The sequence below is a fragment of the Spermophilus citellus genome (genome assembly GCF_964194105.1).
Source record: "Spermophilus citellus genome assembly, chromosome: 10".
NCBI classification, from domain to species: Eukaryota; Metazoa; Chordata; class Mammalia; order Rodentia; family Sciuridae; genus Spermophilus; species Spermophilus citellus.
The window spans coordinates 118,624,936-118,697,024 of record NC_138197.1 but is presented as its reverse complement, the minus strand read 5'-3'; positions in this window follow the sequence as shown (position 1 = coordinate 118,697,024).

The following is a 72,089-nucleotide window of genomic DNA, read 5'->3' as shown; positions in this document are numbered from 1 at the left end:
CCCCTTTTTAATATCTTACTTATTTAGAGACAGGGTCTCACTGCTAAGTGCCTTCCTAAGTTGTGGAGGCTGGCTTTGAACTTGCAATCCTCCTGCCTTAGCCTCCCAAGCCACTGGGATTAGAGGCTTGCGCCTTTCTGTCCAGATTCTGCAGTTTCTTTTAAATGGACCATTCAGATATTTGCTTGCAAACTTTAAGTGACCAACACCATCTTCCCTTATGTATACTGCTGTTTGCCTTGGACACTGTTTCTCCTCTGTGCCTGACTATATTCCTGACTAATGTGACCCACAAGAACTACCCTTTCAACTCATGTACCTTCCCTAACTAGGATCTGTAAGAAATAATTCTATGAATTTATTTCCTGTTGTGGCAGTGTATGAATTCATGCATACACTTCCATCTGTTTCCCCCAGGCCAGAGCAATACTGTGGTAGGAATATATCAGACACATGTCAGAAAAGAGCCATAAGGCCAGCACGGTGGTACACACCTGTCATCCTGGGGACAGGAGGATCAGAAATTCAAAGTCAGCCTCAACAATTTAGCAAGGCCCTAAGCAACTTAGTGACCCCCAGTCTCAAAATGAAAAATAAAAAGAACTGAGGAGGTAGCTCAGTGGTAAAGGTATCTGCCAGTATAAACAAGTTTCTCATGTGAGGGATTTCTTCTCACAGGTGGGACAACTAGCCATTAGACATCTATCAGGTAAAAGACACACTGTCAACACCCAGTTCCAGCTTCCCATTAGAGAGGACTGCTCTGGTATTGGAACATGGTTTCTGGCTCCTTTGCATCCTCCCATCATTTCCTCATGGGAACAATTACAGGCCAATGTGAACACATATTTTACTTTCCTCTTTTCTCATGCAAAAAATAGCATACTATGTACATGGCTCAGAACATTGCTCTCCTCCTCACTTAAAACACATTTTTACAGTTTGTAATTTTTTAATTCTTTTATAAAGCTGCATGATATCTTGTATGAATGTATTGTCATTTACTTCATCAGTGGGCCAGTGGCTTGTTACCAATCCTTTGCTATTTCAATAATGCTGTAGAGAGTCATCTTGTCCGTGTGTCATTTTATGCATGCTATTGTCCTTTAAATTTTCCATTTCCTCCAGCGACTGTTCATGGAGCTGTTTCTTCCTTTTCCAGTCGTTGTTGGAATCATATGTTTTGGACATTGACAAGGATACTACACTATCCTTAGTGCAGTCATTCACAAACCTTAATGAAGAAAACATTCACTGGGATGACTAAATAAAAATTCAGATTCCCCCGTCTCACTTCCCAGATCCTGTGAGAGGTAGTTCCAGAGTAAAATCAGGAATCTGCATTTTAACCAACCATGGATAATAATAAAGCAGACCATGTACCACATACACAGGAGTAGGCTTTTAGATTTTAGGGACCTGGGTCTGTAGAATGGCAGACTAAAGACTCAAAAAGGAACATTCTTGGGGCTGGGGTTGTGGCTCAGCGGTAGAGCACACGCCTAGCACTTGCGAGGCCCGGGTTGGATCCTCAGCACCACATAAAAATAAATAAATAAAATAAATGTATTGTGTCCAACTACAACTAAAAAATAAATATTTTTAAAAAGGTAAATTCTCTAGGAAAACCACCCCCAATTCAAGCATTGCACTTGCTAATTTGAGCATCCTGTCTCTCCTGATAATGACCTCCACTGAGTCTTATGAAGTGGGAGTTGTTATCATGATGGATAGGCTGCAGAATTAGAAGGTGATTGTGCAATTTGGAAAGAAGCCCAACCTATCTACTGTCAGCTCTGAGATGCCAAGAGGCAGCTTGAGTTCTATGGAGTTTTCTGAGACTCAAGAAATCTAGGCTTTCTCTTTGCTATGTTCCTCAGTGTACTCCAGAAAAACAGTGCTATTGGCTGAGCAGAGCAGATCACGATACACAGTGCACAGTGGGACATTCAGGAACGAGGTGAAGTCTTTGTGGTTCCTCAGAGGACCTCATGATGGAGTGGGCCAGTCTCCTCTGACTCACGCTACATAACCTGGGCCTCTGTTTCCTACATAATAAAATAATTACTGGTGATTTTACTTTCTTGAGCACTCTTACAGAGCAAGGTCCCTTTCCTCCAAAGCACATTTCTCACGTGATTTTAATTGAATTCTTTCTCTTTCTCCCTAGTAAGTAGAAAGTGCCACAAAAGCAAGGGCATACTTGAACTTTGTGTCTATTGCATACCTGGCCAACTCACTGATTGTCACACAGAAAGGCCCAAACAAGAGGCTATCTCTCGATATGTTTGTGTCATGTAGTGCCTAGCTTCAGAAATACATGGGGTTCAAGGAGAAGCCAGGTTGAATTGTACAGAATCAGAAACAAGCCTGTTGCTTCTTTTCTGGTTACCACACACATAAAACTGAAAGCAGAGGATTCATTTCTCCTGTGCGCGTCTTTACAGTAGATTTGAAATGCAGTCTGTATGTGGAAAAACAAATAGAGTCCATCATTACACCTGTTTATAGGGTACAAACCTGCGTCGATATTATAAGCAAAGATTGACCAACAAAATGACATCATTTCTGTATTCCTCTTGCAGAAAGTACTATTAAAGCATTGTCATATAAAGAAGCAATCAAAGAATATGCAATCAAAAATGTAGTTAGTCTGGGGATATAGCTCAATTGGTAGAGTGCTTGCTTTGCATATATAAGGCCCTGGATTCAATCCCCAGCACCACACACACAAAAAAAATGTAGTTAGAAAAACTATGATATCAGTATGCCAAGAAATTTCAAAAATTATTTTCTGATGTTTTGTGGTATTTGTCTGCTTTTAAAAATATATAATTCAGTGTGATTTATTTTTCTGTAGTCATAATTTTTATTCTTTCTCTTTTCATTAGAGTCCCTCCAAACCAGGATATTCCTGTAAGCATGCTCCATGACCTTCCTGTAAATTCTTAGGTAGTAAAGAGCTGTTACAATTACTTTAGGTTGAGAACATAGGTTCCGAAAGTTTAATGTCAGTCCAAGATATCATTAAAATATCCCAAATTTGTTTAGGGTTAATTCTTTCATCCTTAATCTGGGTATTTTAAGACTGGAAAAGTGGGAAGGGGGATATTAGTTGACTTTTTCTATTTGTTTGCTATCTTAAGCTTCTCTCCTCCACCCTGTTCCTAGCTGACCAGCAGTTTCTGACTCCTCTAAGGTCAGAAGAATTAGTAAAGAAAGGTCTTAATGGAACCAGAAAGATGGGTTTCCTTTTCTCTGGGCCTGGCCCATTCTATATCCTTGGGAGCATTTTGATGAGTTCCCAATGTGCTCTGCCCTAGGTTTCTCCCTTCAGTGGCCCCCTTGATCAGAAGAAGTAGATGTTTCTCCCTACAGAGTGGTTGCTCTTCACTCTTTTTTTTCACCCAAGGTGTTCACCTATGGATTTTTTTCTGCTGGCATCTCTCTCTACTTCAAGGATCAGAACACACCCATTTCTGAATCTCTCTCCTCCTTACTCCACATAGAGTCCTTAGGAATCATGTTTTACCTGTGATTCAATATGCTCTGGGAATATAGGTCAATCACAACATGGGAAATTCCCACTGACTCTAATACCAGAACCTTGTTTTACAGTTTCCCAAGGCAGAGGTCAGACCCTGATTCCAATCACATAGTAGTTTCCTCTTTCCAGACTAGAAGTGAAGGAATAGAATATCACCTGCCATCCATTCTTCTTTATAGCCTTGTCCTGGCTGAGGAGTCAAAAATTCATCTACCATTTCATCGGGATTATTTCCTTTGTAAACATACAATTGGCATTTTGGTATCTCTTTTTGGATTTTGTTATCAATAATATTGGGGGGCCGAGTCGAAGCTTCAGTCAACATTTCACCACCAACTGCCTTGCTTCTTTCCATGGTACGTAGCTCCTTTGCTCTTTGGAACAGTAAATTGAGACATGGTCTTTTAAGACTTCTAGATATTGTGTGTTCAAATTAACTCACTCCTCTCATATGTGCTCACTTTTAATTACTTTGTAAGTGACAAAATTGCACAGAATTACCTTTGATCCATGAATGAGTCTACCTAAATGCAAAATTAATTAATTCCTTTAACATTGAACACAATAAAAAATCAACCCACAACAGAGTTTATGCAGAGGTAGTTATTCTCTCCATTTCCCACCCCTTGTTTTTGCCTAAACTCTGCTTCATACTCAAAGAAGCTAAGAGCCAGACTGGCAGGAGGATACTGTTAATGACATAATAATGTCCCCTGGGTGTAGTATTAAACCCTGAATAAACTGGAACTGAGAGGCTGTATCCTCAGGTTCCCAAAAGAGAGCCAGCCCTCTTGGCAGTTTTATTCACCAGTGTCAGGGGTACTAGATTTCAGTATGGTATTCCCTCTGCCCACAAGTGGACTTTGCATCCATCCCATCAATGTGAATTTCCATCTCTCCCTGGTACCTGAATCTTCTCAATTTCCTACTTGTATTCTTATTTTGAAATTGGTTATTTCCATTGAAATTATATGCATTATTTGGTGAAATTCTTCACAGCCCCTATTGCTAATAAAAGTTGGTGAGTCATTCCTAAATCCTAAAAAAAAAAAAAAAAAAAAAAAGAACTTTTTCTAGCTGGGGTTGGGTTTAGCAAGAACCCCTTTCAAGAGCCCTGCAAAGAGACAGAATCCTTCTCCTGTAGTCTTAACCTCCTCAATCAAGTCAGGCACAGTTGAGAATTGGATCCCTCTCTTGCCAAGGCTCTTTGCTTTGCATGGGTGGGGGTGTGAGGGGGCAAGAATGGGGAGAGTAAATTACTTTCCTGGAACCCAAGAGAATATGGAGTGACCTGATGTGTCTCCTCCCAGAGACTTCTGAGAAGAAGTTGCAGCTGCCATATTAGCTTTCTTACAGACAATATTCTTCTTCTTTTTTTAATGGCTTCAAGGAGTAATATCAAATATATCTCTTTTATGACCATGCCAGGTTCTACATTTTGTTAAGCACTAAAGGTTTTCTTAGGTCTTAAAACAAGTGTCAGGGGTTTTAATTCTATTAAAAAAAGAAAGAAGGAACTGGATGTTCCAAAATCAGACCACATGGTTGCCACTTAAAAGTACAAGTTTATAGCAAATGGCTGAAACTTTCTAGTAATGCTGAAATGATTTTGTGTAAGTGTACTGTTTCCAAATATTTTTCAGGATTCATTTGGGAATGATTAAGCTAATATTACATCTTTTCAGTGTTATGAAAAAGATGACTTTCAATCAGAGAGATTTTAGCAGATCACTAAGGAAATAAAACCAACCTGGTCCTTTCCCCATACTCCTGCCCCCATTATGTGGAGGGAATGGATTTCTGTTATTAGGGCACTTCAGGACACGCTGGTATCTGCTCTGTACCCAAAAGAATGAAGAACATGCACTCTCTGGAGATCCTTGGGGAGTTTAGAACTGATTTTTTGTTAGAGCAGGGTATTGCTATCATGCCCATGACAACCTTAGAACTCACAGAAGGCGTGGCACCAATTTGCTTTTCAGTGCCAATAAAGATATGCTTCACTGAATTATACAAATATACAAACCAAATGAATAGGACGGGTCAAAACCATCTGGGAATGGGTCAAGAGAGGAATCTGCAATATGTAGTTGGCCAACAGCTGAATGGGTATTGTGAGGACAGTGTGCCTATTGGCAGGGACCCCTGCATGCATTTGAACAAACCCATGCAAACAGGGAGGTCTCTTAAATGTTTTATGTACTAGATATATTCCTGTGAGTGCTAGCTGAAAGATGCTGATACATGATAGAGAGATACAGCTCACCCAAGTTAAGATATAGAAAAAGCAAAACAGATGCACATAAAAGATGAGTTAAAAGTATCTGAGTGGGTGACCTTATTGGCTCAGGAGGGAAGGAGCAGGTCTGGAGATGAAGGTCCCAGATTGCAGAAGACATTTAGAGATTGACTTACTGACTATATTACTGCAAGACCAAATGAATATGAATTCCAAGGCAGTGCCACTTTATAGATTCAAACAGAAATTACACTCGATGGTGGAGCATGTGGGAAAATGTGTGAGATTATAGACTTCTGGAGGCAAGAACTCTAATGTCAAAATGGCTCAGTTCAATTCCTGGCTCTGCCTTTTTTCATATGTAAAACCTTAAGAAAGTCATTTAACATCTCCCCAGTTTCCTCATCAGTTTGTGATAGTAAGTGAGTTAGTCCTTAAAAAGCACTCAGAATGGCCCTAGCATATAATAGACACTCAGTTAATATTATCTATTCTTCTAATTATTATAATTATTATCACTGTTTCAAACATGAATCTTTTAAAATCTGGAAACATTGTATTGGGTTTGTTGAGAGAACCAGACCAAGGGGACGCATATATACAAAAGATAAACATTATGTAAACAATTGGCTTTCCATATGCACACGTTCCACAGCTGTGGGTTTCCAAACCACCAGGAAAAAAATATTTGAAAAATAATTGAATATGTATAGAACATGTACAGCCTTTTATTTTTCTCATTATTCCCTGAATAAAGCAGTATGACAACTATTTACATAGCATTTATGTTGTGTTAGGTATCTTAATGAATCTTATGATGATTTATAGTGTATAGGTGGACATGTGGAGGGTATATAAAGTACTCCACTAGCTTATATAAGGAACTAAGTGTCAGTGGATTGAGGTATCTGCAGGGAGTCCTGAATCCAATCCCCAGGATACCAAAGGATTAACTCTCATATAAACACATGCACACACACGAGAGAGAGAGAGAGAGAGAGAGAGAGAGAGAGAGAGAGAGAGAGAAAGAGAGAGAGAGAGAAAGAGAGAGAGAGAGAGAGAGAGAGAGAGAGAGAGAGAGAGAGAGACTCATTACAGTAGTCACAGGAAATACTCTCCAAGACCTTCAGTGGATGCCTGAAATAGTAGTACTCTACATATACTCTTTTTCCCCCTATACACACATACCTGTGACAAAGTATAATTTACAAATTAGGCACAGTAGGAAATTAACAATAACTAAGCATAAAATTGAGAAAATTATAACATACTACAATAAAAAATATGTGAATGTGGTCTCTCTGTCTCTCAAAATCTTCTTGTTCTGTGCTCACCCTTCTTCTTGGGAAGTGAGATGATATAACAGCACTGGATGAGGGGAAATGAGGTGAGTAATGTGGGCATAGTGACATAGTGGTGGCTGCTATCAACAGTCTCACTTGAACACCAGCACTACAAATATCTCAGAGGTGGATCTGCCACCCAAGATAGCTAGGTTTGAATGTAGTCTCTGCCATTCCCCAGATCTTGGTCAAGTGTCTGACAGGCTCTGCTCAGCTGTGGCGTGGACACACTCATTTCATACAAGGGAAGCACAGAATTTTCCCATGAGTTTCTAGATTTGTCCTGACATTCTTATTTAACATTTAACATTCTTTTGTTGTTGACGGTCATTATCAACACAATGGGATGATTTTTTAAGCTGTGGTCCCAGGTTTATGCCATAAATAAAAGTTGGGAGTGTTGATTGAAAGGTGGTTTAGAATTTAATTTTTTTTTCCTCTTTCTATTCTGTGCCATTGTCTATTCTTGGTGAAACTGAGACATTTCCTCTCTATTTTCTACATCTTCGTATCTTTCTTCCCATGAACTGCTCTGTGGTCTTAGGACCTGGTGAGCCTACAAGCTTTCCTGGTATCATAGACACTAGCAGTTACTCTGTGCTTACTCTGAGCTGGACACTCCTCTAAGAATTTTCACTCCATGTTTCTTAACTCTCGCTCATCTCCACCAAGTAGATAGTTACATCCATTTTTTTAAAAAAAAATATATATATATTTTTTAAATTTTTATTTGGTGCTGAGCATTGAACCCAGTGCCTCACACTTGCTAGGCAAGCGCTGTACCGCTGAGTTACAACCCCAGCCCAGTTACATCCATTTTGCAGATGAAATAATTGAAAGAAGCCACCCAGGGTTACCTGGGCAGTCAGTACTACATCTGTGGGGGGAACTCAGGGGATCTGATTCCAGAGCCTCTCTTACCCAGCCTCCCTAGACTGAGTAGAAAAGAGGACGAAGAGAGAGATACAAGAGTATAGTTCCTAGGATCTTTTCTCTTTTTGTAAGTACAGTGTCAGAAAGACCATCTACTCTAAGGAAAGTTGACTGTTTCACGTTTCAAGTTCCAAGTAGGTTGCTTCCTCTGTATCAGCCCCCATCAAGCTCTCACGCACAAAGGAAGTTCCTTCTTCTAGCCATGGCTACTCCTCTTCTAACTAAATGTCTTCACCTTCTTCCATGAAAATACCTCTTGCCTGTGTCTTCACTCTCCCTCTCTCCTCAGTGTTTTTCCTTCCCACATAAATGTGATCATTTTAAAAGGGAAGATGCCCTCGTGTTGATTAAGGCCTTCCTTCTCCCATTTCCCTCACAGATATTTGCACATATACAACTCCTGAAGGCACATATCTGGCTAATACAAGGCTCCCATTAATGGATTCAACAAAAATTTCTTGAACTAGACACTGATGAAGGCATTGGAGATATGGTAGTGAACAAATCATGGCAACCTTATGTATTAGTTTTTCACTGATGTGAACAAAATACCTGACAAGAACAACTTAGAGGAGGAAAAGCTTATTTTAGGCTGAGGGATTCCGAGGTTCTGTCCATGGTTGTCTGGCTCCATTGCTCGAGGCCTGAGATGAGGCAGAACATCATGGCAGAAAGGTGTGGGAGAGGAAAGCTCATGGCAGCCAGGAAAGAGAGAGAGAGAGAGAGAGAACCCAGGGACAAGATATAGTCCCCAAGGGCATGCTGCCCGTGACCTACTTTCTCTAGCCATGCCCATCTGCCTATGGCTACCACCCAGGAGTCCATTATAATTAATCCCCAGATGAGAGTAAAGCTCCCCTGATCCAATCATTGCCTAAACATCCACCTCTGAACCTTGCTGCATTACAAACTTAATGCTTTACAAACTTAAGCTTTGGGGGGGCATACTCAAGATTTAAGCTGTGGCATCTTATCCTCAAGGTGCTTACATTCAAGTGGTCAAGGGGGATTGACATTTCAATAACTGCTGAATGAACAACCATTCATTGGAGCCATTCTCAAACATTTCCACAATTTCACTTTTGAAACTTTCCATCAGGAGGAACTGTTGGATACCAGTAATTCATCTGAGCATTTCAGTCTCCCTCAACCACTGGAAGAAGCCCAGAGAACCCTCAAGATTATTTCCAATTTAAAAGTCTCCCAGCCTCATGAGGAGCCCAGGGACTTCATGATATCACTGCAAGGGTTTAGGGGTGGTGAACCTGGTAAGGAGACTGATTGAATAGTCATGAGCAAAAGCACTGACAGCCACTCTGCCTGAAAGATATTGTCTTTTTAAATTTTTTTTTCCAGAAAATATGAAATGAGGGTGGGAGACAGGAAAGATAGTCCAGGTGATAAAATTGGCCAGTAGTGAAAAATAATAATAAATAAATAATGGGTAGAAGACATAAGGAGGGTCTGTTTGGTTGTAATAGGGCCTGCTTCCCAGACTCATATCCTGACCCAATTGACATGGTAACCAAACAATTAAAGGTAGACTAAAAATCAACCTTGATTCCAGCCAGTGTGTGCCTACTGTGTGCTGCAAGGTGGCAGATGTTCTAGGGACAAGTAAGATAGGCTCCTGGACTGTGCCTACCCAGTGGGTACCAGTAAGCTTCAATGACCCAAAACAAAGATATCAACACAAAGCCATGCAGAAGGTACACGCTGCACTGACCGTGGGATAGCAGGTGGGGATGACTATGCTCATTCAATACATGAGGACCCAGAATCTCCAGAGATCAAGTGACTACTTCAGGATCACACATCGAGCAACTGGCAGAGCTCAGATTTCAACCCAGGTCGGCCTGACTCTTCATGCAACTCATTTGCTGAGTCACTGGCACAGTCTGAATCATTTAAGCCTTTTTTTTCTCAAAAGGGAATTAATCAGGCAATGGTAGATTTCTGAAGACTGATTCATGAACAGAGGCCCTTGTTTGTCTAATTGACCTAATGTGAATTCAATTGTGTTATAAAGAATTTGAACATGCAAAGGCTTTGGAAAATAAAAAAAAAAAAAAAACAAGAAAAAATTCTGCAGCCCACACTTATACTTGGCAGCCCCATCCCTGGCCAGAGGCAGGATATGAAGAGAAAAAAAAAATACATAATTAGCATACACTCAGCCTTAGACTCTCAGGCTACAGTTTGTTATGTTAGTATTAATCAATGCACATTTAGCCCTCCTCAAAGTACACAACTGGAGGGTTCACAGTTCCTCCCTCTTTTCCACCCAGCTCCCTGGCTCAGATTCAGGATGGAGCTAGAAAGCACCTTCAGGTAGAGTCCTAGTCCCATGATCTCACTCCAATAGCCATACAGGGCAACATGTTTAGGATGGTAGATTTTCCAGCCCTTGGGAAATCCAAAACTGGACAGACACCTAGAAAGCAGCCAAGCATTCTTTGGTGGGAAAGGTTACAGCCGGCTGTGTCTTAGCTCGGTAACTGATCATGCATCATGCTGGGCTGTCTGAGCCAGAGCTTCCTAGCTACAGTGGTACCATGCTGCATTCCAGTCTAGACAAATGGAGCAGGAGGTCCCTCTCTGGATGTGCTCCAGCAGTGAGTCCCCAAGGGAGCCATGTGCAAAGTGCTAGGGGAACACTGAAATGACACTGGTTATATGTGTGGGTGGGGAGGGCAAGGCAGTATCAGGAAGCTTTCACAGAGGAAGCAACCTGTAATTGGGCCTTCAAGGGTGAGGATGACTTCACCCATTTTCTCTTACCTAGAAAACTTCATCTGCCTTCTCCCTGGCCTCTTGGAATTTACTTCTGCTACTCACCCACATAGCAATGGTATAGCCTTCATAAAACAATTCAGACAACCCATCAAGCTCTTCAATGGCTTTCCAGTGAAATCCATATTCTGAGTCAGGATCTAGACCCCGCATGATCTAACTCTTGGCCACCTCGCTCCCTTCACTCCAGTTTCTCCTCCTCCAGTTCCTGTTCTTGCACTCCAACTATTTTGGTTTTCTCTTACCTAGGTTCCCAAATACCCAGGGCCTTTCTAACCATCTGAGCTAAAAGCTGCTACCCCACCTCCCTCATATACATGTACACTATCCTATTTTTCCCTCTATGCCATCATTCTATTGGATCTTCATTGTGTTACTTGGTACCAGAATCATTTTATTTGCTTTCTATTTCTATTCATCCTCATAATGAGAATATAAGCTCCTCAAAGTCAGGGATTCTATTTCTCTTTGTTTAATAAAATGCTCAATAACAAATTATCATGTAAGATGATGTGGACATCTTACAATAAGAGTTCCTAAAGATTCCGTTTTTATTCTCTAATTATATAATAAACTAGTTTGTCAGTAGCAAAAGTTTTAGGGATGTAGGCGCTAAACATATGCAAACTGCTTTTCAGCAACCTCTTGAGCCAGTCTTGATTCCGATGACATCAGCCCCCTAGAATGTTCCAGGATACAGGGAACACATTTAACTCCCTTGTGGATCAGTAAAATCTCAAAGTAAATCTTGGCTTTTTGATTCCGTTTTCATTAAAGTTCTTTGATTTCAACAGCCAATTGCCCAGTCTTCCTATAAAGCATTTTAGGACATGGTTATGATGTATTTAGGGAACTGTCAAAATGTAAATTGATGTTGTTGTAGATTTTCAGAAGTCAGTCCCTAGGAAGCAGTAAAAGCCATGTTCATGGCTTAGCTGTCAGAAACTGCAACCAACACTCTGTTGTGTGCCTTGTAAACCTTAAAAGGCCTTTCATCAGCTTTACATATGACCTTATGATCTTATAACATCCCTATATAATCCCCAAAGAAATAATAAACATGGCAAACTTCCTTTCCATCTGCCAGGACTATAGCAAAGCTTTCCTCAGCACTTCTTCTTGTAGGGTTCATGCAGCTATTATTCCCTACACCCCCAAACACAATGGAGGAGGATTTAGTGATCACCACAGTCTAGATGGTAGACATCTCCAGACTTGCGGGGGGGGGGGGGGAAGAGAAACAATCAGAACAAGAATTCAATGTATCCTTCCAGTCTCATCCACAGCTTGGACTTGGAAAAAGATAATAGATTCAAAGCAACCACTAAGAAGATCAAATGAACTAAACTATATAAAGCTATCAGCAAAATGTTCTGTAAATTCTCATCAACTTGTAGCGATCAGCTATGATTGCATTGTATTTATCTCACGCCGCTGAATTCGTGGTATTAAAATCTGACTTTGTGTCTGACTCTCATTAAGAAACTAAAGTTCAGGAGATTGATTTCTAAAGCACCAGAAATTAGCAAATTGCCTAAAATATAGTAGTTACTCAAATTATGCTTGACTTGACCTGATTTAGAAGACAGAGCGTTGGCTTCTGCATCCCACTCAATCACTGATGAGCTGTGAAACATTGGGTAACTTTGCTTAGCTTTCCTAGGCCTCACTGTCCCCATTTGTAAGAGGAAGAGGTTGGGTTTTATGGTCTCTAAGGCCTCTTCTACTTCTAACATTCCATGGCTCTATTAAAACAGTGCTGTTAAGGAGGATTATTAGGAAATATTAGAGCCAAATTCCATTTCCCTTTGCCTTCCCTGACTTTGTCCTCTACCAAGATGAATTAATTATCCAAGCTGATTTCCAAGCAATTCAACTGATTGACCTGCTATTATTAAAGTTCCACACCAGATTTTTAGAGTTTATTTAAAACTAGAAAACATAGTGGAAAGTAGCAATAGACATGAACCGAGTATTACCCTAGTCACTTTGCCCCACTCAATTTCTTACAGCTTGTGTATGGGTCATGGAGGCCCATGACGTCAGTAAGCAAATAATAAAAAGTAGTTTAATTTAAAAGTGGCTTAGTAATAAAAATTTTTATTTCAGCAAATAATTATTGTATCCTTACTGTGTGCCAGATAGTGATTATATTCTCCAGAGATAAAGATAAATGATCAATCAAAACCTGTTATGACTACAGAATGCTACCTGTAATAGTAATTCTTATTCAGAATGAAGTTGAATATTTTTTCTATTTTCCTTTTTTTCATGATTATAGGGCAACTAGATATAGAGATCCAAGACTGTTTTAGTCTGTTTTGTGCCACTATAACAAAATGCCGGAGACTAGGTAATTTATGATGAAAAGAAATTTATTGTTTTGTTCTAGAGACTGAGACGTCCCAGATCGAGGGATCCTCGTTTGCTACATCTGATGAGGACTTTTTTGCTGGGCTATCTCTTGGGAGAAGCAGAAAGGCAAAGAGGGGAGAGAAAGGGAGAGAGAGAGAGAGAGAGAGAGAGAGAGAGAGAGAGAGAGAGAGAGAGAGAGAGAGAGAGAAACAGAGGAAGGTAAAGAAGGAGAGATGAATGGAGGGAGAGAAGGAATGAGGGAGGGAGGGAAGGAAAGTAAAAGAGAGACTAATTCCCACTCTTACAAGGATTGATAATGAACCCATTGCTATAATAACAGCATTAATTCATTCATTCTAACCTCATGGCTCTATCTCCCAATACTGTTGCACTGGGAATTTGTTTCCAACACATGCTTTTGGAAGAAAATATTCAAATCATCACAAAGCCAATCAATTAAGTTCTAAAATGAGTGAAATGTAAGAAATAGGTCTTCTGGGTCCCAGATGATCACATAAATAAATAACAAGGAGCCTAGAATTAAATATACATCATTTGCCTTCTCCACATTGTTCAAGTTGATTCTGAGAAGTCATTTTACAGCCTCTACCACTAACTTCCAAGTTGTCAAGTCTGCCTGACTAATATCACTGGAATTTAGCCATTTTTTCTTACATTTCAACCTAAAATAACCTTTGAGCTTCTATTATGTCTCTCCTGGCATTAACTTCCTAATTTTTCCTATTCTCAGTCCTGCCTCCATGATGAAGCTGGAGTGACATTTTGGAAGTTTAGTTTTGATCATTCCTATTTCCACTGATAAGGAGAGGGAGGAGTCTAAAAATGTTTAGAGATGTAGCAATCAGTACTTGGTATTTGGATGCATCTAAGATGGAGAAGTAGGTTAAGGAGAGAGAGTACAGAATTATTTGCATGCTTACAGTTTAATTGACAACATGAGTTCTGGTACTACCAACCAAAAGAAAAGGAATACAGGAGAGCCAGTTTCTTTGAGATGATAATATAGTAAATAATTTAGCACATTACCCAGGACTTAGACTCTTATTCCCCCAGTTGGCAGTGTGGCTGTTGGATGGCTCATAACAGACTCTCCCTGGGAATGGCCATCAGAATTACACCAGTGTCTCTCCTTCAACTCATACCTATGTCTGCATAAGGGTTCCTTTTGAGGGCTGGGGTTATGGCTCAGCAGTAGAGCGCTCGTCTAGCATGTGCAAGGCCCTGGGTTTGATCCTTAGCACCACATAAAAATAAATAAATAAATAAATAAATAAATAAATAAATAAATAAATAAAGTTTTTTTTAAAGAGTTCCTTTTGACCAAGTGATGGAAGAAGAAAAATGCCAAACTCATTTAACGTATGGATCAACTCAGTATATACACACAAGCCAAAAATTTTTATTGCTATATTATAGTTCCATGCAGAGATGGCCCTAAAAGATAGCAGTGAGAGTAAAATCCCCTCAATGGGTGGAACTTTAGGACATGCATCTGATTGTCCACTTTGTGTGGGAAGAGAAGTGGCCAGAGAAGAGGTTATTTATGAATTCAAAACCTACAGTAAATGGTTGGCTGGCTTGCCCAAGAACTGGAAGGAGAAAATCTGGAAAGATCAAGAACAAGAAGATTTGGAGATGAGGTGTATGAATTAATATATGGATTGGCCTGTGAGATTCAGCACAGAAGGTGAATGATTTTGAATTATATGTTAATGCTCACCAGAGAGTATCCAAAATGGAAGAGGCATAAACAACCAAGTAGAGACAGAATAAGTCAGCCAATTCTCATCCATTATCGGCACAACAGGCACATGAGTAGAGTAGTCATGGTGGCTGGTATAGAAGCTAAGCATAAGCTAACATCTTGGTTCTCACTCTTTAGGCTGATTTACCTGCCATCATTACCAAAAGTACAACTGCCAGTAGAGACCCAACACTAAAAACCCAATATGAGATCTCCCTTGAGGAGCACAGCCAGCCACTTGGTGATAGGTCAACTACATTGGATTCCTTTCACTCAGAAAGGAGCATCATTCATTTTAACTAGAATCGACACTTATTCCAGGTATGTTTTTACCTTTCCTTCTCACAGAAACTCAGCCAGCATGGGTGTCAGAGCTTAAAGAGTATTTGATCCACCCGTATGGTATTTCATCACATCAAATTTTCCTTCTACCCAGCCCTGCTTCTCTTTCCCTCTCTCATGGGGCCTGCTGCCAACAACACTTCCCAATAAATTTCCTGTGTGCCAATCTCCATTGAAGAGTATGTTTTCCAGGAAAACCAATTTAAGGCAGATGATGGATTCTGTTTAGGCTGAGGTAATTACAGGAAACCCAAATGGAGATTTCTAACAGGAGTTTGGATACTGCTTATTGAAATGCCAAGGATTAGATAAGATTGCTCAGAGCGTGCAGAGCAGCAAGAGTGGTGAATTGAAAATGGAATTGGAGGAATATCACAAAACGGAGGGAAAAGAGATCAAAAGAACCAAGAGAGGGTCAGTGCAGCAGAAAGACCCAGGAACAAAAGAGCAACCACAAGAGATGAGGCAAATTGGAGGTCATTGACAACCCTGGCGGGAGTCACTGCAGTCAATTTGTGGGGCTGGAAACAACAGGGGGAGAACTGAGGAGTGAAGGAGAAGGGAGGGGGTGGTAAAGGTGAGCAAGAGACTCACATGCTCACAGAGGCCAGGCAAGTGGAGATATCTCATTCATTTGCAGAATGTGGGTCCAGATCTACATGTGCCGTTAGTATCATAAACTTGGGGGGTTTCAGTGGTGATGTGAGAGGAGGTAGAAAAACAAAGTAATAGAAAATATAATTTCTAAATTCTTTAAATATCAAGAAAAGGAAATGGAGCAAAGAGTAGGCAGTAAGATGAGCAGGAGCTCAGGGAAGACTTCCCTCGGGAGATGACATTTAAACCAATCCCTGAAGAGTAGGAAGTCAGTCATGTGGATTCTTAGGGAAGGAACATTTTAGGCCTAGAGATATTGGGAAAAGTCAAGACTCTTAATCAGGAATGAGCTTGGTATATTTGAATGACTGAATGACCAAAACCAAACCCTCAACAGAGAGAAGGGTGTCAGGGGAGTTGGGCAGGAACCATTTCAGCTCAGGATACTTGGTCATGGTAAAGATGATGAAGTGCACCTTGGAGGACTCATGTTCAGAAAGCCACAGCTGCAGCTGGAGAATGAGTCTTGCTGGAGATGGTAGAGGGTGGTGGGGACTGTGGCAAGTGGAAAGCACTTGTCAGTCCTCAGGAGGACAGTTGCTGACCAACTACCTCCTCAGCTCTGCTTAAGAATGTTCATAACCCACTTCAATCTAATGTATGAAATATGATATGTCGAGAGCTTTGTAATGTTGTGAACAACCAATAAATAAAAATAAATAAATAAATAAAAGAAAATTTAAAAAAATTAAAAAAATAAAAATAGAAAAAAAAAAAGAATGTGAAACTGGTTTCCCAATCTCCTAATTTCAAGGAAAGCAGAAATCTGGAAACTTCAATCAAATCTTCCAATTTATAAATGATGTTGTTCCATGCCAAGGTTGTGTTTTACATTAAATGGCTCCACACCCTGCTGGTCAAACAACATACCCAAGGTCAGGCTCAGCTTTTGGGTTTTTCAGTTTGCTACTCCTGGCTCTGAACATTGCTATTCCAAATTTGGATTTGAAGGGGAGATAGTGTGGGAAGCAGCTAAAAGAATGACAGGGCTCTATATTGGTTAGAGTTCTCCAGAGAAATAGAACCATTAGGATGTGGAGAAGAGAGATGGAGGGAGGTGAGTGGAACAGAAATAGAGATTCAAGTGTTCATGGGATTGACCAACTCACACTCTATAGTGCGGACCAGTAGGCTGAAAATTCAGGAAAGCATTGATGTTGCAATCTGAAGTCAGAATCCTTGCAACACAGCAAAATGGAAACAGAGTCAGGGTTTCTATGTTCCAGGCTTGAGAATAATTCATTATTTTTAGGAAGTCTTGGTGTTTGCTATTAAGGCTTTCAACTAATCAAAGGAGACCCGCCCATATTATGGAGGATAATCTCCAATCTTTAGAGTCAATTTAAATGCTGGTCACATTTTAATAATACCTTCACAACAACAGCTAAATGGTGTTTGACCAAACAACTGAGCACCAAAGCCTAACCAAGTTGGTACATAAAATCGACCATCACAAGGACCAAGGGAGTTTAATTTAGAATGAGACAGGTTAGGGTGTGTGTCCAGAGGGGTCAGTAGTAAGGACAAGAAGGAACAGGACAGAAAAGGTATATAAATTGAGTGAGGCTTCAAAAGTAGCAGGAAGGGATAGGGTCATAGAACAGAGCAGAAGGACTGGTCTTAAGTGGCGGGGGAATCCCCACCCTCTAAAAAGAATTGACAAACTGCCTCCCAAGGCCAAATCACCCTATTGTTTGTGCATATACAGTCCCTGGAAATAAGAACAGACATGACTTTATTAAATGGCTGAAAAGTCACAAAAAGTAATAATATTTGGTGGCATAAGAAAGTTATATGAAATTTAAGTTTTGGTATTCATAAGTAAAAGTATTAACACAGAGCCAGGACCAATCATTTATGTGTTGTCAATGGTTGCTTTCTCAATACAGTGGCAGAGGTGAGTGTAAAATTCTACCAAGCATGAAAGACTTACTGTCTTGTCCTTTAGAGAAAAACCTGGACACAGGCATGTTTTTTTTTTTTTTATTGATTGTTCAAAACATTACAGAGCTCATGATATATCATCTTTCATACATTTGACTCAATTGGGTTTTGAACTCCCATTTTTACCCCAAATACAAATTGCAGAATCACATCGGTTACACACTCACATTTTTACATAATGGCATATTAGTGACTGTTGTATTCTGCTACCATTCCTATCCCCTACTATCCCCCCTCCCCTCCCCTCCCCTCCCATCTTCCCTCTCTACCTCCTCTGCTGTTGTTCGATTCTCTCCCCTTATTTTTTCCCTCCCCCTTGCCCCTCACAACCTCTTATAATTTTGTGTATCATTGAAGGTCTCCTACCATTTCCATATGCTTTCCCTTCTCTCTCCCTTTCTCTTCCCCCATTCGTCTTTGTTTACTGTTAGTCTTTCCCTCATGCTCTTCCTTCCTGTTCTGTTCTTAGTTGCTCTCTTTATATCAAAGAAGACATTTGGCATTTGTTTTTTAGGGATTGGGTAGCTTCACTTAGCATAATCTGCTCTAATGCCAGCCATTTCCCTGCAAATTCTATGATTTCGTCATTTCTTAGTGCTGCATAATACTCCATTGTGTATAGATGCCACATTTTTTAAAATCCATTCATCTATTGAAGGGCATCTAGGTTGGTTCCACAGTCTAGCTATTGTGAATTGTGCCGCTATGATCATTGATGACACAGGCATGTTGATAGTGTGTGGAGGACACACACAACTCCAGGGAGGCTGCCACAGCAAAGCATACCAATAATGTCACAGATCCTGGTGAAACAGGGCCTCCTACAAGCCTGCAGGGCAGCATGAACCCCCAGAAGACAATAGCACCAATAGCTGGAGAGACCTCATGAGCAGGAAGAAGTGGGATATTGGTGATGTGGGTCCAAATGAAGTACAAATTCCCTGTGACCTTTTGCTTAGAAGGAAGCCTCAAAAAATGGGGGGGGGGAGTATCAAGTCCACATTTATTGCATTTAGGTGTTTGTACATCATACTGGACAAAAGCCAAGGGGTAAAAAATCCAAACAACAAACCAACCAAACAAGCCAACTATGATCTAATCTCTTGATAGGACATCATAAAAGTATTTCTCAAGGTGTTATCTGCAGACCAGGGACATGAGAGTCACTTAAGGGCTGCTTCCAGGTTTACGGAATTAGAATTCCCATGGCCAAGAATAGGAATATTCATTTTTAACAAGTGCCTTAAGTGATTCTAAAGTACATTAAAATTTGAGATTTACTTATAGTCTACTAAAAAAAAGCAAACAATAATAATATTCAATCTTAAAAAATAAGCTCCAATCAAATGCATTCAAAGATATAATACAGGTTGAAAGATAAATTTATATCTGAAAAGACAACAGAGCAGAAGAACATAGCTGACTATAGGACCTAAAGGTCTAGGCTATGCCATGACACTCACTAGAGCTTTTGGGGGTGGAATGGGTGTAGGTAGACAAAAGTTTTCTAATCTGATTTAACTGCTTAGAATAATCAACAGGATCAAATCAAGTTGGTGTGTAAAATTCTTTTATTTCTTCAGTGTTGTGTTCAACTAGATTTTTTAAATATAAAAACCAATTCAAAGTAATTATATTATTCATAAATTCCCCAGCCTTAGTTATTCTGTTACAGAAGCACAGACAGCTTCCCAAGGATTCTCTTTGTATTGCCAACTCAATCTTCACACATGACAGAGAGAACTTTCCAATTCCTCCATAACTGCCATAATTCTTTGATGACAGTTACTTCAGTGAGGATGAAAACATTAAACGGTTATTTCTGTGTTTAAGTGCATTGTTAATGTGATTTATAAGAAGATGGTTACATGATAGTGCTCCTTTAAGTTGCTTAGAATAAAAGGGACACATGGTGATTGAGTGAAGTCCTACAGCCTACTGTATGTCTTTTGGTCAAAGTGCATGAAGGGTGCAGGAAGCTATTAGTTGGGGCTTTGAACTCTTAGGAGGGGCAGCAGAGTGTAGAAGTAATACTTTAATCTTCAGCTTCACTGCAATTAGCATTTTCTGCTTCATGAGGAATTGCTTTGCTCAATTAGGCAGATAGTTGTTTTCAGTGAATGATAGAGAATTGGAAGCAGTGGAAACCACAGAACTGGCAAAGACAGGGGAGGAGGAGAGACTGAAGGAAATTAAAACTGATCTTCCTAATTTGACAAACACAGGTAATTAAGACATCTTAATTGCAAAACACTGGTTAGAATTTTGACCTTGTCTGAACAGCAGTTCTCAGAAAATCCTGGGACAAAATAAATAGAGATACAAAGAAGGCATGTGTTTTGGGTTGAGATCACAAAGCAACAATCAAAGTTGGCTTGTTTATTGTCTTGGGTTAGCCTTAGTTATAGTGGATCTGAACTCTTGAGGAAAGGAGGGGGAATGGAGGGAAACAATAATAAGAAGATGATGGCTTAACACTTTGTGGATAGCCAAAAATTAATAAAATTATTAGATAATAACAGTTACCCTCTCCAACTTGTTTGCTAGCTGCAAGACACTGTAATAGGAGCTTTATACATATCATCTTGTTTATCTCTGCTACGACTCTACAAAGTTGGCACTATTATTATATCCAATTTCTCAGGTAAGGGATTGAACATATAAAAAACATTAAAAAATTGTCCAAGTTCATACCAGCTAATAATGACAGAACTAGACATTGAATTCTGTCTGATTTCAGAGTTCCTTCTTTAAATCACTAGGCTGGGTGATTATTGGAGCACCTTGAAGTTCTCCAATATCCTCAGGAGAATTAGCATGCATCTTTGGACCCTTAAATTCTCTCCTCCAATTTCCCACTCAATGAATAAAGGAAAATCTCATATTCTTGATATTCTATTGAGCATAATGGTAGTGATCAATACCTTCATAGACCTAAAAGGGGTCTTTACAGTTCAGTGGTGATCATTTATTGAACTTCTGGGGAAATATAAAAGTCTATAGTTTTTTTTCTTTTAAGAATCTCACAATATATTCTAAGGAATGATTAGACAAATAAAGAATAATTCAAAAAGAGTTGCATGTTTCAGAACTGAAAAAAAAGGTCATAGATGACTTGGGTAGCTCATTGGTTGATACTGTTGTATTTTAAACAAATAAACATATTAGTAAAAATATAAGAGTAGAAAACCAAAAGGTATTGGTAGCTACATTTTTGAAAGGACATTTTAGTGAGCTTCAAATTAAACAAAATCATTAAGTACTAACAGCCTGCTGGGCTCTAGGTATAGAAATTGGTAATAGTGGCCAGTATTTAGCTACCAAGAGCTCATATGAAGCAAAGTCTCTATGTGAGAATCGGTCTTCCACTCACTAACAGTTGTCAGCAACTGTGACCTACCACTCTAAGCTTGTAGAACATTAAGTTCTAGAGGAAAAAGATGAACACAGAAATAATTTTACTACTGGAAATGAAAAAAAATCATCATCCAAACGTGGTGTTTGACTTGATAGCAAAACCCCAAGAACATGTCAGCTCAAAACATGGCACCATCAATAGCAGACCTGCTTCTTTAAATTTGGGGCTGGGGGACAGACTTAGGCCATTGATAAGGAGAGGTAGATAGGCAGAGAAACATAAAAAATTGTCAAAATCAACAAGAAAAAAAAATTTAAGGCAGGTACCGGGGATTGAACTCAAGGGAACTCAACAATTCAGCCACATCTTCAGCTCTATTTTTTTTGTATTTTATTTAGAGACAAGGTCTTACTGAGTTGCTTAGCACCTTGCTATTGGTGATCTGGCTTTGAACTTGAGATCCTCCTGTCTCAGCCTCCTGAGCTACTGGGATTATAGGAAATTGAAGCTCAAAGGGACCACACATTAAGTGGCTGCATGTGCCACTGTGCCCAGCCACTGTGCCCAGCCACTTAAGGAAATCTAATGATATTCAAGAGCACTGTGGAAAATACTGTTGATTGACTTGATATCTATTCCCAACCTCCCATTTGACTTATCTTCCTCTACCACAAGAAGCTAGGGAAAAAACATATTCACTATCCCATTTTCCCTTACAGCTATGGAAGGTCACGTGACACAGCTCTGGACAACTAAGTAACAGCAGAACTTCCCAAGGACCACATTTTTTTCCTAAAAGTAAAAATGTAAAAGAAAAAGAAAAGAGAAAGAGAAAAGTCAAAGCCTCATTTGGAAAAAAAAAAATCTTTGACCTTTGACCTTCACCCTTTTCCATATCTGGAAAGACAGAGCTGAGCCAATCTCCCAGCTCTGGACAACATATGAATCTATCAAAGAGGATGAGAGGATCAAACAAATGCTTAACAAGAGCTCAATAAGGAGACTACTATGGAAATGGTCCAGAAGTGACCATCAAAGTAATAATGACTAAGAATTTTTAGAATACACATAAAATAAAATATCCATCTTAATATACCATGGGCACCTTTCTTTTACAAAGAAAATGTGTAAAATATTTTTTTTAAATCCCCTGAAGATCAGTGTTCTACAGATGAGTGGATTCTATAATTGGGCTTATTGAAAACTCATCAGCACAAAAATTTATCAGAAGAAAATAATGTCTTTGGAAAGATGAGGGAAGTTATTTCCAAGGGCAGAACTCTATATTTAGCTAAATTATCTGTCAAAGTATAGGTAAGATACTTCCTTTTACACACACAAAAAAATTTACTAACTGCATACCCTAACAGAAGGATTTACTAAAAGCTGTTACACAGCTGTGTGACATCAAGCTCAGAAAGAAAATGAGAAACAAGAAAAACTGGTGAACAAAGAAAGAAATATTGATTGCAAAACTATTGATATATTGATAACGGGGGCAAGTGAGGATGGGCAAGTAGTGTCAAAAATCTAATGAAAACATTTTCTTGCAAATGAGTAGCTAATTTTCTAATACTGTGTATTACATAAATTGTGTTCCTAATAGAATTAAAAAGTCATTTTCATCAGATATTAATTTCTTATATGAACAATTTATTTTGGACTTATCATGTTTTCCATGAGCTTCTGGCTTTTTGCCAAACCAGTAGCATACTAGCTTGATAATAGAACTCCATCATTTTAAAATCTGTTTGAACTATTTTACTCTTTTATATTCCCCCCTTGCCCCCCCCCCCCGCAAATTTCTTGGCCACTTTTATTTTCTACACTCTAAACAAGCACACTCTCTCTGAATAAAGACTCTGATGGTATAATGTTAGGTTGTGACAACTACTCAACACGGCTGTGGTAGCATTCAGAAACCATAGCACTATGCAATGAATGGGCATGGCTGTGTTTCAATAAAACTTTATTTACAAAACAGACAGTAGGCTGGATTCAATGGGTGAGCAGTTTGTCAATGCCTGCTCTAAACCATTTATTATGTTCATTTTTTTCATCTATAAACCAACTATGTATATGGTTCTGCTTGCAGTGTTGACTACTTTAGTTCCTTAAGTTCCCAGTTTCCCACAACTATGATATCTCCATACAACTTTGGATCTCTGTGTACGGAACCCACCTAACCGAGGACAGGGACAACCATCCCTCATCTTTATGACTCCATAGTCTAATAAAGTGTTTATCACAGAATAGAGACTCAGTAAACACAGTTAGAAAGTGGAGAGTGAGGAATATAGAATCTATTTTAACTTTCTTGTTTGATGTTATGGAAACATACTTGCTGAGATTCAAAAATTTAATGACTAAGTAATAATGATAAAATGGAGACAAATAAAAAAGACAATTACAATACAGAGAAATAATGGCTGAGAACTTTGGGGACTAGGGGAGCTTTTGACTAGCAGGTACAGGTCAGAGAGAAAGTCATGCTTAAGCAGAGATCTCAAGGATGATCCATCAGGAATTACCGAAGGAAAGGGGGGAAAAATAAAGGAGAATGCACACCCATAATCCCAGCGACTTGGGAGGTGGAGGTAGAGGATCACAATTTCCAGGCCAGTCTCAACAATTTAATGAGGCCCTAAGCAATTTAGGGAGAACTTATCTCAAAAATAAAAAATAAAAACACAAAGGGGGTGTGGCTCAGTGGTAAAGTGCCCCTGGGTTAAAAAATTATTTACAACAAATAAATTAATAGATAAATAAATAAGAAAGGGAATGCACAATTACTTGGAGGTGAGAGAGAACATCACTAGAATTGCAATAATTGAGCATGGTGGAAGCTGGAATGAGAGGTGGGATGGGGAGGGGAGCAGAAGGTAGGTAAAAGAATAGATTCAGGTAGGTAAATGATTGTGAGCAACCTTTAACTGAAGTGTAGGTCTAGCAGCACACTCCCTTATCTAACAGATTGCCCAGGCTGAGCCAACAAAGCTCTGGATGAAGTAATGTGGTGGATGCTTCTCAGCAAAGAGAGATACTAGAGTCTGGGGCATATTGTGGTTAGCATAAAGCAGGGAATGAGAAGCAGCACTGGTGTCAGGGGCCAGAGAAAGAACAGCCAGTTGTCTAGTTGAGAACATCTGCTCACAACTGTAGTGGGAACAAAGGGAGGAGGAACACACTTAGGCCCAGGAGCTCGCCTGCCAAACGGTCGTCAGCGTGGGACTCTCTTGTTCCTGTTCGTACTCTCCTGATCAAACACACAGCAGCAACACAATGTGCTCTGGGGCAGGGAAAGGTTTTAGCAATTGGGGGCCAACGGGGCGAATGGGAACATCTGCTCTGTGAAGCCACTTGAAAAGTAATCTCTTAATCACTTGGGGAAAACATCTGGGCTGCACACCCCAGACCACCAGTGGTGCCGTAAGTGGAGAAAGATTGGAGAAATGGATGAGGAAGGAGGCAGACTGGAGGCAGAACGTGCTGCCAGCTGGGGAGACAAGACCTGAGCTTGGGAAGAGTGCTGTGGCCCCTCTGCCGAGGTCACTCACCTGGGGGCTTCTCACACCAGGACTCAAGTAGTTGGGATTTTCACCCCTTGAGTTCATTGAAAAGGCTCATTTGGTTCTTACCACTTGGAAAGTCACCCCCAACCCCTCGGTCTATAGGGTGCAAACTGGGTAGTGAACAGCTACCATGGGAAGGTGCGTGTGGATGGGAAAGAAAGGATCCACAACAATGTTTGAAATAAATAGACAAAATTCCTTGAATTTGGCATGGTCTCCATGCCTTACCTTTCATCTCCAGTCAACCCGCTAATTTGGGAAATTCAACTTGACTGACTGAAGTGGATTAGAAAATCATAGGTTTTCTTCAACTTATTTTCCAACAAGTATTTGAGTTTCTATTTTTTTTTTAATTTTCAGACTGTGTAAGTCTCTGAAACAAATTAAAAGAACTACCTCATAATAATCAGGAGTCATATAGAATTTTCAACTCTCAAAGACCAAGGAATTAAGGAACATGACATACAGGGAAATATACCACCTTTCAAGGTCAAGCCACAAGGTCAAGGTAAGGGATAGACCCTGGGCTACAGTATATTTTTCTGATTTAATGCTGATTTCCTTCCTATAAGCCTGCTCTCCTGTAAGATAAGATGGCCAAGCAAGAATAGTTAGGGAGACACTACAAATCTATGTCTAGAACAATGTGATTGTGTCAAACTATTTGATGCTGGGAAAGAGAGAGGCCAGTAGGCAGAAGAGAAGAGAGGAAAGATCTTTCTTAGGGGGGAAAAAACCTGGATAAAATGGGAAGTGGCTAGTGTGTCTTTACTATTAAAAGGCTTTAATTCATACACAATTTTGTGTTCCAGTGTTTTATTTCTGTAACTTCAATGTCAAACAAGAGAACATATCTATAGGCCTGGGGCCTGGTGCAATTATAAAAAAGCAATGTCTGCAAAGGAACATTCTGGGACCCAGTGAAAGGCATGGACACTTACTTGGTATGATGCCATCATTGGGTGCAGAGACTAAATTAGGTTCTGTACATTTTCATAACAACCTTGTAAGGTGGATATTTTCTCCCTTCCTTTATGGAAAAGGAAACTGAAGCTCAGAGGGATCACACATTTAGTAAGTAGAAAAAGAAAGGTGGAAGAGATATCCAGCCTTCTAGACAGAATTCCTTGAATTTGGCATGGTCTCCATGCCTTACGATTGGGGTTGTATTAAGGTTTTCCATAAAGGCAAAACCAGTAGACTCTATATAGAAGTACATATGTAGATATACAAGAGAGGATTTTTAGGGAAATTGGCTCATGATAATGGAGAATCAGAAATCCCACGAGAGGCCATCTGTAAGCCGAGACTCCAGGATGTAGGTAGTATGGCTCAATCCAAGTCTGAAGGCCTAAAGGCCCAGGCAGCTGTGGATGTCAGTCCTGGAGTTCAAAGACCAGAGAACCTGGAGTTCTGATGTCCAAGAGCATGAGAAGAGTGTCCCAGCTGCAGGACAGAGAAAGATCAATATAACTTTCCTCTATTTTTGTTCTATCCAGGCCCCAGATGATTTCATGCTGACTACCCACATTGAGGGCAGATTTTCCTCACTTATTCTACCAAGATTCATTTGCCAATCTCCTGTGGAAATACCCCACAAACACCATGCCCCCCCACTAATGCTTTATCAGTTTTATAGATATCTCTTAATTCAGTTAAATTGACACCTAAAATTAACAATCATAGGAGTCTACAACTGGGGTCATTGAACGGAAAAGTGCATTGCATATAAGTTATTATTTCAAAAAAAGAAGGTCTAAGTCCCATCTTATCACATTGCCCACATTACCCTGTTTGTCTAGCCAACATTTTACATTACACGGGTCAGGTTAAAATGGACCAATCAAGGACAGCAGATGCAAGAAAGTCCCCTAAAGAGGTAGCCCAGTGTGTGTCTGAGGCTGATTAGGCATTACTCTACTCTCTGGTGGTGCAGAACAGCTGGGCATGGAGGGATGTGTAATCAGAAGGATCACCTGCAAGGAATGACCTTGGGAGGACAGGCCCAGCTGTCGGAGCTTCAAGGGAGTTCTGTCCCATGTGCAGAACTGCATTCTGAAGGAATGGCAACTGACAACAGATGGTGAGTCAGTAAAGCACTGGGCATCAGAGAGATCCAAGGCACAGCACAGCATGCCCTGACCCATGGAAGGACCATATTGAAAGAGAATGTTGGGAACAGACAGAATGCATACTTGTACTTGCTTGACTAAAGAATGGGACTTCTGCCTAGGCATGCACAGTTTCAAAGGAGAACCATTTGGAAGGGGAAAGAATGAGCAGAACACAAGAGCAGGTAATGCCAGGAAACCCAGGCAGAAGCAGCTGGCACCTAGGGAGCAGAGTCCCACCTCCCAGAAATGAGGATTCTAGGTCTTGGGAGACAATTGGCAAAACAGTGAGAAATCTGCAGCCATGGGGAGATTAGCAATAGAGATGTGAATTCTTCTCCCAAGAGAAGAGTGCAAGCAGGCCTTCTTAGCCTCTTTACCTACATTTAGCCCATTTCTGAAAACCTGTTGGATAGGAAATGTTTAGACAGTGGGAGTCAATAGTCCCTGATTTCAAAAGAGAATAATAACAGTAATAATAATAGTACTATATTCACAATCCTTTTTTAAACCCTAAACAATTTCCTGGTATGTCACTAAAGAGTCATATTGCATTTCGCTAGGATTTTCTGCATAATATAAACCGACAGTACTTTTTCACACAGAGATAAATATTAAATGCATGGTAAGTGAGGATAAAATGATGGCAAACATATTTTTTATGCAGTCACTTTTCTCAGTATGCTTTATGCTTTCCAGTCTTTCTGCCAATGATGGGACTTTCCAAAGCCTCTCAAGCTCATCAACTTTCTCCACTGGCTTTTCCATTTTCTTAGAAGATATCATCACTTAATATGGGGGAAATGATGACCATGATAATACATAACACGTTTAAATAATGGGATGTCATTTTATGAGAAGAGCTGAGATCCAACAGCAACTCAAGAGTACATGATCTCTCACCTATAAGCGCATCCAACTTTAGCAATTTCCTGGCATATACACACTAGTGCATTTTGGGTTTTTATATTTTGGTAAACGGTTGAGTAATGAGAGTTCAGGTAGTGAAGGATTTCTGTAAAAAGGCGAAGTGGTCTTAGACAAGACTGTAGTTTAAAATAGTTGTGTAATTTATTTGTACCAGGTACATTAAAAACTAAACTCCCAACATCACGCTTCAGAGAGTGTCAAATGACTTTGTAAAGTGCTTTATAAAGTTGCTTTATTTCAAGGTAAAAAGTAAGTCTTTTTAGCCTGGGACTATCATATCCAAATATCCAGATTTGAGCAAGCTGAGTGATCATGGGCCTTTACCATGAACTAGATGTTTTATTTTATAGGTGAGAAAACAGAGGTTCTATTTAAAAGGAGCTGTCAGGACCCAAACCCGGGCATTGGATGCCAAACTCCCTGCTTGAGAACAAGTTAACTCCAACTTTAGATGGGCAAGGAGCATTTGAGACCTAGATCAGTTTACTTAAACTTGATTGTGGCAAGCATCTAGTTAGCCAAGGGTTGGCCAATTTCTCTGTAAAGGGACAAAGAAGAAAGATTTTAGACTTGGCTATGTATTCTCTATTGTGAGTACTTTGTCGTTGAACCCTGAAAGCAACCATAGGCAATGCATGAACAAATGGGCATGGATCTGCTCTAATAAAACTGAATTCACAAAAGCAAGTGGAGAACTGAATTTGGCCTTTGGGCCACAGTGTGCTGACTTCTCTCTTCAGGCAAAATACTCTCTCTTTTACCATGGCCTTGTTTCAGAGTTTTCAAAATCTATGGACTTGAATTTTTAAAATTCTGACTTATCCTATGCATATACTTCTGATTTGTCACTGATAAAACAACATTTTTCTATAACTGGTAAAAAGAAATTTAAAGTGTGTGGGTGCTGTCCTTTGATAGCACCTTTAGATTTCTTACTTTGAAGATCAAAACACAAAGAAGAAATCCATGTACCCTAAGTACTTTCAATCATGCTGGAGAATTCTCTACTTCCCCCTCTGTCTGAAAATATGAAAACAGGTGAAGAAACAGAAATAGCCCTTCTACTTAAGTTTCAAAAGGATCTAACTCTTGGCCAGTCTAATCCCCTTTTATCTAACTTAATATTTATGAGGTGCCTAGCATTCAGAGATGTTCCTTCTCTTTTTCTGCAAAACCACCTGCATTATCTACTACTAGTTTGGCAACATACATTGGAACAGAGTTTGTTGTGGCTGGGATTGTAGCTCAGTGGTAGAGCACTCAACTACCATGTGTGAGGCCTTGGGTTCGATCCTCAGCACCACATAAAAATAAATAAATTTAAATAAAGGTATTGGGTCCAACTACACCTAAAAATAAATATTTAAAAAAAGAACAGTTTGTACACGCGGCATAGGTTTGTTCATTATTTTGGATTTGCATTTGCAAAGGTATTCCCACAAAAGAAAGCAAAGCAACAATAATGAAAAATGGACAATTATACTTCTTACCTCCTTTGAAATTCTATGGTTAGAGTTGATTCCAAATCCTGAAGTTCCTGGTGAAAGAGAAATTCATGAGGATGTTAGATTCATCAGTTCCATCTATTGGGCACCTCTTTTGTGGCACACATGCTACAGGCATTGAATGTAGAAAATCACCATGACTATGTTTGGATTGGAAATTTATGTTTTTAAAGGAATTGATCCATTTCATTTAATTATCAAATTTGGAGGCATATGGTTGTCATTATTCTTTTAATATCTGAAAGATCTGTAGTGATATCTCCTCTTATTCCTGATTTGGTATGTGCCTCTTTTTTCTATTTTTTTCTTGATCATTTTATTTTAAGGCTTATTAGTGTTATTTTGTTTCATTTATCTTTCCTATTATTTTTATTTTCCACTTCACTCCAAGGTATGCTTTTCATCATTTTTCTTTAATTTTACTTGGGCTTTATTGCTCTTCTATTTCTAATTTCTTAGGTAAGCTTAGCTTTTTAAAATTGTACCTCTTTTTCTAATATAAGCATAAAAATAAAACACTAACATAAGTATTTAATACTATAAATTTCTCCTAAAATGTCCCTTTAGCTGCTTTGCACAAATTTTGATCTGTTATATTTTCATTTCCACTAAGTTCAAAAATATTTTAAAATTCCTCTTCAGACTTCTTTTTTCACCCACAGGTTATTTGAAAGTATTTTGTTTTCTTTCCAAACATGTGTCAGATTTCCAGATAGTCACATGTTACTGAGTTCCAATTCAATTATTTTATGGTCAGAAGACATGAGCTGTGTGAATCAAAAATGTTTAAACTTGTGAAGTTGCTTTTTTCTACCACACCCCACCTCCAAGGTCCAGAATATGTTCTGTTTTGGTAAATATTCCACGTTTACTTGAAAAAAATATTTTTGGTTCTTTTTGGATTGATTGTTCTATAAATTTCAAGTAAATTTGGCTGATTATGTTCAAGTCTAGTATATTTTTGCTAATTTTTTCCTAATTCGTTATCAATTACTAAGAAAGAAGTGTTGATACTTCCCTTATCTGTGGATTTGTCTCTTTCTCCCTTTAGTTCTAACATCGGGTTTTCTGCATGTATTTTGAAGCTCTGTTTGCAGATAGAAATATTTAGGATTGTTATATCTTCTTGATAAATTAACTATTTTTTCATTGTGTATTTTTTCCTCTTTATCCCTGGTACTTTTCCTTGTAAATCATAGTATTAAATGCTTCTTTCATTATTTCATTATTTTTAAGTGCTTATGTTGGAAAAACAAAACAATAAATAAGCTAAGAAATTATCTTCAACCTTAAAGAAATCAGAAGAGACAATAAAACTTGAACATAAAATTCCTGTTTCTGATACTACTATTTTTATTCTAGCTCTCTTTTTATTCATTTTTACATAGTAAATATATTCTCCTTTTACTTTTAACTTTCCTATATTATTATATCTAAAGCAGATTTCTTGTAGATAGCATATTGTTGCGTCTTTTCTAAAAAACAAATCCATCTCTGTCCTACAATCAATGTGTATTGACCACCTACATTTAACACAACCATGTTTGGATTTATACTTAGCATTTTAATATTTGCTTTCTATTTGTCCTCCCCAATGATTTGGTCTTCTTTCCCCCCTTTCAGACTTTTAAAATATTTGAATCTCATTATCATTCCATTTTAATTTCTCTATTGACTTTCTGGATATATGCCTTTGTATTATTTTTATAGGGGCTGCCCTAGAGATCAAAATACTCATGCCCAACCTTTAATTGTATGTTTAGAGTTAGTATTTTACCAGTTCAAGTAAAATATAGAAGATTTGGAACCACTTCCTTTACTCTCCCCCTAAATGTTACTGTTGTCATCTATATCACATTTATGTCTATTGAAAAATACCATCAGGCAAAGTTACCAATTTTCCTTTCAATGTTCATACACATTTTTAAAGAATTTTAAGATGATGAAAAAGTCTGTTATATTTACTCAGCTATTTACCATCTCTGCTGTTCTTTCTTCATTCCTGAAGTTTCTGGTTTGATTTGTTTGCAGCCTGAAGAATCTTCTTCTTCATTTTAGAGACAAATCTGCTTGTGACAAATATTCTCAATTTCCCTTCATCTGCGTAAGATTGTATTTTGCTTTCATTCCTCAAGGATATTTTTGATGGATATCAAAATTTTGTTGGTAGTTTTTTTTTTCTTTCAGCATGTTAAATATTTTATTCTACTGTCTTTTAGTCTCTGTGGTTTTTGATGCAAATTTCATAGTTATTTAAATTGTTCTCCTAAAGAATTTTAAAGCAGTTGAATTTTGAGGTGGACCATTACCCAACAAGAGACAACTGGAAGACCCTCACACTGAGCCTCTTTTAGATTTTTGGGAGTAAAACTTTGCTCATGTTGTCCTCTCTGGGTGGACACTACACCCTCACACACCTACACAGACCCAAATATGCTATGTTACCTCCTCATCTTTCAGATTTCTGGCTTTTTCCTCCTAAAGGAGCTTCCTGGATCATAAATCTCAACTGTCAATCAAGTGCTCCTCTTGCACATGCAAATAGCCCAAACTGTGCTTCCTTAAAATAGGAAAAAAGCATACATGAGCGCTCACTATATACTAGGCCTTGTTCTAAATGGATTACATGAATCTAGAAAACAACGCTGTGATTGCTTCTGTTTCCCCAATGAGGAAACGGAAGGACAGTATGAATATTTTACCTGCCCATAATCACAGAGGACAGCTAATTAGTGGTTAAGCCAGGATTTGACCCAGACAGTCTGGCTTCAAAGCCATGCCCTAAGCCACTATTTTAAGCTGCCTCTAACTTACACTGCTGTATTGTAATAACTTTTATGCTATTCTGTATAGCTAACAGTCCAAGCCACATAAAGAAAACAAATGATGCCTATCTTGTTCATTGTTGGTTTCCTTAACACTTAGCATAATCTGTGGCACCCAGATAGTAATCAGTAAATATTGACCGTGTGGCATAAAAACATTGTATTTCCCATTTTATCTGTGTTTATGTTGCCTCCACACTATGAGCTTCTAAAAGTTGGAGACCTTCAATTTTTATCTATCCAACTTTAGATTCAGAAGACTGAATCAGTAGATTTTCAATAAATATTTTATGAGTGCATGTTTGCTGAGGGAAGAGAAAATACAATGTGTCGAGATTTAACATGTTTTATGAATGAAAAATGTGTATATACCCTAGTTAGAAGAGTCAAGACTCAATATCAGTGGAATGCAAATAAAAACAATGACAAAATTCTAGGACTTGGGGCTGGGGATGTGGCTCAAGCGGTAGCGCGCTCGCCTGGCATGCGTGCGGCCCGGGTTCGATCCTCAGCACCACATACCAACAAAGATGTTGTGTCTGCCGAGAACTAAAAAATAAATATTAAAATTCTCTCTCTCTCTCTCTCTCTCTCTCTCTCTCTCTCTCTCTTTAAAAAAAAAAAATTCTAGGACTTCTGGATTCAACATTTCTTCAAAGGTTACAAAGCTCACAAGTAATGCAAAAAGAGGTATTTAAATTAAGACAATGCTATTTTTGCCAGGTGTGGTGGCAGTCACCTGTAATCCTAGTGGTTTGAGAGGCTGTGGCAGGAGGATCACAAGTTTGAGAACAGCCTCAGCAATTTAGCAAGGCCCTAAGCAACTTAGTGAGACTCTGTCTCAAAATAAAAAAATAAAAGAAGGCTGGGGATGTAACTTTGTGATTAAGAGCCCTGTGTACCAAACAAACAAACAAAAAAAGATATTATTTTTATTTTTTATTTTTTGTGGATTTTTATTTTTTTGATTTTTTATTCGTTGTTCAAAACCTTACAAAGCTCTTGACATATCGTATTTCATACATTTGATTCAAGTGGGTTATGAACTCCCATTTTTACCCCATATACAGATTGCAGAATCACATCAGTTACACATCCACGTTTTTACATACTGCCATACTGGAGGGGAGGGGGGATAGTAGAGGATAGGAAAGGCAACAGAATACAAAAGATATTATTTTTAGTCTATGATATTAAAAAATTGAAATTAATGATACATGAGGGAATAGAGAAATGATACATTATCATGCTAATGAAGATTTAAATTGGTATATTTGTATCAATAATCAATAAACCACTTATAAATAGTGACTATAATTTCTTTGAAACAAATATTTAGGTGGTTACATTAGTTAAAATGGTAAAAAAAATATAGCAGAAACAATTGAAATTATATTTTGTTTGGAAAAAACTGGAGGCATGCTCACTGAATATCTGCAAAGATAAAAAAAAAAAAGCCAGAAAAAAAAGTATTCTAAACATTAAAAGTTATTATCTCTGGGTGATAGAATTGTGAGTGATTTGAATTTTCATCTTTATACTTCACTGTATTTTTCAAATTTTCAACCATTGGCATGCATTTTTCCTTAATCAGATGAAAACAATAAATGTTACCAAAAAACTGCAAACTAAGTTTGCAGCTGACCACAGGGCCCATCATAAATAAACAAGCTGGAATGAGCCATTTAAAAAAAAAACCAGCCATAATAACTGACAGGGTGGTGGGAAAGCATGCAAGCCAAAGGCCCTTCTCCTTCAGCAAAGTAAAGATTATGTTGCTAAAGACACCCTGGGAAAGAGTGCAAGCATCAAGGAACATAAGGATCCAAGATTTGTTGGAAGGAGAACATATAGGTTTACATCTGCCTATTAAATATGTCTTGGAGGAAACTTTAAAGCAAACAAATCCCAGCTCTGCAGTGGTCTAAGTGAGCTGCCAATCCAGAGATGGAGCCAATTCAAGCCTTGGACCCTTGACTTGAAGGCTCTTAGTGGATAGGGAATTAGGGACCTAAAACTTATTTCATAGTCCCCTCCTCTTCAGTGTACTTTGCTTGGCTTTCACTTTAGTGAAGACCTGCTAGGTTGATAGTTTCAGGCTGTTGACCTTCCTCCCCAAACCCCTGATCGAATCTGGTCACCACGACATTTGGGAGATGATACAAGAGTTCTCTTGAACTCTCTATCCTTCTCCTTGAATTATCCTGAAGAAAAATAATATATTCTTATACATCAAAGTTGATGCAAAAAGCAAAGCCTGGATTTCATTTCTTCCTGGGTCTGTACTACAGACAGACTATGCCAGGGACATCTACTTCTCAGTTATATTGTAAGAACAACAGCAAATTTTCTTCTTTATATTCCATGGTAAGCTTGGTTCTGGGCAACATTTTATCCAGGCAATAGAAGATGATCAAACAATATTGATTGACTGGTTAATGGTTTTCCATTTTCCACAGATAGGATGGCAAAGTCCTTTATTCTTCCTCTAACACCAATGGTGGACATTAAAAATCACACAAAACACTTTTTCTGAAATGCAGAGGGACCTCATCAAACACCCCAAATAGGACGCTGTTAATGGATTAGCCCACAGATGGAAATAATTTGTCATTTCTTCTTCGATATAATGTCCAAACTTCCTAAACCCTGTCAGTCTGATTTAAGTGTATCCCCCATTACAGGACACACACCTCTTGCCCATGTGCAGATACCCAAGCAATTGCTGCACTTTAATTGTTTCTCAGTCCTCAAGTCTAATCATTGTCCTTTCTTTTCTATACACTGCATTTGGCTTTTCATTCATTTGTAGCCTTTCTTTAATTCAACCCTAAAAAATCTTAGTATTATCCATGATACCATTAATCTTTGTGAACCTTTAACATCAGAAACATCAAAACATTTAACATCAAAATCCTTAACATCAGAAACTTCCAAAGATCCCCTCATGATGGAAAGACAGAGACTAATTCCTTAACCATACCTGTAACTCCAGTACTCAATACAGTACCTGCACACATGCCAGGTGCCTTACAAAAATGTATTAAATGAGCAAATGATATCTCCTAATTGAAAAGTACCTAATAAACAAAGTAGAAATTGCTATTTTCTCAGGAATTTACATTTCAGAAATGACATCAACACCTACTAAACTTAAAGAAAAATAATAAAGTTTGAAATTATAATAAATTTTCTCTTTACAGGGGTCTTCTGGTCATTAAAATATTTAAGACAGTGAAGCATATGGAAGTTATTCAAAGATTACTAACATCCAAAGATTCTGAAGACAATAGAATACACTTAATTCTAAGGCTTAGACTGATCATGAGTTTTATTTTCTTTGATGACTCAGAAGGTACCTCAAGACCAACCAATACACTAGAGCCATAATTATGCGTCAATTATTCTTCCCAGCAGTAATTGTTAATAGAAATTTCTGGTAGTTAAATGCCAAATTAACAAGCTGTTCCTGCCTTTGGAGCCCATGTGCATCCGGACTCTGCCAGACCAAGACTGAATGAAATATTTTTTGATTCTACTGCTTTTGGAGTTTTCCCCATAGAGTAATTCAAAACCTAATTGCATTTGGGGGAATTTCAATTGGTATCCAACATGGCCAGTTTCTGTACCTGCCTCCAAAAAATATGATGTTGTTGATTAAAGCATATTACTTTGGCATTGGTTAGCAATCCCAGGCTCTACTTTTTGTGACTATGTGTGGCCTTAAGAAAATCACTTAACTTCTCTTGAAATTTCCCCTTTAAAAATTTAGATTCTGAATGTTACTATCATAGTTATCATCATAGCCTTCCCCTTATCTTTTAATAGGAATAATTATAGAACCTACCTCGAAGTGTTATTGCCAGGGTTACACATATTCAACACACTTGTCATATCATAGCTGTTCAGAACACAGCTGTTATCTTACATTTCAACTGTTGAAAGCCATTTAAATTCCCATAGCTGTTCACCATTGAATACACCATTTGAACAACAACAACAACAAAAGCATCATCCCCTACCCACCCAGGAACTCTTATTTATTTGTTCAATTTATTCAGCATTTGTTTTGAGTATACATTGGGCTGCGACTAGAGTTAAATATAAGAAAAAAATTAAAGATAAAAGAAACTCAGAATCTTAAAGGAGCTCACAAGTTTAACAGGGAGACAGAGACACAATCAGCTGTTGGTAAAGCAGTCTAGCATATGCGCATCCATTATCAGGGATAGGGCTGGACTGACAGATTGAAGGAGGTCTTCCTGGAGGGAATGATACCTTTTGACCATCAGACAGGTGGCAAGGTGAGTGTAGGAGGGGAATGATGGGCGGCTGCTGGGAATAGGGCATTTCAGGTAGAAGGAATACTTAAACAGAAAAAGAAAATCAAGAAAGAATACAGGTGTTTTTTTTTTTTTTTTTTTTGAGGATTTAAATGGCTTTCAACAGTTGAAATGTAAGATAACCAGTGGCAAGTGATAGGAGGGGAGTAGCTGACAGGAACTCAAGCACAGAGGACCTTTTAGATCCTGAGCCGTGGAAGATTTCAAAGCAGACACCTAAATGAGATATGGCACCTTCTACTGCATCATTGTCAGAGGTCTCCTGTCCTTTGACAGGGTTCTCAGGACAGTGGAAGTTTGAACCCTGCCAGTTGCCCAAGGCAGGTGATATAGAAAACAGTTGGTTCCTAAACCAATGGGCACTGTGCAGGAAGTCTTTGGAATGGGTTGAGTGGGGGTCAAAACTCCCAATAATGGAAGATTCAGAAATGTCTGTCTGGCCTGCCTCCCTTTTTCCTAAGTGAAGCCCCCAAACTGGTCAGACAATGGAGTATTGAGTTTCTAGATCTCTGAAGAAGTCCAAAAGAGGCCCCTTGCTTCATGGAAGCAGCGTCTGACCTTAGTCTTTGCATCTCAGTTGTACTAAAAGGTCACCAGGGCCCCCTTGGGTTTAGGACATTGTCAGTGGAAACCAAGAGATTTGGGCTCACAGACTGGGAAGGGTGTTATACTCACAGGTGCCTCTCAGGCCCATGACCCATGGAGTACAGCCTTGTATTCCAAGAAGTTCAGGATCCCTAGAGCTCAGCCAAGTTTGGACATTAATGTCCTAAAATCAGCAAATAAATGTTGTATTGTGGCCAAGGCAACAGCAGCTGCTCCTGAGAATATAATGGGGTAAAAAAGGGACACAGAATGCTTTGCTAAATTCCCTTCTACAGGAAACAAACTGGAATAAAAATGAATTAAATCTCCAATGCTAAAGGGTTTTTTTGGTTTTGTTTTAATGGTTAATAATCCTTTTTAAAAAATACTACACACACTATGTTTATGCAAAACAATATGGAGAATGGAGGTTTTGATCTAGATGATATCAGACAAAACTCTTTTAGCACATTCATTTAAAATATCTGGATAATTAAGTGGAAACAATCATTTACTGTTGAATTGTCTGAAATCTTCCACCTCACTGGACTGTACAGACATGGTTCTGTAGTGCATTTATCCCAAAATAAAGTACCATACATGCTGATTTGAGAAAAATAACTTGACATTTGAGGGAAGGAGTGAGCTTCCTTAAAGCATTCCTAAGATTTAAAAAATCAAATAAAATGAAAAAACAGTTTCAGAAAAATTAAAAAGAAAAAATAAAAGTGATATGAAATACTTTTAACTTTACTGTCGTTCTTGAGTATGTGCAGATCCCCCTATCTCTGTGGAATAGAAACATGCTCCCTCAAATTTAAAGCAGACTACCTGAATGATCACATTTAAATCCTATTTAATCCAGAAGAATGTGAGCACTGCACCTGCCAACACATCAATAATGAATTCAGTCACTTGGGCCTCAAATGAAAAAGGCATCCAAAATCAAATAAGGACACAGTCTTTGAAGGTGGCCGTGTTGGAGTCCGTCACACTATGTTAAGGATCTCAGATGTGTTTCTCTAGAAGAAGCCAGCACACAAATGGATTCAAATTTTCAGAGAACAGATAATCCAACAACTGACATCAGCTAAAAGATTGTAGGGATGAAAGCCAGGATGTTAATCATCTTTCCCCTTAGGGTCCTAGGTCATTCGTCCATCTCAATATTAAGAAAAATTTCAAAGCATTAACAACATATATCATCTTTAGACAGTGGTCCAGGCACTGAAGAGAGATCACTATGGGACACTATGCCTTGTCTTCTTGTGTCTTTTTCATACTTAAGCAACTCCAGCAATATATTCACTCACCCACATGCAGAGATACACACCAGACAATAATCACAGCTATAATTCTTTTGAGGCTTGTTTTTAGATTATACCAAAGCGTGTGTGTGTGTGTGTGTGTGTGTGTGTGTGTGTGTACGCACATGCATATATAATCTACAGTGTATAGGAACAGTCACATTGGACCTCCAGATGCAAAGAAGTGCCACAGTTCTGTTTACACTAAGCCTCAATTCTATTAACTAATAATGTAATTGTCTCCTGAGGTTCAGTTTCTTCAACCACAATGGAATTTCCTGGAAGGCAACGATTGAGATTCTTCCTTTGCTTGTCTCCTCCATAGCAATGTACTGGTTATGAAACGAGCTCAATGAAAAATAGTACGTGAGTTGATTGGTACATAGAAAAATATGTTTGTTGGTTTATGGCTAATCCAACAAGACATGCTAATTTAAAAAGACAGAAAGGTTTAACAAGGGTATTTGCAACTGAAGAGTTGGCATTTGGGAATTAGTAACACATTCTCAATGGACAAGACACTTGGCTGGGGTTTCACTATTGCTGAGTGCTCAGTGCACTTCATACCTATACTCCCAGATCACTGCAGAAAGTTCTAAAGCTGAGTGGGAGCTCAACTTCCAGGAAGTAAGTACAGGACCTTCAGTTATAGAAACCAATTTATATTCTCTGTCAGTTTTGGCACATTTCACCATGAGAATGCAAGCTCTGAGGTCCCGAAAGAAGCTCAAGAAATCACCAAGCTAATCAACAAAGCAGAACTGGCTTGCTACATATAAGGGGATACATCCCAGGGAATTTTGCAAAACTTGAATATATGGAGTAAGCAGCTCTGGTGTTTTCAAAGAGGCCAAGGGAAACAAATGAGGCTTTATTTGGGGTTATATAAAATGAGACCATGTCAGAGATATAAATCACTGGGGGAAATGTTTCAAATCCAAGGTAAACCATAGCTAAATGTTCTGTGTCTTGACAGCTTGCCCTCTAGGAGATCTGAATTGACCAGAGGTCAAATGAAGACCAAGGTCAGAGGCAGGACCTCGAATATAACCCTTAATTCCCAACTTGCTCCAGACCTAGGCTATGTTACACCCAAGGCTAAGACAATGATTGTATCAGAAATATGTCAGCCATGAATAAAACAAAGCAAGCCCACAGAAGTCATAGAAACCCTATCTTAAGACAATTTGGCTTGAGATTCCATGAACCTTCTCTTTGAAATGTATAAAAGGTCCTATATAGAAACAGCTTGCCAACTCAACAGTGATACTGAGAAGTGCTTGAAGATACTCAGGTACTACTCTAGGGTTCACAAAGTAATTTTGCCCACACTATCTCATTTCATCTTCACCATTGCTCTATGAAGCACATGGGGCAGGAGAAATCACTTGTTTTACGTGGAGAATTCTGGGCCACAAGAAGTTAAGAAATTCCCACAATTTATCAGTTAACAAAGGGATAGGGCTAAGATCTGAGTCGCTTACTCTTTATCTCAGTCTCTTACTCTGTATACCTATAATGCTTCATTTTGGTAGGTAAATGCTCACTGCTCTCACTGGTTGGTGTAAATCCCTGCAGGCAAGAGGGAAGGAATATGAAGGAAGAACTCTTCACCTTAAGGATCTGGCCAGAAAGACATGGCTGATGACAAAGACCATTTTCCATCAAACATGAGAAGCTCTCAAAAAATGCATATTTCTTTCAATGACATTAAAATGTGGAAAAAAATATGGCTGATGGTGAATTGCAAGATGCCAAGAATTAAAGATGCATCACAATATCCTAAATGTTGAGAAGTGAAAAAAAGTGCCCCTTTGAATTCATGAACTAGAGTAATATAAGATATTATGTGATATAGATGAGCCTGATCTTAGTCTTTATTAGTTCATAAGTGACCAAGTTGGGGTAGAAATTTAATTCCATTGGTTTATAGGATTTTATGGGCTGGAGGGGTATGAATAAGATCATGTTCTGTTTGTGACATGTGTGATATCTTCTGAGGTGTCTCTGACAGAAACTCCTAAGGAGGAGGTAGGACAAATAGCATGGTGTAGACAAATAGCTTGAGATACACTTCAGGGAGCTTGAAGCCAAAAGATGCCCATGTTGTTGATATGAGGCATGGACCCTGAACAAAATAAAACAGAAATAAACTTCTGAATAACTGGGAGGGAAATGGATTTAATGTTATTTGAGATATCTTACAGATACTGCCCAAAGCTAGAAATGAGAAAAGATAACAAAAATAGATAGATAGATAGATAGACAGACAGATAGATTTTTTTTTTTTTCTGTAAAAGACCTTGGAATTTTCTCACATCAAATGAACTGTCCTGGTCTGGAAAGAAACTATCTCAATCCTATGACCTGCTGAGTCATTAAAAAAACCTGTCTTCTTAATAGCCACTTTGCTAAGGAACAGAAGGAGAGGGGATAGATTCCCTGCTTTTGCAAGGAAACGGAGCTTAAAAACAGTGGGAGTAGGAAAAACACAACAGTTTGTTTAAATAGGAGGGAGATTAAGAGAGACCTTTTTCAGAATTAAGGCAATAGATCATTCAAGCTACTCCTTAAATATGTACTATTTATATAACCAGCCTTTATCAGACTTTGTCCCAAAACACTCTCATTTCATGGCCAAACAAGTTTGGGAAGTTCTGAAAATTATATATTCTTCCGTAAGCCTCACAGTGCACATCAGTTCATTACAGGTATGAGAAATCCTACAGTATAAAAACCTGTTTCACTTTAATAGCATTTATATTAGCAGAATTAGGAGTTGAACCTGGTGTGTCTTTGAAACTCGTGTTTTTAAGAATTCTGCTATACTCCATTCTAAATGACTGTATACTTTTTAACTTTAAAAAGCTTAAATTGGCAAGGTACGATGGCCCATGCCTGTAATCTCAGCAGTTCAAGAGGCTGAGGCAGGAGGATCGTAAGTTCAAAAACCAGCCTCAGCAATGGCAAGGCACTAAGCAACTCAGTGAGACCCTGTCTCTAAATAAAATACAAAATAGGTCTTGGGATGTGGCTCCATGGTTGAATGCCCCTGAGTTCAATCCCTGGGACCAAAAACAAAAACAAAAACAAAAAACCTTAAATTGTACATAAAAAGAGAAAATAATAAAAGAAACACATCATGTGCTCAACTACAGAAATTAGCAAATGTTAGCATTTTCTCATGCTGGTTTCTTATTTTCACATTAACAAAGGGAATGAGAACATTACAGTAAAAGTGGAGTCCCCTTTGCTCCCCTTTCAGTTTCTCCCTTCCTTCCCAGAAGCAATCAGTGCACTAAAATTTGTATGCATTCTTATAGATGATGTTTTTGATTTTATAGAAAATATATTTGTTTGTAAACAGTACATAGCATTTCCACTTTTAAAATTGTTATATAAATATTATATGTAACATTCTGAAATTTCCTTTTTTCAATAAATATCACATTTCTGAGTGCTAACCCACTGTATTAATTGCTGAATAACAATTTATCTTATGAAGAGAACAGAATTCACTTATTTATTCTCCTGCAGATGGACATTAAGTTGCTTCCAACTTTGCTATTACCAAATGATGCTACAATAAACATTTTTGCTTTCTTGTCCCTGTGCACCTGTAGAGACATTCCCTGGGGTGTACACCTAGAAGGTCATGGAGTTTGCAAATTTTCAACTTGCAGGAAACTGCCAAATTACTCTCCCATGACCTTCTTAGCAATATTCTACTTAGTCCGGACACCTTCCCAAAGCACAAGGTGCTGTGAGAAAAGTAACAAAGTTTTACTTAAAGAGTCAGTGAACCTGAGTTCCAAGTTCTAACTTTGACCTTCAGACAGTCACTGAAAATTTTTTAGTCCTAGTTTTCTTAACTGCAAAATGGGAAAAGATGATACTTTGTTGAACTTACTCCCTGGGCTTTGGTGCAGACACAGATGAAACTATGACAATGAATGTTCTTTGTCAACTTGGAAGTGCTGAATCATACCAATTATTTTCATTAATAATCACACCTACATAAATCATTTGCCTTTGTTTTTTCAAATATTTGAATGTCTGTGATGTAATAAGCATTAGATACAGACTCAGCTCCTGCCCCAAAGAACATGGAAGTTGGTGACTATATTTATTTAATTGTCAATTTTATAAATGCCAGGACACCAAGTATTTTATAGGGGAACTCCTGATTATTTATGATTCTGAAGTTCATTTGTCAATAGATTGTTTGAAATTCAGAACAAATTTTTCCAAAGGACATTATGATTGGGAGATCTGGGTACAAGCTTGCTGATAAATTGTGGAATACCAGCTGTCTATGAGTAGTGCTAAATAATTTTATAGGTATTATATAACATCTTCTCTCTAACAACCCTGGGCTACCAAGTTTTAATGATCCATCTCGCAAACAGGGGCCTTCAGGAATAGAGAAGTTAATTAATATGCCTGAGATCACTCGACTAGAGAACCATAGGGTCAGGATTTGAAACCAGGACTGCATGCTTTCTTTATGACCTTATGTAGGTGTACACCGAGTGTATAGGAAAGTCGGTGCCAATACGTGGCAAGAAACATTGCTGCAGCCCTGAGAATGTGTGTGTCCCTGGCCAGAGCCACCTCAGTCTCCACTAACGCAAGAACAGCAAATGTAGCAATTCAACTATTAGTTCTCTTTCCAGCAATGATCTCAGAGAGAAATGGTAGAAAGAAGAAACTACAAAGAGAAAAATGTTTCCCTGGGATTAGAGACAGAGCTGTTTCTCAAGCCTGTCATAGCAGAGTGACCATTCCTATAATGTCTACCATCTGTGCAGCCTCCATGGTTTGCACACAGAAGGTATCTGTAAAACACAGAATGATGAAAGGGAATTTTGATGTATGATGCTTGGGACCTCTGAGACTGTTTTCCCTTTTCTTTCCCCCCAAATAAATGCTCATAATTCAGAGTATGTGTCTGCACTATATAAATTGCTATAACCATGAAGTTTGAGAGAGCTATTGAAATCAAGCATAAAACTAAGTAAATTCCTTTAAGGACAAAGTCCCTTTCTGTCAAATGATTTCAAAATCATTTTAAACAGAGTTTTATTTAAAGCAGCAGTAACCAATTAGAACTAGTAATAGTTAGAAAGTTCTCTTTTACATCAACAAAAGCCACACACTACCTATGAATAAAATTAATGCCAAAAGAAATTATAGACAAATTCTCACTAATGAACAGAGTCCGATTAGATATTATTGATACCATTCTCTCTCATGGCTTTTAGGAATGATTTTTCTATCTATTATGTAAAAATGACTTTACACAATAAGTTGGCTCTTTTCCTACTTTTTTATATTGTTCAGAATAGTTTGCATAAGATGAGAATTATTTTTATCTTGAAGTTTTGGTGGAACTTACCTATAAAGTCAACTGGGCTTGGTGCCTTTTCTTAGGAAAAATTTCTGGCTTCTGTTTACATTTTTATGTTTATTGGCCTTCAGTGTGGAACTCATTTTGACAATTTATATGTTCCTTAAAATGTTTTGTTTATTTAGGTTTCAAATTTCCTGGAAAGAAGTTGTTTGTGAAATTTTCATAACTTTTTAAAAAATTCGAAAAACATCTTTGTTTATAATTCTATTTTCATTTCAAATTCTGCTTGTGCTTTTGTGCTTTCTTTCTTTGTATTGTTTTGGTTTTTCCAGTTTATTGCTTACCATACAGTCCTTTTCAAAGAACCAGCTCTGGGTTTTGCTAATCAACTCTACTATTTGGTATTTGTGCATTGTTTGTTTGTTTAATTTTGCTTTTTCTCTTGGTTATTTCCACTCCACTATTTTCTTTGTTTCTTGTTTTTTTTTTTCTCCCTAGCTGCTTGCATGGAAAGAATAATTTATTTTTAAACTTTTAGTTTCTAATAAACCATTTAAGGATATAAATATCCCTCACACTACCAATTTGATTAATACTCTACAATTTTTATTTTAATTTAATTCTAAAAATATGCTATTTTCATTAAATTAATGAATTAAATTGGTGTGTTTCTGCTTGCTTGGCTTTTATTTCAAAATAGCTGGCTTTTGGGGAAGCCTTGTTTTTACTGCTAATTTGTCAGTGAACGTGGTTTATTCAATATCAGTCTTGATGAGGTTTCCCTTTGTGGCGTGGAATATGATCACCTTTTACACGTGTTCCATGGCTGTTTGATTAAAAGTTGTATTATTTCTGTTTGTTGAATCCAGAGACCTTTACTTGGTATTTAACCATTCTTATTAAATGTGTAATTCCAACTACTGTATATTTTAGTACTGATGGTTTTTCACTTATTCTTTTCATCTTAATTCATGTCTTTCTCTTGCCACATCATTGCTTCACCTTTCTTCAGAATTTGGTTGGATTGTACATATTTTCTGTCCCATTTCCCTCTCCTGCTTTAAAGTTATACATTGTGTTTTTCCTCAACTATATTCATTTAAGCCTTCAAATGTGTTTTTTTCAAAATATTTATTTTTTTCCCAATCCCAAATATCATAAAAGTTTAGCATGCAGTTATTTCTCTTAACTACTCCACACACTTCTATATTTAAATATAGATTTAGTTACACCTTTAATCTTTTTAAACAGTTTTTTTATACAGTAATACTTGGACTGTTTCCTTTGTTCACTGTTGATTCACTGTTTCCTTGGATTCCCTTTTCCCTTGTTGAACTACCTAGTAATTCTCCTTTTCGCCCTGAGAGCATCATTGGTTGGCAGACATTGTGTAAGCTTGTTTGTTTGAAAATCTTTATTTTATCCTTACTGATGGATACAACTTTGCCTAAGTATAAAATTTACATTGTGTTTTTATTTCTAATATTGTTGATGAAAAAGTATTTTTAAACTGATATTCATTCCTCTGCCTGTAATTTGACCATTCTCTCTCATGGCTTTTAGGAATTATTTTTCTATCTTTTATTTTCTAAAGTTTACAACAACTAAGGGTTTTTTTTTTATTTTCTCTCTCTGGGTTTTCACTTGGTGAATTCTTCAATGATTATCTCACCTCCTCTGAAACTGTACTGTCTTTAGGATGCTTCTATTAGATGAGTGTTAGAACTTTTGGATCTTGTCTCCATGTGTCTTTTCTTTCCTCTTGTCTATCTCCTTTTTATTTTATTCTCTGTTTTGAAAAGAAGTTCTCTGTTAAGCTTTTTAACTCATCAATTTGTTCTTCAACTCTATTTCTTGTAGCTAAAGAATTTTACATACAAACACATATGTACAGGTATCTTTACGTACATACATACACATGTAATTTCCTTCAAGTCTCAATGAGCCCATATTGTTGTTTATTTAAATCATCCCTATTTTATAAACTCCTGTTTTTATTTCAAGATTTCTTCCTTTATCTGTTTAAGGATCTTAAATTTTTATCTAACGTCCTTTTTTTCTTGACTGGTTCACTAATACCATTTCCTAAGATGAGAACATTTTTATTTGTTAAAACTGTTGAGACTTGTGGCAATGCAGTCATTTCTCATGGGGCTTGGTAATGTTGTGTTGTGAGTTCATTTTTTTGCAACAGAATTCTCACCACTGTGTGCTAAGTTGTAGTGTTTTCCTCATGACTTGTGGTTTTCTAGATTAGGTCCTTGGCAGTAAGAGGTTTATTATAAAAACATCCCTAACTTGTTTCTGGTACCTCCATTCTCTTTTTGCTTCTATGGATTGGGCTCTGATTCAAGAAAAATCTTCTTCCCTGTTGTTTGTTTATTGTGTTAAGGATTGAATCCAAGGCTTCTTGCAGGCTGATTCTCCACTCTACCCCTGAGCTACACTCCCAGCCCCTTTCTTAGCTTAAATATAATTTTTTTTGGTTACTTCAATATCTAACTCTAGCTCTTTTTTTTTTAAAGAGAGAGTGAGAGAGGAGAGAGAGAGAGAGAGAGAGAATTTTTTTTTTAATATTTATTTTTTAGTTTTCGGCGGACACAACATCTTTGTTGGTATGTGGTGCTGAGGATCGAACCCAGGCCGCACGCATGCCAGGCGAGCGCGCTACCGCTTGAGCCACATCCCCAGCCCTCTAGCTCTTTTTTTTAATAGTTTTTGGGCTCAGAAGAAAAGCACTTAGTATGTGCTTTTCAATTTTATTTGTACTTCTAATTGTCTTTGCCTTCTCTAGTTCAACATTTAGTGAGACAAGGTTCACAAAAGCTATATCTCTATTGTATATCAAAAATAATTCATCATACATAATGTTTTTCCTTAAGTGTTATTTGATATTAACATTAAAATGCCTTCTTTTCTTCTCATTAAATTTTTAACATCACTGCTCATAATTCTGCTTTTAAACATTCAGGTTGTGTTAAATATGTCTCTTATAAAAAAAATCAAATAATTAGATATTTTTTAAAATCTAGATTGAGAATATCTTTTAATAAGACAAATTTGTCCATGGATGATTTTAATTAAAATTAATATATGTGATTTGTCTTTCTGTACTATCTTATTTTGAAGATTTCTTATTAATTATGTAAATTGCTTCTTGTCAGTTTTTTTAAAACTACTTTTTAACTTCCAGTTATTTCTTACTTTGATTAGGAATCAGAACATATCATTTTAATCCTCTAATTTTTTCACACCCTTCCCTTATTTCTTGGTTTTTGTTGACATAATCTTGGATTTGAAATACAAATAATTTATAATACTCTTCATTTTATATTTCAATTTTTAAAAATAAAAATTTATATTAAATTCTATAACAGTGTTTATTATAATATAATCTGATCTGTAATCTATGATCACTGGCTTTAATTCTTAAGTCCAAAGTGTTTAAACTGTTTCTATATTTACCTGCTTAATTATTCTTTGTTTCTTTTTGCAATAGGTTAGAGAATGATTTCAAATACAATTTTTTCAAAAAGATAAATATTTTCTCTAATATATATATTTTTTGTCTGCATGTAGCTACCTTATTTAGCATTCTAAAATGACTGTCATCTAAGAAGCATGAAAATATATTTGTAGGACAAGTTACTTTGATAATATTTTAGTACTTTCATACATGAAGAAGCATAACTTGCTTGTATATGAATTTGGTTCATAGTTACTTTTTTCCTCTCTCAAACCTCAAAATTGCAAAGATTGAATTTGTTGCTATAAAATAGAACAACCCTAGTTTTTCCTAGATTTGCTTTTTCTGCCTGAATTCTGAATGAACTTTCTTTATTCTTCTAGGAAAGAAATTGTGCCCAAATGAATACAAGTTTAATTCTCTTGTCACTGATTTTCTCCTGAAATGGAGTGAGTCCTTAATGTCTCTTAATTCATCTTAGTTAAGATTGTTTTTATTTATGTTTTAAATTAATAAAGCCATTCTATTGGTGCTGTTTTCTTTTCCAAGAGAATATCCTTGTTTTTATTTGTTCTTCTTCTCTTTTTGAACTTTGCATCTGTCATCTTCTCTATTTTCATACATCTTTGATTTTTTTCTCTTTGTATTCTCCATCAGATTTATCTTTTCTACCATCTACTGGACTTGGTGTAGTAGATTGTGCTCTCCACTGTCTCAAATGTAGATTTCAAGGTCATTGTTGAATTTTAATTTTAATATATTTGTCTCATTATTTCCTTGATCCCTGCCCTATGTATGCCTTGTCCAGCCACCTGTCATCTGTCACTGTGGACCTCTGAATTGCTCTGATGCTGAGTACCCTTAACTATTCATGCCCCATCTGATAGAGAACAAGGACTTTGGGTTACTCCTCCCAACTTTGCCCTCTTTCAGCAGGAAGCAGCATGGATATGTTGTTGCCCACTTTTCCATAGAAATGGAATACAGAAATTAACAGTGGGGAAATTTGTGGTCCCCTTTGTGCTTTGAATATAGCGCTTGCTGCTCTGCCACTGCTATTTATTTTTAAAATGGACATTTTCCCTTCTCTTCCTCTCTCCCTAATCTCCCACTCCTTAATTTCAGAGGAAAAGGGATCACCTTTCTTTCCCATTTTAGCAGATTTATCTGTCCCTGAGTACATACCCACCATAGGAATGAAGTAATGTAGACTTTGGGGATGGCACCAGAAGATCTCAGAAATGACTATCACCCAGATTCACAAGTGAATTACTCCTCCAACAGAGAACCCATGGAATGTAGCCTTTGAATCATGCCCTGTTTCTGCTGATGGGCAGATTCACAATCTCTGGGACGGGAGTCCCCTGAGTTTCTCCTTTGCTAGCAAAGCAATAGCATTTTTTCCCCTTTTTCAAAAAAAAAAAAAAAAAAGAAAGAAAGAAAGAAAGAAAGAAAAGGAAAATCCCCTTGTTTTTTTTCATATGGTGTATCATATCCTGTTATATTAAATCTATATTATTAACTCCATATTAATACATTTAGACTTCTGCCTGCTCTTCTGAAGGACTTTGTGTTGTCCTTATGTTAGTCAGTTTAATGTTGAGGATGGCCCACTGGGCTATGCCTGTTCAATGTGTGGTCCATCCACATACTGTCATGGTTAGTGGTAAGTCACTTAGCTCTACACTGTATTGGTGCACAAAGGTAAGATAAATGCTCTTTTTTCCCATCTATCCTCTCTTTTCCCATCTCTCCCACCACTGACTTGTGACAAGTGGTCCCAAGACCAGCACTGATCTGAACCACACTTTGAGCAGCGTTGCTGTAAGTGATTGCAAGATAACAAGATAGAATGGAACCATGTCCCTTACACATGGATCACTGTGCCTCTGAACAATGATACGAAAGAATAGACTTCCATGAAAACATTTTATTGGGCTGTCTTTTTTACACTATCTTTGTCTGTACCCTAATAGGTGACATTAGATCAGTTTCAGAAATAAGTTCTTCCTTTGAGTCTTCCAATATCTATCTCTTTTCTCTATCTTTCTTATAAACCTCATAGTGTTTTTTATGCTGACTTTAATCATTCTTAAAAATGTTTTGGTCAGAGTTTATCTACTGAGAAAGTGTGTCGATTGGACTAGTACTGTGCTATGTGATGGGGAAAAATCTCCTTTCAGGATAAAACTGGGTAAGGGGAGGGTAGAAGTCAGGGTATGTCAATGTGTCTCATTCCTGTCAATTGCTGGACTCTATCACAGTTTAACTTAACACATCTCCTTTCCTAGATTCATCATCTTATTCTCTGTTATTCTGAACTTTGGGTGTTTATTCAAAACTCAGTTCCCATGTTGGAGGTATAGTTCAGTGGTAAGGTCCTTGCCTAACTAGCACATTTAAGACCTGTGTTCAATCCCCAGCACTGCAAAACATATAAATAAATAAAAATCTCAATTCCCACCATCGACTTTATCTGAGTTTTTTTCTTTCAGCATCTGCCTCCTATCACACAAACATACATACTTACACAATGAGGCCAGGAAACAGGTGTTTGGTACCAGAGGGGTATGAACCTGTCAGCATAGCACCAGAGGTGGGGGATCTGGGACATGAATCTTAGAGTTTCCTGGCAACAAATCAACCATCAGTGGAGGTCCAAGGAATTTTTTTCCTATAGTTTTTACAACTAGACTTGGCAACTGATTAGATTTTAAGGAGAAGGGAAAAGAAACATTCTAGAATAATTTACTGGTTTGTAGTTTCAGTGACTGGATAAATGGAGGTATTTTGTTGTTGTTGTGTTTTGAAAGAGGAAGAGATTCAACTAGAAAGAGAAGGACCTTAGTTTGTATGTGCTAATGTTGTAACATTCCAGTAGAAATTTCTCACAGAAAGATATGTATGCATTGAGAAGTTATGGACTGAGCACATAGATTTTTATATCTCAGCATATGATGACAATATGGGTATAAATGGGACTGCCTAAGTAGAGTGAGAGAGAGGGTGGACCAGGAAAAATGCTAAGAAACTATTATAGCATCAAGTGAGAAAGGAGGAACAAGGAAAACAGATAAAGACAAAGCTAGAGAGGAATGAAAACTAAAAAAAAAAAATGGATATAGTCATGGAAGCAAAGAAAATGCTTCAAGGTTTCCCCCCCACACACACACACACAGGGACAAATACCATTTGGAGGTTAAGCCAAATAAATATTGAAAATCAACTCTTTTGGTTCTAGAATCAGGTTGACTACCAGCCTCAATTTTCAATATTATTGTGAATTTTCCCCCAATCTTTTAATTTATATGTATTTTTGTGGGAAATCAATAAGTGCCACAAAAGAAGTTGTTCTCCAGTTAACTCTAAAAACAGAAGTCTACACTGCTACTGGGTTTTTGGTTTTGTTTTGCTTTTAGTATTTTTGCAAGTCTTTTTTTTTTTTTTTGTTCAAGGACCATTTGGTTGCAAATAATAGTATCCCATTCAGATTAGGGTAAGCCTTAGAGGGGGAATGTCTTAAAAATAATACAAGTGTAATTCAGAGAACTCAAAGTCAGGAAGTCTAGCAAAGCCTCCTGGGAGACTGGAATGAGGAACTAGAAAGTTGTCAGGGACCAAGATAGCTGCTTTCTCTCTGCCTGTCTCTCTCCAAACTCCATGCTCTCTTGTCTCTGCTTTTCTTTATTCATCTTCTTAATCCATTTCTCTCTGCAATCCAGATCTCTGTTTCTCCATGGACAGGAACTAAAATGGTACCTAAGGCATTTTGATGCGCCCTCTTTCTTTCTGCACTGCTCAGCCTACAGAGCATTCTTCTATCTCTACTTCCATTTTGCACAATGAATAAACAGATTGGCCAAGTTTTGGTCGTGTTTCCATCTCAGATTCAATCCACTGTGAGCATGACAAATCACAGGTCCTTTTCCCATCCTTAGGGTTCTGAAAATGCAACTGGCACTGAGATCCTCTCACGGTTTCCTTTTCTCTTCTACTATTGTCTTCACATTTTATTCTGTTGTATTTTCATTTCAGGAGGTTCTGTTCTCATCATTCCTTATTTTTATCTTTAAAAAGCTCGTTTTCTAGGCCAGACATGGGCGCATGCCTGTAATCCCAAAGGCTCCAGAGGCTGAGGTAGGAGGATCAAAAATGCCAAGCCAGCCTCAGCAATTTAATGAGGCCCTAGGTAACTTAATGAAGCCCTGTCTCTAAATAAGTAATTTTAAAAAGAGCTAGGAATATAGCTCAGTGGTTCAGCACCCCTAGGTTCAATCCTGGGTACCAAATAAGTAAATAATCAATAAATAAGCCTGTTGTCTATTTTAATCTTATTAGAAATCCTTGTAATTCCCATCAGAAAGTCATTTGCATTTCCATCCCTCAGAAATTCCCCCTCTTTTTCCACCATAAGTTTTCATAGACCTGGAGGATTTCTCTTTAATGGAGAATATTTTCATACTTCTCAGAGGTTTCTCTTTTCTTCTTCGGAAAGGAAGAGGGATCCATGATAATGTTTGCTAATCATAGCTTCACTTGTCCCAACCATGAAGAGACCCCTCATCAAAATACTACAAGTGGAGGTCTAGTTGATATGACAAAGTTCTTACCCAAATGCCATCATCTACCAGGCTGCCATCTGACGTTGCCCTAATAACCAAGAGGCGAATTTCTCTAAACCAATCAAGGACAAAAAGAAAAATTAGAGTTCACAGCATGTACTTTATTACAAATTCCAGAAGATCAAGATCTCTAACCTTTCAGAGCTTTGCACACACTATATAACGGATGTTTGACAATGGTTTGAGTTTCCAAAATGCAAATTTTATCATGTCATTTACCTGCCTATAATCCTTAAATGTGTCCCTAGATACAAGAAAGATTTCAGGTTTCTTAGTCTGAAATTCTAACTCCTTAGAATACTGATCCTTTCTTATCTCACCTTTAGGAAGAAAGAGTTCTCGATGTATCTTCACATGCCTCCTGAGAGTAGCAACATTCTTGCAGTCTCATTATGTCCAGTGCTCACTTCCACCTCCACATCTGTCTTATGTGTGTCATGCTCTCTGCCTGGAATCTTTCTCCCCTCTCCTAACTATCTGTATGGTAAACACTAAGCCTGCCAACCTCAGCTCTGTCATAACTGTAACATCTGGGGCAACTGTCTCTAACACCTGGACAGAGTTGGACTTCCAGTTCTCTCTGTATATGCTTCTATTAATGCATCTTGTCACAAACGCTTTTTAAAAACTTGACTCTTTCCTAACAAAACTGAGAGCTTTTTGTATATAGAGACCACATATGTCTCATCTCTGTATATCTAATTTCCTTCTGGAACCGGGTAAGAACTCCATTAAACATTTGATGAACAATCAAATTGTCTAGACATGAAAATCATAGAAACAAAAGCAAAAACACACTCAGGTTGATAAACACAACCCATAGTCATTATTTAAAAATGAATTGACTAGCCAACTGTCCAGCTTTTCATAATCAATTAATTTCATGAAGAATTGGTAGTTACAGAGCCTCTTCATTTTAATTCACAATAACACATCTGATCTTTGATCGTGAGCCACTTTTAATTATATCCTCAGAGAAAGGGAGCTAAATAAAATGTGTACTTATTGACAAAGCCCTTTAATGTTTCCTTTTGTCACATGAACCAAGAGAAAAATAGATCATTCAAGTAGCTCACAAGGGAAATACTAATAAATACCTTCTTTATTTATACATTTGGAAGGTTATGAAGTACTCTCATATCCCATGTAATTCTTAAAACAACCTGTGAGTTAATTAGAGTAAGTATTATGTTAACCTATTTCACAGATATGGCATTTCTAAGGCTCAAGAGGTAAAATGATATGCCCGACGATCACTCTGCCCAAAGGTAATGAAAGTAGCACTCAAATATAAATCCTTCAGCTCCTTTGCTGAAATGCTTATTTCATTTAATTTCAATTCATTTAGTTCAGAGGGAAACCCAAGTAATGTATGCATTCTACAGCTTAGTCCCCGGTTGACAACACCACCAATAACAATATACAGCATGTTGGTTTATAATGTGTATGAGAGTCAGAAGATTTCATACTCTTTCACTTGCTTCACATGGTGTCCTTTTAAAGTAGATTGGACAAATATTCTTTTCTCTATTCAGCAGATGAGAAATTTGAGATCCATTGACACTAGGTGACTTTTCCCAGTTTATGTAAAGACAGTTAGTGACAGAACTTATTCTTGATTCTTTGCTCTATCCATTCTCCTAGTTAACCTTTATCTTGATATAATGAAAAGGTTTGACAATTACTAGAGAGTTTATGGATTCTGAAGGAAACAGAGCAGATAAATAAAAGTAATTAGCTCTGTCTAAACAGAACCAGAAGTGTCTCCATGGCAGTCCCGACAAAGATGCAGTCCATCTTGTCCTGACTCCATAAGGGAGTATCCAAAGGGCCAGTTGTGTTTTATTCAGAGTAGCTTAAGGTTAGTGGGATGTGTATTTCTAAATTAACTAGGAAATCATATACTGTTAGTCTCAGATAAATTTAAACTACTTATCTTTTAAGAGATGTATTTTGAGCTCTTTCAATGTGCACATTTCCCTCAAATGAACTTTCAGCCTGGGATTTGGGTATTTCTCTCCTTCCACCCATACATTTCCCTAATATACAGGTCTACTTCTGTGTTTGCACACACACAGAGAGCACATGAAACTATGCACATGATATGTCATAATCACCCCTTCTACACATAAACATTATTTACACACATACACACACGGCTCTTGATTATACTCCCCTACTTCAACAGAAAAACATAAGACCCATAAGACATACACTCGCCCTTTTAGATAATGTCTCTCCTTCTGCACATGTGCTAGCCCACCCTCTTTCAAATAAACATGTACATACTGCTGATCTCACACAAAATGCCAAGTTTTAGAACAATCAAGAGTCATGTCAACTTTAAGGTCCTGAATGAGCCTAGTACATTATTATTTGAATTTAACACTAGAGGCTGAGATCACTGAGGGAGGATTTTCAGACTCTGGAGGCGGGAGAGTAGGGCAGCACAACAGAAATGTAGGATGGAAGATTTCCCTATCAATAAATCAAAGGTCGGGAAATCATCCGAATGGAAGGCATTTATCCACAAATGTCTCTCCCACTGTCTCTCCCACTCAGATGTCACAATACTTTGGAAAGTTTCCCCCATTGAACTGAGCTGAGGCATTCCCAGGGTCCTCTTTCACCCCAGATGAATTCCACATGGAGTAGTGGACACAGGAGACAAGGATGACCTATACTTGAAATCCAGATCTGCCTTTTAAACTTTCTGAGCTTTCGCTTCCTTGTGCCAAAAGGAGACGATAGTACTCAACACTTTGTGTTATAGTGAGGATTAAATGAAATGTAATGATATATACAAAGTGCCTGGCCCAGTTTCTGACACACAGTAAGCTCTCAATTAATGTTAGGACTAATGTTATGCTATACTCCAAACACATGAGACCTTACACAAAGGCAAACTGTGTAAGACGTATATATGGTGTATTTGTACAAAGAAATGAAATTTCAGCTGAATTCCTCATACAACATTAATAAGACTGGAAGGAAAAAAAATTGGATTCTTGATAAAAGTTGGTCAAGATTTCAGGAATCCTTTGCATGAGGCTTTGATTTCCAAATATCTGAAACAAAGAATTTTTTGCTTTGCAGAGAGAAGTTCAACTTAACTATGTAAATTTGGGATGGGGTGAAGGAGCCTTGATTTCCCAGGAAAGATGGAAACCAGGAACCAAGAATCTCAAGATAAGAATTCTATTCTAAAACTACAATGATCTGAAACAAGACAAGGGTTCATAGAGTATTTGTAAGGCAATCTGAGTATGCCAACAAATAACTAGTGTGACTATAAACTTAAAAAATACTCTTCAATAGTTGTCAGTGTAGAAAAATAAGAAAAAGATGTCTGAGAGAGCAGTTGATGACTTAAATCACCTACACATGCAACCACCAGGCACAGGAACCTGTATGATAGAGGGAGAAAGGCATTGGGCATGGAGTCAGATGCTTGGGTAAGATTTAAGTTTCAGTTTCCCCATTTAAAAAATGTAATTAATATTAGTACTCATATAATTGTAGTCTTATTATAAAGGTTAGATGAGATATTACATGTAAAGTGCTCAGAATAAGGCCTAGAACCATCTAGTAATGGTAGTTTTTATTTTAATCAACTTCATAGTGTTTTCTTGTTACACTGTAAAATATCTTTAGTTTAATCAAAAATATTTGTTAGCTATATGTATTGGGGATAGGGGATTCCTATTGAAATGCTCACTTTCATCCAAAGGAGAAGTAAAAAAAAAAAAAAACAATTCTTCTTTTTTTCCATCTTAAAAAAAAAAATGTTGTGCATGCTCCTCCTTCTCTTCTCTCCACTCTACTTCCTCTCTTCATAATCACTCAGGTCTGCTGTGCTTTACTAAAGAGAACCACTCCCACCCCACCCCCAGAAAATGTCAAAATGAAACATGAATTTATCCAGAAACTACTTACCAGCAATATTTTGCAAAACATTTGTGCTCATCTGTCAGGCTTCTAGGCCAAATGTGGCCATCCTACAAAGCTGTAATAAAACATGAAATAAACCTTTCCATAAAACATTTAATAAAGCTGTAAAAGTTAAATAGCTCATACTAAGCAAACCATATAAAAGCATGGAGCTCAGCTCTCCATTATTACCCTTCATTAGATCTTGAAGGAAAACCCAAGCCATTCTTCTAAACTGCCCAACTTACCGTGTGGTATTGAATCCAGGGTATTGTTCTCCATTTTGAGACCAAAGAATTTTACAATTGTTTCACCGAATTGAATCTAAGATGATCAGATTCCTCTCACTGAGGTAAAAATCAATTTGTAAAGAAACTTATTGAAAACTCTTGGAAACTTTTCGATAGATCTGAGAAGAATATGGATTTTTTTTTTTTTTACTTAGTTTCCTGAGGGTGATATGAAGCAATGAATGAGCATTTGTTTTGGGCTGCCCAGCATCCAGTTCTTCTTAACAGTGTTCCATTTGCTTTCAAAAAAAAAGAACCTATTATATGGATTATTGGGAATTTGGAGGTATCTGAACAAACCACCCTCACATTCCCTCAAGAAAGGATAGAATGGAGTGACCAAGCTATGCCTATCAGACTACCTTCTAGGGCTGCTGTGGATCTTGATTAGAGGAGTGAAGTGGGAGCTAAACAACTGTCAATAACTGCCTTTTTCCTTCTACAGTAGCATCCTGTTGGGACTATTAGTGGTTCCTGGTTCCCAGCCCCTAGGCTTGCCTACATTCCTTGCCCTGTGAGTCCAATTATTTAGCTTTCTCTTTTCTATTATAAGTGGTCTATATCCTTCTATTGAATTCCTTTCTTCTCAAATTTTCTTGAGTTGCTGGCTATTGCTGGTGCTAAAGGATCCTAATTGCTGCAGAGTCTCTGGTTTTAATTGTCATTGACTCCCAATTATTTTCAAGAAAATAAACTTACAGTGCAGAAAAAAGAATCACAGAAAGACAGTTTGTTCACCTTACCATTCCTCCTGTCAAAATAAAAACCTATCTAGGATTTATCTAGGGCAAATTATGTCCAAAAGAAATTAACTCAAATGGCTGTCAAAATTATACAAAGTTTTCAACAAAAGAAAAAAGCATAGCACCTATATCAAAAAAATTTAACCAAGAAGGTATGGTCCAGAAGCTTCCATTGCACACAAAATAATTTTTAAATCTCTTAATAGCTGAGAGCTTCATATAAATATTTGCCTAATGGCCTGAGAGGCACCAAGAAGTAATAAAATCCCCGTGAGTTGAAACCTTATAGATTACAGTTGGTGGCTCCAAATTGTTTGAGGTTAAGAGGATTTATGATTTATAAAAGACTAGTATTGTTAGCCCTTGCATAAAACAACTACATCTCACAGGCTCATTTTTACCAGGAGCAGTTCACAGGAGCCAAAATGATATACAAAATGGAATGCCAGCCTCTATACTTTGTTCAAACTCTTCGCCTTTCAAGCCAAGTCATTTTAAGTTAAAAAATCAGTTAGAAACTTGGGAAGTAAATTGGTATTTAATACAATCCCATCAGATCATTTTATCCCCAACCCCCAAAGTCCTACTCACTGAAGAATCTTAATTAAGAAGAAGGCAGAGAATTCATTTTCTAAATGTACATGTGATGTATTAAATATCTGACAGACTCTTTGCCTGCTTCCTGCACATGAGAGCAGGGATGGAATACAGCTTGTCACTAGGCTCAAGGGCAGCTTGAAGCCACCTTGGCTCAATAATGGCTGCTGTCTTTTTAAAACTCTCAGAGGCTCACACTGTGGGTCTCCTTCCAGTTTCCAGTGGTATGAGAGACACCGCCAGTATAAATCTTGTTGTCACAAAAGAACAAGTTATAGTATATATTCAACCACACACATACAAAAACTTTCAAATAACATTAACTTAAACCCACAAAACCAAGGCGAGTCAGAAGCAAAGCTGAAGCTCTGTCCTTAAGTCACCCCCCATTGTGTTTATATCTTGAATACCAAGCTCATGGCAGGGTATGGCCAGGGCTGGTCCACACAACGCTAAGGCAATAGGTCAAACTGAGGCAAAGAGTAAAAAAGAAGAGAAAAAAAGTGGAGAAAAGAAAGATCTCATAGTTCAAGTCTAATTCACAAAGAAAATACAAACCAGTCTCCTTTTGTGTTTTTCTCATCCCAGTGTGTGAACCCAGACACCCTGACCAGTCCCCAGAGAGTACCAAAGATCAGCCTGGGACAACTTGGAGGGGTCTTCCCCATAATGGGTGCTAAATAAAGATTTTATAAAGCAAGTGGGCTATTGTTTGGCTTAAGAATATAAGTCTTCTGATGATTCATTCACAAATCAAATCCCTATTTTTTCTAGGGTCACTAGATCTAATTAGTTAGGGGGCACACCTGTCCTTGAGAATCTATTCTGAAGCCCTGCAGGCATAGGCTTTGTGAAGTGGTAAAGCATAGGTGGGTAAGGGCTTCAGCTTAACAACCAGACACCTAGGTTTCTAATTTTTTTGGACCCAGCAGCCACCTAACTGGCTATGAGACTTGGGGTAGGGAACACTCCTCTCTGAGTGATGGCTATCGCACCAATGAAATGAATCAAAAATCAGGCACCTCCCAGGGCTGACATGAGGATTCAATAAGATATTCATGAAGCCCTTAGTTATGTGTCTGGTGTATGGAAGCCCTTCAGTAAATGGGAATTATCCTGTAAGCATCAAATATTTCCAAAGGGCAAAAATAAGACAAGACCTCTTTAAGATCAAGACAGGAGGAGGCTGAAGATTTCTAGATGCAGAAAGAACTTGCTTTCATTACACAGAAAGTGACTTTCACACAGGGAAACGGCTGCCCAAGTGAATCATTCATTCCACAAATATGCCAACTATGTGCCAGTCATTGGGGAATTCAAAGATGAACAAGAGAGAAATGGTCCCTGCCCTCCAGCAAATAACAGTCTAGAGGGGATGCAGACATTGAAACAGGCAATTACAGCAGGGCGTCTGGTCAGGGTCCCATCAGTTTCACACAGCGCCCTGGTGCCCACCCGCTAGTAACCCCACCAGAAACCACACTGGGGCCCCATCCTGTGTTCCCATACCACTTCCTGCCAATCCAGGGAGATTTGAAATCTTTGGCATTGGCCTTCTTGGGCCATAAGGCCTTCATAGCCGATGACTAAGCATTAGAATTCCATATGTCCTAGGTTGCTTTTAGGATTTGGATGTCAAGGACAGAGCTGTATACTTTCCAAATTTATATATTGAAGCCCTAACTCCCAGGACCTCAGATTGTGAATGCACAAAGTCATTAAGTTTGCTGATTCTTCTTCCTCTGCCTGTCTCCAAAACCCTGGTGCACCCCAGGAGTCTGGCCTGGCTTTCCTTGCCTTTCTAACTCTCTGCCATTGGGTCCTGGCCAAAGTTCTTAATGCAAAATGTGTGCTAAGGACTCTGTCTGCATGGACAGCCCTCACCCAGTTTGACTGGTATCTTGTCAAGAAGGTGTAATTTGTAAACACATAAGAGATACCAATGGCTCACACACAGGGGAAAGGCCATGAGAAGACGTGGCAAGAAGAGCACCATATTCAAGCCTGGGAGAGTGTTCCCCAGGAGAAATCAAACTTGCTGACATCTTTGCCTCAGACTTCTACCTCCAGAACAGTGAGGGAAAAATCTTCTGTTGTTGAAGCCACCCAGACTGTGGTATTTTCTCAGGCAGCTTAGCAAAGTAATATAATTACTTTTCTTAGTGAAGCAGGGAATGAAACAGAGAAATAGGAGCTTTTGTGTCCCAGAGGGGACTGAAGTATATTGAATGAAGGGCAGAGGGTATTGATGCTGATTTTTAAAGCATGTGACATCCAACGGGGTGGACCATTTCTCCCAGTGGTTTGCTTGATGAGGAGATTGTCCAACATCAATTTTTTCCCACCTAAGAACCCACCCATAATTAACAACAACTGGTTCAATGAGAAATTTTCCTAGTCAAGTAAGCCCACTCAGGGACCATGCCAACCACATTATAAAAATGGCTTATATTTTATTGAGTACATACTATGTGGCAGCCAATATTCTTAACACTTTACATGTAATAACAAATGTAATACTCACCACAACCTTATGTATTAGCATTAGGCTGCTGTTGCAAATTACCACAAACAGATGAGGTGGCTTAAGGCAACAGAACTTATTCTCTCACAGTTCTAAAGTCCAGAGTCTAGGCTGGGGGCCAGAAGTCCAAAGTCAAGGTGTCAGAGATTGTGCCCATCTTTGCTCACCGCTGTATCTCTAATAGTAAACACAGGTTTCCTGTACATAGTAGGCTCTCAGAAATAATTGTTCTGCAAATTTAAGAATTAATAAATGGATGGATGGGTGGGTGGGTAGATGGATGGATGAATGGGTACATGAGTGGGTAGGTGGGTTGATGATCTGGGCCAACCTACACTTTCTGTCTCAGCTCCTGCTGCTTCATTTACAACTGTTCCTTGTCTTCCAGCCCTCCTTACTACTTATTATTTTTTCAGTGTTCCAGTCACCTGTGACAGCTCCTTTATCATTATGAACTAAGCTGCCTCTGTGCTTTTGCTTGTGCTGTGCCCTATGTCTTTTTCAGCCTAAGGGCTTGGCTCAACTCTCACTTCCCCACTAGTACATTTAGACAACACACACTGCTGTGGTTTGGATTACCCCCAAAGGCTTATATACTGCAGGCGTGATTCACATGTGGTAGCGTTGGGGTGATGGACACTTTAAGAGGTGGTGCCTGGTACAAAGTATTTAGGTCACATGGGACACTGTTCTTGGAAGGTATGAATGGTGCTCTCAGGAGAGAGGGGGATGATAGAGTGAGGTGAGCCTCCATACTTGACCCATTCTCCATGTGGCCATTGCCCTTCCCACTTCTCCACCACGCTGTGATGCAGCCAGAGCTCCCTCATCGGAGGCTGAGCAGAGCGGATCACCTGGTCTTGGACTTTCAGGCTCAAAATGTGTGGAATAAATAAACTCTTTGCTTTATGACGTTCTTAGCCTTGGCCATCTTTAACAGAAAATTGACAAATACAAACACACACATACACATGCAATGGTTTCCACTTGGAAGGGTAGCAAAGAACTTCTGATGTGACCACCATTGTGTTTAGTTTGCTCTATGACATCTAGTTGTGATAGTTTTCTTCCTGATCCTACCCCGGAGAGGAGGTTCTTGGAAGTAGGGAGTGTCATATTTTCCTTTTATCACCAGTGTCTGACATAAGGCTTATGAGAGCATGGACATTGATAAATGTTTGCAGCATAAATCACTGAATGAAGGGTCTCATGTCAATGTGTACACAAACACAGATTTTTATTTCTATTTTGACTAAGGCTCAACTGTGCATATACACAATCCAATTCTCAAAGGTGAGGCGAATTTTTGGCTTTCAAAACTACTAAAGCATAGATGTCACATAACCAAGAGGAAGCTGAAGCCAAAGTCTTGATGCAAAAACAGACATCCAATGGGGGGGGGAATTATTAAACTGTGGTGGAGGCTCTTGTCACCTCCCGAATTCCTCCTTGTCTGTGTAATGGGTGAGTGAGGGGAAGAAATGAAGGAACTAACAGCATGAGCCCACCATGGAGGACTGCTTTTGTGTGATGTCTCAGCTGGATAGCTTAAGAAAAAAAAATCACATCTGGAGTCCACTTCAAAATTTATCAACCTATTCATTCATTTTATATTTAATGTAATTAGGGGAGATGGGGCTGAGAGGTTGACTGCATGGGTTCCTGAATCAAAGAACCAAACATGCTGGAGGGTTTCTCATCTTTACTATGGAGGTAGATAAGTAGGTATGTGTCCAGTATGAATGTCCCTCCCTTGGCCACACCTCCTGCTCTACACCACAGCGTTCCATTTCTATGATCTGCTTCACAGTAAGACTCTCTAAAGAGTTACTCATATGCCTCGCTTCCTCATCTCATGTTTCCTCCCAAACCTGTCACTTCACACTGGGTTGCTCATCTCAAGTCAATATTGTCTTCTATATTGTCCCTTCCCTGTTCTTATCCTCTGTGACCTTTCAGTGACAAAAGACACATAAGAACACCTTTCATTGTTTGAATCATTTCTGGCCTCTTCTGATGCTATTAACCCAACTTGTGAGTTCCACCTCAACCCCTGCCATATCTAGACTGCTCTTTCTCATGATTCTTTGCTGATTCCTCTTCCTACACCTGTCCTCAAATACCCTGGTGCACCCCAGGACACAGGCCTGGCTTTCCTTTCCCTTCCAACTCTCTGCCATCACTGACCAATGGTCTTAATACAAAATATGTGCTGAAGACTCCTCCAGATCTCACTTTGTCCCTGAACTTCTCAATCCCGTTTCTACCAGTTCTCTTGCCAAAGAGGCAGAGTGGAATAGAGGGAAGGATGGACCCCATAGAGCCAGAATGGCTGAATTTCAATCCTTACTCTGCTACCTGTTTGTCTAGGACTTCAGAAAATTATGGGAGCTGTTTCCTCATCTGTGAAAGGGGAATAAGCACTCATAGAATTTTTGTGAAGATTAAATCAGTTGATATATTTGGAATGTACACTAATGTCAAGAATGTGATGGACACACATACATGGCAATTATTAGTATTATCAGAAGTAGCAGTCAGAGAATCTTCTCTTAGATGTCAAAGAGCCATCTCAGTATTCCTGAAACAGAACTCCTTAGTCGTTCCCCAGATATCATTTCTACTCTAGTCTACTCATACCCCATCATCTTGATTTGCCTTATTTTATTCATATAATTTATCACTCTTTGAGATTTCCTCATGTATGTTTTTGTGTAGTTGTTCATTATCTACCTCATCCCCAGGTAGAATTTAAGTTTCTTTAGGGCAGAGCTCTTTCTGTCTTGCTCAGTGCCATGACTCTACCACCTCTGTCAGTGAACTGGTAGCAACATAGAGTAGCTGCCTGTAATGGCAACTCACGTATGAGATAATACAAGAAAGTTCAGAGGTGAGAGGATTGGGTTTATAAGAGCCTTAACCTAATGAATGCATTAATTCCCTTACATGCATTAATTGGGTGGTAACTATAGGCAGGTAGAGTATGGCTGGAGGAGGCAGTTCACTGAGGGTGTAGCTTTGGGTTGTATTATGGTTTGGATGTCAGGTGTCCCCCAAAAGCTCATGTGTGAGACAATGCGAGACAGTTCAGAGGAGAAATGATTGAGTTGTGAGAGTCTTAACTCCATTAGTGAATTAATCCTCTGATAGGGATTAACTGCGTGATAACTGAAGTGGCAGGGTGTGGCTGGAGGAGGTGGGAATTAGGGGGTGGCTTTGGTGTATATATTTGTTGTTTTTTTTTTCCTTCAGAATCAAACTTTATTTCTGATGGCTTGAGCCCTATTTGCATCTGGCATGAGGTTAGTTTTTCACTTTGTAAGAAATAACATTCTAATGTTTTTTTAATTAAATTAAAGTAGTGTTTATTTTTTTTTCACTTTTAGTTGTTTTATTTTTTTAAATTTTTTTTCCTTATCAGAATTGATTTTTTTATTGTTGGTTGTCAAGAACTATGTAATGTTTTGGTATATATATTTGTATCTGGAGAGTGGATTTGCTCTCTCTGCTTCCGGATCACTGTGACGTGAGCTGCTTCCCTCTGCCACACTCTCGGACCATCATGTTCAGGCTCAGTGGAGCCAGCCTTCTATGGACTAAGACCTCTGAAATCTTGAGCCCTCAGATACACTTTTCCTCCTTACAGTTGTTCTGGTCAGATCCCTTAGTCACAGCAGTGAAAAGATGACTAAACCAGGTTGCATATTTTGTCCTTGTTGAGTGAAGCTCCCTCTCTGCTCCCTGATTAGCATGTCCTGAGCAGCTTTCCTCTGCTACACCCTTCCACCATGATGTTCTTCTTCATCTTGGGTAGAGAGCAATGGAATTGGATTGCAACTGTGAGCCCCAAATAAGTTTTTCCTCCTCTGTGTTGTTTTTGTCAGGTCTTTTGGTCAAAGCTGGCTAAAATAGTGCCCAGTACACAGCCCTGAGTGGAATAAATAAATGCATGAACTATTTGACCCAAATTTGGTACCCTACATTTAGGACTTACTAGTTAAGGGACATTAGGAAATTACTTGATATTTGTGAGTCTTAGTTTGTTCAAATGTTAAATGGTGCAGTAATGCTTCTTTGAGAGATGACTGTGCACATTAAATATACTTAATATGCTTATAGCAGTGCCCCAGTGTAAGTCTTCATGGACTAACAAAAAATTTAAATAAGCATTCCCATAGCCACATAATTGTCTTTAAATTAATAGGAACTCTCAGGAGTGTTAATCTAAACATTTCCAAGGAATAAAATATAGTATATAGAATCATGAAGTTTTAGACATTAAGACATTTCTTTAAAAAGAAATTTTTCTGTATACCTTCTATATAACAGATGCACACTGATTGATGTTGAAGAACTTAGGTGATTATCTAAGGTCACAGACATAACTAGAACTATAACTGGTCTCCAGTTAGAATCCCCTAACTCCAAGTCCATTATGCACATTGTTTGACCTTTGCCCCAATTATTTTGATTTGAAAATTAACTTTGCATGAATATACCTTATACATGAATTTCAGTTTGAATCAAATTGTATATATGATTAAATTTTACAACTATTTGGAAAGTATTTATGTGTCCAAAATTATAAAAGATAGACAAAAGTGAATGTGAAAATTCCCAGTATTTCTCTATTCATAATTGTCTTTCATTGTTTGGTTACCTACTGTTGCTCAATGCTGCACTTGATGTAGAAGAAAACAAATAGAAGGTATAGTCCTATCTTTCAAATACTTCTGAGAAAATACTTATAGGAGTGGTATTTATTTATATAGTTGTGCATTTAGTCACTTAATAAATGCATGTTGAGCTCTTTCTCTGTTTAGTTTGTCCAGAAATGTAGTTGTAAGTCTAGGTGAGGTTGGGCTGCTGTAACAAAGATAACCAAAACAATCCAATGGTTTAAAGAAGACCGAAGTGAATTTCATTGTCATTTTAATAAACTGAGTTGAGTGTTCAGGTCGATTGTTACGTCTATTCTACTTGGTCTTTGGAGACCCATTCTTTATTCCCAGTCTTCATCCCCTAAAACTTTGTTATCCACCATACTTGGTCCTGGCAGACAACAACAACAAAAAATAGATGTGAAATCTATCATTGGTGCTCACATTCTTTATGCAAAAACTTAATCTCATAACCACACATAATTGTAATGATGTCTGGGAAATGTAGGTGTCCAGGAAGCCATTGCCTGGCCATGATTCTACCACTATGAAAAAAGAAGAGGGCAGGCTTGGAGAAAATGTAGTCTTGACCTCAGTGAGCAAAGTCTTCATATTTATAAACTGTGTATCCACAGAAGGAGAAACAAAATAATCAAATCCTTCCAAACTATAGTATATACTGTGAAGGAAAAGTAAGGGGCCATGAGCATACAGGATGGGAGGACTGACCTGGCCAAGGGCCGTGTATTCAGGCAGAAGGGATAGCCCTGGAAGCAGATGGGCAGTATGGACTTCCAGGTCTGAGTCTAGGCTCTAGAACTTTCTAGCTGTATGGATTTGACTTTACCTCTTTGTGCCTTAGTTTCCTCATTTGTAAAATGACAATAATAATTGTTGCATATTACAGAAAACTATTAATATGATTATACCATAAGTACATTTGTTATATGGATTATCAGTGCTACACTATCAGCATGCAAAAAATACTTGAGAATGTGGGTAAATATCATCCCAGGAGTTCAGGAGTTTAATCTAGCAAATTATGGTAATTACATAGGGTTTTTTTTTTTTTTTGCAAAGACACAGGCATTTATCATGGCAAATAATTCAAGTTTGTTTCTATGTTTTGGCCCATGAAAAAGTCTAGTCTTGGCCAAGTGTGCCCAATACATCAAATAAATGAGGGTAAATGTCAGAATACCAAATCCTTGAGATGCTGCCACCAAATAATGTTATTTATAGATTATGCATTTGTACAAGTATCACCATAGTGGGGTGGAACCTCTTTCTACGCATCAGGTAGATGGATATTCCTGCTCCTTTGTGCTTTAAAAGTCAACTGATTACACTGTGCTTTCGGTGTACTTAACAATGGTCACGGTGTGTGTGAGGGGTCTTTTCCTCACACTGGGTTCTGGAGTCTTGAGTAACACTGTGAAACAAGGAAGCCCCTTCATCCACCAATCACTGTTATGATTGAATAGTTCTGATTTGTGTTTTCTCTTCTGAGGATTCCTTCAGGTCATGGGATCATGAAATGATTGGGGAGCCCTGTGGTTTACTCCTGGCCCCCTCTGTCACTGTCCCCTCTGAGATTCCGCCACTTCCTTGGCACACTGTCAGGGAGGGGTGATGGTGAGAAGGACATTGTCCTCTGACCACAGGAACCACACCCCTCTGCCCACTTCCTACTGTCTTGAGAACCACATTTATTTTTTCAGTCTAGGAGGATCTTCCTTTTGCTCTTTCCCTTTTCTTCAGGGCCATCTCGTCACCTCAAACTTTCTAGACTAGAACACCTAGAAAATTCCCTCAGTGGCATGAAACTGAGGGAATCAAACCCCAGAAAAGGTAGTTAGTTCTCTGCTTCCCTTGTCCCCTGCCACATCCCCTCCAAAGACAAAGAAGGAGATTCCTGTTGCCAGTTGAATTGGGGACGCCAAGGAAGGAAACCCAGGAAGGAATAAAGGAAAGTGGGACAATGATCTTGATGAAAAGATGGCACCTGTATTTCTGTCCAACGGGGAAGCCATTTTCATCAGGAACTTCCCACATTGCCCTTCACAGAGGTCACTTTTCCCCTCTTTACCCAGAGTCCATGGCTAAAGCACCAGCAGGGTGGGGACCCTGAGCAGAGCCAAGAAGCTGGAGTGCAGAGATTCTGGAGTCTTAACATTAAATCGTGGTATCTGGCATTTCTTTTAAAAGATTCTCTCCAAAGATGGTGCCTATATTCCCAAATGGCAACCTGGAGCCCGTGGTGACATCTCTTTGGGTCAAGCATCTGCCTTTTGGTTTCCCATAGAACATAGCACTCAAAACTCCCTAAAATCTAGGTCTAGTGCTAGAAACCAGTATCAGTGTAACTGGAATATTGTTTACTAATCATAGAGTTGAGAGGAAAAATAACTAAAGATAGACCAAGAGGGCATCTCTGCTTTAGGAAAAGTGGGAGTGAGACCACTTCCTCTGGAAGTGAAAGTAGTCCTACCTATTTCTCATGAGCATGAAATGTGTATGGGTCTGAGTTCAACTCCAGAGTAATGTTGCCAGATAAAATATAGGACATCAGTTAAATATGAATTTTAGATAATGGCTCTTTTTCTTTTGGTATATATCCCAAATATGGCATGAGATGTACTTTAAAAAATAATCATGGAACTGGGCAGTCTATATTTTCTTTCTCTCCTATTCTGGCAACCCTATTACTTAAAGGGCCATTGGAAAACAACTCAGTGTCTTCATTTATTTATTTTATACTTGTTTTGTCTACTTTTTGCCATGGTGGTACAGGGAAAAGGAAAGAAAAGGTCCCAGAGAGTCAAGAACAGTTGGAGAACATTTGGCAGATGGCTGGAGAAAAAGCAATCTCCTTACATGTGGACACGGAAGACTATCTCAAACCTAGACACAGACATTGAGCATGTGCAGACAAACAGAATGAAGTTTGTTTTTAATAGGGAATTTGGTATACAAAATATTTTTTGTGTGAATACATCAGAGACTATAAGAACATTAAATCCCAGAATAGGATCATCAGAAAGCAGGCAATTCAAGAAAATTTCACCTAGATCACACCTGAACAGAAACAATTCCCTAGCCTTACCTGTTATCAGTTCTTAGTGAGAAACAATCAGACAATAATCTTCAACATAGATCATACATGATTTGCTTGTTAATTGTTATGTAAAGTGGTTATAAGCTTCACTCCAAAGATTAAGTTCCTTCTTCTCACTTAAGCCTTCGTTAAGGAACCACTTTACAGGAATTATTTTAGATAGATTTCCAGCTGGGTATGTCTGAAATCTGCCTAAGTACTCCAGTCAAGAACGTGGGTTCCCTGAGTGGGGACCTGTAGCATAAGGCTACTTCCTGTGGAATGAGAATTGGAAGATAAGAATGAGCACATCCTTACTGATGAGTGGGTAGAGGACCTGTGGATAGAATGTTGTGATACAGGGTGGTACGTGGAGAGAGGGAGGTGCTGGGTGTCCATGTTTGAGATGTTCTTGGAAGGCTCCTTAAAACAGGTAGCACCTATGCTGAGTCTTAAGGAATAAATACAGTGAGAAAAGGGGAAAGGAGAATTATAGGGAGGGAGGGAATAATGAGGAAACCCTGCAGCCAGGAGACCCATAGTGCTGCCCCCGTGGAAGCACTAACTGTCACCTGCCAAGCAGGTAGAGGTGAGAGGAGTCTGAAGAAATGTGTAAAAGAGGCTTTATGTGTTGTATTAGGAACTCAGATTTTCTTTAAAAATCATGACACAGTCCCCAAAACATTTTAAAGTAGAAGTAACAGGGTGTCATTTGAATTTTAAGGTAACTATCAGGAAAGAGGAATCTATAGGGAGACACAAATTATTGCAAGGGTCAAGGTGAGAAATGACCAGAACATGAGTAATACCAGTGAAAAAGAAAAAGAATGAATACATGGATTTAATACCTAAGCATGCGTACACACACACACACACACACACACACACGTACTAAGATGTAGCCGTTGGTTGAACAGGGAAATATGAAGAGTCTTGGATGAGATCAAGAATCCAAAGGTGGCTTCCAGCGTGGGTGACTAGGCAATGCCAACTAAAATAGGGAATACCAGAGAGGGAAGAAGATGAACTTGGCCTTGAACATGCCAACCTTTAGATGCCTGTGGAATATCCAGATGGAGATAATACAGGAGGCAGGGATGCTGGAAAGACCTTCAAAGTCTTGGCACTCTTACTTCTGGAAATCCCATCCCACATCATAGGGAAGATATTAAAATTTACCCACATCCCACATTAAATATAAATTTTGCAGTAAAAGTTTGAGAGAATTTTTATAATTTTGATTTCTGAAGTTGTTTGCAATTCAGTCCATTTTTGATTGGCTACAGGTTTTTTCAATTATCTGCAAATTGAACTTTCTTAAATAATAAACCTACTTTTGTAACGAAACTGATATGATATTATGTTCTACATAATACTTATTAAGTTTGCTTCCACAGAATTGCTTTTGTATTTTGGAGTTCATCTTCTTTTTTGGGGGGTTTCCCAGGTGTTGAGAGATCCTTGAAAAGCTCAGAGAATACAGGCATGAAGACCAATATGAACTTCCATGTAAGCAAACAGTTAAACATGTAAGTCTGATGTTCAGAAAAGATAAATTTCCATAAGTCCAAAATACATGAGTTCTGGGTAAAAACATAAGAGTGAATTTAATTTCCCAAGAAAATGCATCAAGAAGGCATCTGAAAGAAAGCTGGAGGAAAGAGGATTCCAGGAAGGAGACTTATGGTGAGAATTACTAAGAAGAGTTGGAAGGAACAGACAGCAAAAGACAAGGAGACAGAGAAAGGTAAAAAGATCATAATTGGGGGCATTCTGGGCCATTTTGGGTATGGAAGCCTGCCCAACTCTAGAATCACAAATAAAGTCTATTAAGAGGAAAAAATTCATTTTTGTGGTTTTACCTAGAACATATGTATTTTGGACTTATGGAGATACATCTTTCCTGAACATCAGACATGTTCACAATTGATTATTGAAGTGGTGCCAGATGAAGAGGAGCCAACCAGTTAATGAGAGTCCATTTAGCAAGAAGACTGGGCTAATGGTCTTAGTGTGGGAGTACACAGTTGACCTTAAAAAAAGCATCTCCAGAGAGAGGGAGTGGTCAATGCTGAGAGCCAAGGGATGTAGGGAGGACGAGGTTAGTGAGCGGAAGTAGTGGCTGTCCAAATTCAAATGAGATAGGACAATGGCTGGAGCGAGACATTGGCAACATGAGGCCCGTGGTATTTGTTCAGAACAGGAAAGATGTTCATGCTTTCCTGAGCTGAGCAGAAATCTCCAAGACAGATAGAGATACTGAAGTCAGCAGAGAAAAAGAGGGTGTGGATGGAGGATGGCCTGGGAGAACAGATGGGAGTGGAGCAAGACCCAGGTGTGGGTCTGTCCTGTAGGAGTTCAAGGGCATCTTGTCACCTAGATCTCCTGGAGCTACAGCATGTAGACAGACTACATTGTTTGAACTCTATTTTTTAAAAATATGTTTTTAGCTGTAGATGGACACAATAGCGCTTATTTTATTTATTCATTTTTATGTGGTGCTGAAGATTGAACCCAGTGCCTCACACATGCTAGGCAAGTGCTCTACCACTGAGCTACAACCCCAGCCCCCAAACGCTTGCTTAATCTTGTTTGTACCATTGTTTCTCTATTTCTAAATATGTATGTTTTCCCCATAGGACTGTAGAAGCCCAGAAAGGACCATTTCTCAACCTAGGCTTTTGTTTCACATGTAAAAAGAAAAACTTTATGGGGTTAAGGAACCTTAGAGATCATGTATAAAGTTCTGTCTTTCGTTCTTTTAAAGAATAAAATTTGAAAGAACATATTATGTGTGTTTCATAATACTAGAAGAGATTTCCCTGATTCTTGGGGAAACCAGTCTCTTTTCCCAGTAACTCACATACTTGGAAGAAGACAGGAAAAGAAAGGGAAAGGTCTGAAACTTAAAAGAAATTGATTTCCCCCTTTTAACCAGTCCTACATCCATCATCTATAAGTTTACCAAACCCAGTTTGGCCCTATCTGTTGCATTCATTCATTCAGCAAACATGCATGTGTCCCCTTCCCCATGCCAAGCCTGGGGGCTCTAGGTTCCTATCGGGTGTGACAAATTCTGAATGAGCATTATTTAGATATATGAAGCACTTCTCTCTTTTTCTGCCCTCAAATACTTCCTTCTAACTGAAGGCAGCCCTACTGCTTGACAGTTTTAGAATCTAATGTAAAACTCTCTGCCGACCCCATCCCAAGTTTTGTTCCCCACCACAGAGCAAATACAGATGCAGTTCACTCTGGAACCTCGGGTTGGCTCTGGGATGGAAGTGGGTTTGGATTGGTTGTGTGGTGCGAGCAGCAGAAGATGAGAAATGAGAATACTGACGTGAGCCTGTATTAGTCAGGAAAATTCTAAGAAAACCATTCCCAAAGAGAGGCAGTCAGAGGATTTTTTCTCCTCTATTAGACTTACATAACTTGTAAAATAACAGGCTACCATTTTAGAATAGTTGGTGTTGGCATGCTGTTATTGTGAAAATTACATGAAACTATTCTTTTTAGAAAATATCACTTCAGGTTTTAGGTTAAAACTTGATGCCAAACACAGATGAGTAGTTGGTTTACACAATTATCGCCTTTTTCTTAGAAGTAAGGGCAAAACCTCAAAACATGCCACAGCAAAGTGGCTATTTCTGTCACTGGCGAACAATTGAAGGACATCCATAAACCTTTGGAAATTAATATCCCCAGGAAAATCTATTTGACGAGAGTCACAAGGAAGTTATTAACTAGAGTTAAGTCACTGACAAGAGATATTATTAATGATCTCATCAAAATTTCAAGTGCATTTAACTATCACATTGCAAGCCTTATTATTGACGACTCAGAGAATGTTAAATTATTCTTCAGTAGTTACTTGGCTAGAGATCAAATGAAAGGAGATGAAGAGCTTAAGTGCTAGGTAATTCCATAATTCTTTCAGTTTCACACAATTAAAAAGTTACCATCGTTAACCTTTCTGTCTCTCCCTGTCCCCAAATCTACCCCTGGTTAATACTGTAATAAAAGAGGTTTCTTTTAATTGTTAATTGTTCCTTGTTTCTCTTCCAAATGCTGACGCAGGAAGGATGAAAGTCAGAAAAATCCTCCAAGCTTTGGTTTTCCAAAAGCGGTTCAGGAAATTCAGCTTATTTTCAGATTGGAAGAGACATTTTCAAGTACACTGGGTCTCTTACTGCCATCCCTCAAAGACTTTTTCCACAAGGGAAAGAGGCCGTCCCCTTCCCACTCCACTCTTCTCTCTCAGATCTTAACCTGACTTTCAGGTTAACACCAGGTTAAAACCTAGGTTTGCCTTTGTCAGTGTCCTCGATAGGTGTTGGAGCTTGGCCAAG